Below are 72,089 nucleotides of genomic sequence, written 5' to 3'. Positions count from 1 at the left end.
TAAAAGAAATTCGTTTAGCTCATCAATCAAACAGAAAACATTTTATTTATTATAATTATTTGATTTTAGAGGACTAGATATGTGAATAAAACTAGAAGCATGAAGCAAAGTAGCATGTTAAAGGAGCTGAATATTCTTTTACCCTTATGAAGACTGTATCATTGTAGGCAAAGTCAGCCCATCACCAGTTTTTATATTTATTGGAATGTGTCTTACCCATTATTTTACTATTGTCTATGATAGCTGTCTTTTTATAAATGCAGGAGGAGAAAGGGATGACAGAGGCAAGCTCTGGGAGTTGGTGATGGACAGGGAAGACTTGTGTTCTACAGTTCATGGGGTTGCAGAGGGTGGACACCACTGAGCGACTGAACTGAGTTGTCCTGAAGACTAATCTAGCATTGACCCTTAATTTAGAGTAAAGTTTGCTCTCTTATCAAAAAACAAAGCCTGGAAGGAAAAAAAAAAAAAGGATTCCATGAACCTATAACAACAGAAGAAGAAGAAAGGATAACTGAAAGGTGTGTTTGCTGAGTTGCCCACTGGCAATGCTGAGCTTTGAACCCTCTATTGGTAAATAACAAGGGTCAAAAAGTCTCCTCCATATTTTTGAGCTTTGGGAAAATCTTATCACAATTAATAATTCTCTCCCACATGGCTTACATAAGACTTTGGATGACTCTCTTATGTACCTATGAAAGGGCCAGGTATAGACCCTTCAAATTCCCATTCTTTGTCTCATAAATAATTAGCTAGGGGAGAAGAGAAGCCCAACTATAGTATAATCAAGTTAGTGGGCATTTTATCCAAATTGCTGAGTGGGAACAACAGTTCTGAAAATTATTTTTTTATCAATATTTATTTATGTGGCTGTGTTGGGTCTTAGTTGCAACATGTGGGATCTTTCTCTGTGGCTCACAGATTTCTCTCTTGTTGTGATGAGAGGGCTCTAGAGCATGTGGGCTTCAGCTTCAGCATCAGTCCTTCCAATGAATATTCAGGACTGATTTCCTTGAGGATAGACTCGTTGGATCTCCTTGCTGTCCTAGGGACTCTCAAGAGTCTTCTCCAACACCATGGTTCAAAAGCATCAGTTCTTTGGTGCTCAGCCTTCTTTATGGTCCAGTTGTTAAAAACCCACCTTCCTTTCCAATGCAGGGGATGCAGGTTCAGTCACTGCTTGGAGAACTAAGATCCCATGTGCTTCTGGGCAACTAAGCCCATACATCACAAGTACTGAGCACACGTGCCCTGGAGCTATCTCATCACAACTAGAGAGAAACTTGGGAACCACAACAAAAGATCCCACATGTTGCAACTAAGACCCAACACAGCCACATAAATAAATATTGATAAATAAATAATTTTCAGAACTGTTGTTCCCACTCAGCAACTTGGATAAAATGCCCACTAACTTGATTAAACTATAGTTGGGCTTCTCTTCTCCCCTCAGGCCCCTGAATTATGAACTCACTTTTGAGCATTGGAAACAATCTCTTCTTAATAGTCCCGCTAGAGAGCAAACTGACATGGAGGGAAAACAATCTCTGATAAATCTTGATCCTCGCACTGGCACAGTCTGCTCCCCTACATCCAATTCTTTCTGGCTGGTTCTCAGGAGGGTTTCTATTTGACACCTTGGGTATGAGATACTAATGAACTATCCAGTGAGATAAAAGCAGCTTAACCTTCCCTTGGTCAAGGGTGGCATTGTTGGTGTTAACTGCCCCAAATTTCCCAGTTACACAATGAAAAATGTTGTGAGTTTACCTCACCACCCCTTTCATACACAGCTTTGGGGTTTGAATGAGAGTCTGATGGGGATCTATAGCACTATATCTTATAAAACTTCTGAGGTGGTGTTAATCATACAATTCCTCTGGGAGACAGTTTTGTTTCTGTTCTATCATCCTCCTAAGGGGCTGCGAGAACCAGTTTTAGGGTCCTCCACTTTTTTGCCAAAAAACTGCCTTACTCTACAATTCAGGGAATCAATGAAATGCTTCTTCAAACTCTTAGGTATACCTATGGCAATTATAGGCTTGCTGCTGCTGCTGCTAAGTCGCTTCAGTCGTGTCTGACTCTGTGCGACCCCATAAACGGCAGCCCACCAGGCTCCCCCGTCCCTGGGATTCTTCAGGCAAGTACACTGGAGTGGGTTGCCATTTCCTTCTCCAATGCATGAAAGTGAAAAGCGAAAGTGAAGTCACTCAGTTGTGTCTGACTGTTTGCAACCCTATGGACTGCTTAGGTAGTAGAAAATACCCACAGCATTACTCTGTGCATATATTAAACCGACTATATAATGAACTTGAGACAGTTCTTAAACCCCCATTCCATCTAGAAGACCATGGTGGCACTTTCAGTCCCTTAGTATCAATGGCACTTTAGACATCTTGTCCAACAGTGTTCAAAGAATTTGGATATTTCACTTTCATACAATGCAATGCAAAGATTTTCCTCCAGCAGATCGGCTTTCCCATAGGTCAGTAGTGGGCTCTGAGGCAGAGGAACTTACATTTAAAAATTGACTCAGAAGTTGCTATTTTTCACCATGATCTTTAATGTCTGCTTTCTGCTCACTAGCTATCATGTCTTTTTTCCTAGTTATTCAAGTTAAGTAATACCTATTAGTTTTCTGTCTTTGTCACTCTTCAAAACACCAAGATCTATTAATCATTTTTACAGATCGCTGGAGGTTATAGCAATCTAGTTACCATTTGGCCCCTGTGACCCATTATAGTCATTAATCCACCTTGTCCCTGCCCAAGGAGTGCTACTACCTTGCCTCTGCCATTCCAGAGTCCATCATCTTCCTTTCAAAACCAGGCAGTTCAGTCGAAAGTTTTATCTCCTGCAATTAACCTTGGCATGAAAAAGAGTGTCTCCACCAAGGATTTTAAAGATTCCAGTAACCCTCACCAATACCTTGCTATTAATAACAACTTTAACAAAGGAGCTGTTTTCTGTTTTCTCTCAAGAGAGACATTTTCATTTCCTTGAGCCTTCTGGCTCTTCCCTTGGTATTCTTTTAAGCCATCTCCACTTTATTTACTGTAGACTAATGTTCCTTAAACTTAAATTTGATACAAATTATGTGGGATCTTGATAAATACAGATTCTGATTCAGTACATTGGATGAGACTTTAAAGTTTTATTTATAATATACTCCTAGGTGAAACCCATATTACTGGTCTGTCGATGACACTTTGAGTAACACTGCTATAGATGTTTGTTACATGCAAACAGCAGAAAGCCATCTATCAATGAGTTTCTAATTGCTTCTAGGCCAGTAAGTCACTCTTAGACCCATTGGACCAGTATTTACAAGACCCATCCACATTTTTCCCTGTTTCTTTTTGGAACCCATCAGTGGTCCTAAAATGTCCAGCATGTGAGCAATTTCTTGCCAGAGCAGAGACCATACTTTCCTGCTGAAGTGTGCTATGCCCTGGTCCTTTGAAATCGGAGAGGACAAACAAGAGTCAAACAGAGGAAGAAGAAAAGTTAACTAGTGCTCTGTCCATTGTGATCTACAGAGGAGCTTTATAAAATGTTTCTCAAATCCTTGAATAAAAAGAAATTGCATTTTCTTTTCTGAAATCTGAGAATGACAGATCCATTTGTTTGAAATTCCCTGAACTTTTGAGGTACAAATGTATAAAAGTTGAGGGGGACTTCAGTAGGCTTCCCATAATATCAGTTCAGTTCAGTTACTCAGTCATGTCCGACCCTTTGCAACTCCATGGACTGAGGCATACCAGGTCTCCCTGTATATCACCAACTCCCTGAGTTTACTCAAACTCATGTTCATTGAGTCAGTGATGCCATCCGACCATCTCATTCTCTGTCATCCCCTTCTCCTCCTGTCTTCAATCTTTCCCAGCATCAGGGTCTTTTCAGATAAGTCAGTTCTTTGTATTAGGTGGCCAAAGTACTGGAGTTTCAGCTTCAGCATCAGTCCTTCAAACGAATATTCAGGACTGATTTCCTTTAGAAAAGCATCAGTTCTTCAGTGATCAGCTTTCTTTATAGTCCAACTCTCACACCTATACATGACTACTGGAAAAAAACATGGCTTTGACTAGATGAACCTTTATTGGCAAAGTAATTTCTTTGTGTTTTAATATACTGCCTAGGTTGGTCATAACTTTTCATCCAAGCAGCAAGCATCTTTTAATTTCATGGCCGCAGTCACCATCTGCAGTGATTTTGGAGCCCCCCAGATACAGTTGGTCTCTGTTTCCACTGTTTCCCCATCTATTTCCCATGAAGTGATGGGACCAGATGCCATGATCTTCATTTTCTGAATGTTGAGCTTGAAGCCAACTTTTTCAGTCTCCTCTTTCATCTTCATCAAGAAGCTCTTCCATTCTTTGCTTTCTGTCATAAGTGTGGTGTCATCTGCATGTCTACGGTTATTGATATTTCTCCCAGCAATCTTGATTCCAGCTTGTGCTTCATCCAGCCCAGCATTTCTCATGATGTACTCTGCATATAAGTTAAATAAGCAGAGTAACAATATCAGCCTTGACGTACTCCTTTCCTGATTTGGAACCAGTCTGTTTCATGTCCAGTTGTAAATGTTGCTTTTGACCTGCACACAGATTTCTCAGGAGGCAGGTCAGGTGGTCTGGTATTCCCATGTCTTTCAGAATTTTCCACAGTTTGTAATGATATACACGGTCTAAGACTTTGGCATAGTCAATAAGCAAAGGTAGATGTTTTACTGGAACTCTCTTACTTTTTCAATAATCCAGCGGATATTGGCAATTTGATCTCTGGTTTCTATGCCTTTTCTAAATCCAGCTTGAACATCTAAAAGTTCATGGTTTACGTACTACTGAAGCCTAGCTAGGAGAATTTTGAGCATTACCTTGCTGGCATGTGAGATGAGTGCAGTTGTGCGGTAGTTTGAGCATTCTTTGGCATTGCCTTTCTTTGGGATTGGAATGAAAACTGACCTTTTCCAGTCCTGTGGCCACTGCTGAGTTTTCCAAATTTGCTGGCATATTGAGTGAGCGAAGCACTTCACAGCATCATCTTCCAGGATCTGAAATAGCTCCACTGGAACTCCATCCCCTCCACTAGCTTTGTTTGCAGTGCAGCTTCCTAAGGCCCACTTGACTTTGCATTCCCGGATGTCAGGTTCTAGGTGAGTGATCACACCATCTAATTATCTGGGTCATGAAGATCTTTTTTTGTATAGTTCTTCTGTGTATTCTTGCCACCTCTTCTTAATATCTTCTGCTTCTGTTAGATCCCTACCATTTCTGTCCTTTATTGTGCCCATCTTTGCATAAAATATTCCCTTGGTATCTCTAATTTTCTTGAAGATATATCTAGTCTTTCCCAATCTATTGTTTTCCTCTATTTCTTTGAGTTGATCTCTGAAGAAGGCTTTCTTATCTCTCCTTGCTATTCTTTGGAACTCTGCATTCAAATGGTATATCTTTCCTTTTCTCCTTTGCGTTTCACTTCTCTTCTTTTCACAGCTATTTGTAAGGCCTCCTCAGATAACCATTTTGCCTTTTGCGTTCCTTTTTCTTGACAATAGTCTTGATCCCTGTCTCCTGTACAACGTCAGAAACCTCTGTCCATAGTTCTTCAGGCTCTCTGTCTATCAGATTTATGGCCCATACCTGCCAGAGATGCTCAGAGGGCTCAAACACCTTGTGAGCACCAGGAACCAGAGACCTCAAAGCGACTGAGACAGAACTGTGTTTGAGTGTCTCCTGAGGAGGCAGGGGTCATCAGTGGACTGCCACAGGGGCAGGGTCTCTGGGTGCAGCAGACCTGGGTATGACATAAGCCCTCTTGGAGGAGGTCGCCATTAACCCACCAGAGAGGCACCAGAACTTGCACAGGATTGGGAGACAGACACTTGGAAGGCACAAACAGAATGTTGTGAGCACCAGGACCCAGGAGAAAGCAGCAGTGACCTTTCAACTACAAACTGGCAGTTACCAAGAGCATAGCCAGTGACTGAACAGCAAAGGCATTTGCTGTCTCCTTCTATGGAGACTGGGCCCCACGCTGCTCTAGCTGTTGACCTTCAACAATCTCTGAGGGAGTTCAGGGTGGAGGGAGGCACTCTGTGCTCCAGGGAATCTGGTGGGCAGGTGTTTAGATAGTTGGATGTTTTTAGGAACAGATTTTATGATCTCAATCCTTGCATGTTCTCATATCTACAGAAGCACTAAATCTTTTCATGGTGACATCAGGCCCTCATGACTAACAGAAAACTTTTGTAAAATGAGTGCTTCATGGTATTGAATTCCCCCTTCACCAAAACCTTTTATATTGACTTTTCTCCACTGCCGCTTTGGAGCAGTCTCTAAGAGCTATCTGAAATGCTGCCTCTTGGGCTGCTGTCCTCATTTTGCCCCAGATAAAACTTAACTCACATTTCTCAAGTTGTGCATCATTTTTTAGTCTACAACCCTTTCAAGAGATTGACTCAGACTTGCCCGTGAATGTCCAGGTGTCTCTGGAGGAGGCATGGTGGGTCTATGGCGGCCTGCTGCAGGGTTGGGAGCACCGAGTATAGCATTGCTTGCATGGGACCTTTTGAAGGAGGTCCAAGGAGCGGGGGCAAAGGAGGGCCAAGAGGAGCTACTCTGCATTCAAGATCAGGAGGGGCAGCCGTGAGGAGAAACCCCTCGTCCAAGGTAAGGAGCCATGGCTGCACTTTGCTGGAGCAGCCATGAAGAGATGCCCCATGTCCAAGGTAAGAGAAACCCAAGTCAGACGGTAGGTGTTGTCAGAGGGCAGACACATGGAAACCATAATCAGAGAAAACTAGCCAATCTTATCACATGGACTACAGCCTTGTCTAACTCAATGAAACTAAACCATGCCATGTGGGGCCTTCCAAGATGGATGGGTCATGGTGGAGAGGTCTGACAGAATGTGGTCCACTAGAGGAAGGGAATGGCAAACCACTTCAGTATTCTTGCCTTGAGAACCCCATGAACAGTATGAAAAGGCAAAAAGATAGGACACTGAAAGATAAATCCCCAGGTTGGTAGGTGCCCAATATACTACTGGAGATCAGTGGAGAAATAACTCCAGAAAGAATGAAGAGATGGAGCCAAAGCAAAAACAACACCCAGTTGTGGATGTGACTGGTTATGGAAGCAAAGCCAGGTGCTGTAAAGAGCAATATTGCGTAGAAACCTGGAATCATCTCTATTCGTTTCCAGTGCAAACCGTTCAATATCAAAATAATCCAAGTCTATACCCTAACCAGTAATGCTGAAGAAGCTAAAGCTGAATGGTTCTACAAAGACCTATAAGACCTTCTAGAACTAACACCCAAAAATGATGTCCTTTTCATTATAGGGGGCTGGAATACAAAAGTAGGAAGTCAAGAAATACCTGGAGGAGCAGTCAAATTTGGAGTACAGAATGAATCAGGGCAAAGGCTAAGATAGTTTTGCCAAGAAAACGCACTGGTCATAGAAAACACCCCCTTCCAACAACAAAAGAGAAGACTGTACACTTGGACATCACCAGATAGTCAACACCAAAATCAGATTGATTCTATTCTTTGCAGCCAAAGATGGAGAAGCTCTATACAGTCACCAAAAACAAGACTGGGAGCTGACTGGGCTCAGATCATTAACTCCTTACTGCCAAATTCAGACTTAAATTTAAGAAAGTAGTGAAAACCACTAGACCATTCAGGTATGACCTGAATCAAATCCCTTATGGTTATACAGTGGAAGTGAGAAATAGATTCAAGGGATTCGATCTAATAGACATAATGCCTGAAGAACTATGGATGGAGGTCCGTGACGTTGTACAGGAGGCAGTGATTAAGACCATCCCATAATATGGTTGCTGAGAAACCATGAGGTAGGAAACAAGGATCTGTCAGTTGCACAAAGCTTGCACAAAAAAGGTCCGTGTGTTACTAATGCAAGAGGTGGGGCTGGAAGTATTTGAAATGGCATGAAAGAGTTGTCCACTCTGTTGTCCATCTGTCCTTTTGAACCCACCTCCCTGTTTGTATCCTTTCCTCCCCTTATCTTCTTTTGTTGGTTGCCCAGTGCCATCTGCCAGCAATAGCCATGTGATCACCAGATAGAGCTTCTTAAGGCTTCCCCACCCCCCAACCCCCACTGCCCAACAACAAGCCAGTCTCTTCCAGTCTGCACTTTGACAAGTTCTTAAGCTAGTCCTGAAGATATTGGAAACACAAATCTTCATTCAAAAACAGTTCTGCCTTTCACTTGCTAGGCTTGAATATTTTATTTTGTTTCTTCATCTGGAAGTAAGGATAGAGCTAGTAAGTTACAATTGTGCAAAAATTATATTGTGATAATATATGCAAAAATGTTCTGGAAATAAGAAAACTTTAAACAAAATATAATATGTTGTTTCAGGTAATAGCTAATTTGTAATGCATGAGAATAAAGACCTTTGAAGTGCTTAAAAAGTGTTTATCTTCCAGAAATACTTGTGTTTAAAAGGAAAAAGGTGTAGCTGAAATGAATAAATGATTAAAGTTAGAATTTCTAACATTCATTGGGATAGGTAATTTCACAGTGCTAGGGAGGTACTTCTCAAAGTCTCCTTTTCCTCATTATTTCATCTTCTTTTGACACATTTTCTGATTATCATTACATATATATAGCTGTCCTTTTTTTGAGTACTCATTTGGTGCCAGTAGTCTGCTAGCTTCTTTAAATATTAATACTTTACTGTATTTATTCCTCACAATAAACCAAGAGATAGGTATTATTATGGTTCCATTTAACACATGACAATAGTCTTTAAAATCTTAAAATATGTCCCAATTAAAACAGAGTCAGTAGATGGCACACCAGTGCTTAAATCCAGGTTTGTATGAGAAGGCTTCTAAGCTCTTTATTTCACAGTTGTGATATGTTTCTAAGAATTCATTTCCTTTTTATTTGTTTTAATGTGTATACTTTTAATTGTGGGAAAACTGCTTTACTGCGTTGGGTTCTGCCATATAGTGACACGAATCAGCCATAGGTATATGTATGTTCCTTCCCTCTTGAACCCCATTCCGTTTTATTTTTTAAATTTAGTTGGCTGTGCTGGGTCTTCATTGCATTGGGCAGACTTAGTTGTGTAGGTAGAATCTCAGTGCCCTGACCAGAGATTGAACCTGGATCCCCAGCATTGGGACTGCAGAGTCTTATCCTTTGGACAACCAGAGAAGTTCCCCACCCTTGTGATATTCTTGATCGGTAGCATGACCACATCTCTTGAATTGCCTTGAACAATCCCAGTTTTTTGTCTGCTATCCTGATCTAATTAGTGGTTCATTTTACTCCCCAAATTATCCTAGCTTTAGTGCTAAATTATCTGGCTCCTTCTTGTTCAGATTTTTTGTCTTGTTTTTAAATAAACTTTGCATCATATTTTTCAATTGTGTCTGCATATTTTAAAATAATAATACAGTTTCATTCTCTGTGTCTTACAATCTACTTGATTGTAAAAAAAAAAAAAAAAAAGCTACTTGGACTCTTAAATTCCCTGGCATATGTATCATGCCACAAAAATACTTGCCCAGAGAATTGGTATAATCAATATCCTAAAATAGTCAACTTTGGTTTGGTACTAAAACAAACAAAACAAACTCCCAAAGAAAAGACAATAATAAATTATCTCTTATGTTTCTAGCACTAATACGTATTTCTTATATTTCTCGAATATTTCATTGTAAGACTGTATGAACACTAAGAGATTTTTTTTCAAGGCTAAAAATTTCTGATGCAGTCTTGTTAAGAAAAATCTTTTAGCTTTCCAGTAAAGAGTTCAGTAAGATATTATGGATAATCCCATATTTGAACTAAATGTTTGCTTTTATCTTGGGAAAAATTCAAAGTTTTTTTCAATGTGTTCAAAAATAGACTGCTTACTAATTGCTAACTTGTGTAGTCAGGATGGTTATGACAGTATCATTTTGGGATTTCTGAATAATTTTGATGATTTTTCAGATAAGAGAAAACATATTAAGAGACTATTCTTCCCCCTCCCTGTCATCTATAAATGGATTATATGTCTAGTAAATACTAGTTTACTGTTATTGATTCCAAAGTCATGCCATATCATAAGTTACAGCTGGATGACTCAGGACCTCAATCAGGAGCTCTTGGTTTCTGTACTGTGTTAACTGGTCATTGTGACCTGAATTATAGTGAAGAAGAGCTCTTACTAGGAAATTAATACATTTAACAGATATTTCCATTTCTATGATAAAAATAATGCCAAAATTTTCCTTTGATGATGAAATTAATGATATTGATTTCTTACATGTTCAATAATAAATTTATATCAAATATTTAGTTATAAAAGCCCTATGGAGTATATTGATTATATACATATTCAAATATACTGCTTACTTAATATATATTTGTGCCACTTTAACTTGTTATATATTGAACATTTTTATTAGAAGACTTGTTTTATATATTTAATCGCTGATAGTGTGACAGTTTATAATTATCCAGAGAGTGTACAATGGAGTAAAATAGAAAGTGATTTTATTTTAGGAAAATATATATACATATATAGAATTAGTCTTCATCAAATTATTGCTATTAATTTTAGAAGTTCATCTTTACATAATTTCTTATTTCAAAAAATGTTCCTATTGATGTGATGGCATTTTTTCTCCTATGCCTTTAATGATAAGTACATTCTAATTGAAATAAACAATCAAAATCACTTTTTTCAATAGATGTTGTAATGAAATGGAGTGGGTAAGGATTAAGTTCAGAAAAGCTGACTATCGGCTTTTACTCTCCCATTGCTGCTTATTGAATGTGTGGCCATAAGCAATCTAAGATTCTGGAGTTCAGTTTCATCACCTTTGTAAAAGTAGCTGATGTTATTCCATACTCTTGATACTGATTTTGCTAGTCCTAAAACTCTTTTCTCCATATTTTTATCTTAGAAAATGGGGCAAATCTAATTGTGCCTGCTGCTCCTGACAAATTTCTCTTAGGAATGTAGTAAAAGATCTAAGAGTTTTGAAATGAATGTTGCCATTCTCTCCAAGCTTTAAGAATGATTTAACATCTAATCTATACTCTAAAAGCCACATTTATTTGGAATCAATCTTAATTTTACAACCGTTTGCTCATAATTAGTGTTGAAAGGATAAATTATATGTTGTAAACTTGTAAACCTCAAGTTACTTCATGCAAACAGTGAACATCATGATTCATTTAATCAAGATGCAAACCCCAGTTGAATTGTCATGGATTTAGACAGAATAATGGTCTTCCAAGTGAAAGTGAAAGGTATTCACTCATGTCCAAGTCTTTGCATCCAAAGATGTAAACAACTAATCGCAGTTTCTGTTAAGGTGTCAGGATCCCATGGCAAATAAGAATTAAGGTTACAGATCCAATTAAAATCTGCTAACCAAATGACAACAAAGTAGGGAAATTATTGTGGACTGTTTGGGTCATCTCAGTGTGATCACAGAGTTCCTGAATGTGGAAGAGTGAAGTGAGTCAGGGTAAGACTGATACAATATGAGAAGGATTTGAAAGCAATTGCTGGATTTGAAGATGGAAGGAAACATGAGCCAAAGAAGAAGGGAAGCCTCTAGCAATGAAGAGAGATCATTCTGTCGTTTTTGAGATTGCATCCAGGTACTGCATTTTGGACTCTTTTGTTGATTATGATGACGACTCCATTTCTTCTTAGGGATTCTTGCCCACAGTAGTAGATATAATGGCCATCTGAGTTAAATTTGCCTGTTCCACTCCATTTAGTTTGCTGATTCCTAGAACATCAACGTTCACTTTTGCCGTCTCCTGTTTGATCACTTCCAATTTGCCTTGATTCATAGGCCTGACATTCCAGGGTCCTATTCGTTATATATTTTTTTATATTTTATATATATTTTATACCAGCTTTATAATTAACAATGACAGTATAACTGAATATTAAATTTATATAAAACTTAAAAACTGATATTTCTATTTCAGAATAATTTGTGTTTCATTTCATTTTCCACATCTTCTCTATATAGGTCTGCGTTTCATGGAAGTTCAAAAATAGCATTGCTATTCCACATTCTTTTTCTGTTTATATTTAAACATTTAATAATTAAATGTACAGTCAGTTTTGTACCAAAGTAGCTGTTCATTAATGACCATACTAGTTTCCAGCTAGTCATTGTATTAGTTTCTTATGGCTCATGTGTTTATAGGCTATAAACATTGTAAATTTGAATCTTATAGTTTGATAGTTCAGAGATTTGTGTAGATCTCACTAGGCTAGAATCAGCTTGTTCCATATCCAGACTATGTTCCAATCTGGAGGCTCAATGGAATCACCACTCTCCTTGTAATAACCTATAAGAGCTAACGCTTACTTCTTGGAAGAAACGTTATGACCAACCTAGATAGCATATTCAAAAGCAGAGACATTACTTTGCCAACTAAGGTCCGTCTAGTCAAGGCTATGGTTTTTCCTGTGGTCATGTATGGATGTGAGAGTTGGACTGTGAAGAAGGCTGAGCGCCGAAGATTTGATGCTTTTGAACTGTGGTGTTGGAGAAGACTCTTGAAGGTCCCTTGGACTGCAAGGAGATCCAACCAGTCCATTCCGAAGGAGATCAACCCTGGGATTTCTTTGGAGGGAATGATGCTAAAGCTGAAACTCCAGTACTTTGGCCACCTCATGCGAAGAGTTGACTCATTGGAAAAGACTCTGATGCTGGGAGGGATTGGGGGCAGGAGGAGAAGGGGACGACCGAGGATGAGATGGCTGGATGGCATCACGGACCCGATGGACGTGAGTTTGAGTGCACTCCGGGAGATGGTGATGGACAGGGAGGCCTGGCGTGCTGTGATTCACGGGGTTGCAAAGAGTCAGACACAACTGAGCAACTGAGCTGAACTGATATATAGATTCTAACCATCATGCATCTCCAGACTTTTTCACTTTCCTAAACTGAAGGAGCAGTGTGAATGTAGTTCATGCCACTGAGATATATAGTTAAATATGATTAAATAGCATGTTTTACATCATGTGACTTTTACCAAAATTGAAAAAAAAATAAAAAATAAAAACTACATAGACCCTGGAGTTTTACACTATTGTATTTAAAATCTTCAGAGTATAACTGAGAAAACACTTATTATATCAAAACTAGAAAAATCACAAGGTGTATAAGAGAAGATATTAACAGACACCAAGAGCAAGAAAAATTAGATGTTAGAATTACCTGACAAATATTTTAAAACAGCCACTATAAAATGCTTCAACAAGGAGCTTAAATTCTCTTAAACAAATAAAAATGAGAAAATCTCAGCAAATAAGTAAAAAATTATTAAACAAAAATAAAATAAAACATGTGTAACTTAAAAACAAATCAGAAAAACAAATAACACTGGTGGGCTTCAGTGATGATAAAGGACAAAATTAACTAATGAGGACAGATCAATAGAATTTGTGAATCTGAATATCATAAAGAAATAGCATTAAAAAAATTCAACAGAGTCCCATGAACTTGTAGAATAATAAAGGAGGTCATATTCATATTTTTGGCCAAAATCACAGGGTGCAGAGAATAGAACTGAAAAAATATTCAATGAAATAATGATAAAAACTTTCCAAATTTGCCCAAACCTGCAGACTCAAGAACCTGAGTGAATGCTATACAGATGGCATTAATGCTAAAGAACCCGTCTCCTAATGGAGGAGACATAAGAGACACTTAAGATCTTGGTTCAGGAAGATCCCCTGGAGGAGGGAACAGCAAACCACTCCAGTGTTCTTGCCTGGAGAATCTCATAGACAGAGGAGTCTGGCAGGCTGCAGTCCATAGGGTTGCAGAGATAGACATGATTGAAGCAACTTATCATTCATGCGACCCAAGGCAAGATGCATCATAATTAAAGTTCTGGAACTAAAGTTGAAGGAAAAATCTTGAAGGCATCTAGAGATAACCAGCACAATAGGCAAAGCAATACTAGTTCCAAGGACAGCAGATGAACCTTGAAGTCAGAAGGAAATGCCTCCACATTTTTTAAGTACTGAAAAAGAAGCATTATCAACTATAATTTCTGTATTTGGAAATGACGTCCTTCAAGAACAACAGGGAAATAAAGACATTTTCAGATAAAACATAGTGTTGGGATTATTGCCTATGACCAAAAAGAAAGATGATAGTACATTTTACCATTTGGTTTTAACTTTTTAAGAAAGCAGTTCTGGCAAAATGAAGGCTTGAATTATTTCCTTCAGTGATTGGTAAAACATTTTTGATAAACATACTTATCAAAATGTTACCTTTTATTTTTGTCCCATTAAACCAGCTCCTCCCAACTTCTTCTCATCTCAATAAATGACAATTCTATCCTTTCACTTGCTCATGCCAAATCCTTGGAAATATACATGCATACAACCAAATCCAGTAGCTTTACCTTTAAAAGTGTTCCTGCCTCTCACTGCTGCTGCCACTGAGTCTAAAGGATCACTCTTTCATACCATCTTTCGCAATATTGTTACCTAATATGTTTCAAGGGCACCAAGATAACAACTCTGATGTGCTTTGAGATCTGAAGGAACCAGGGAAACTGGAAACAACTTCCAGCATTGAACAGCTTCTTGTTTTCCTACCGTACCACACAGACAGTCTTAATTTCTATGTGGGCTTCCTAGAGTGAAAAAAGTTTGGGGAGCATTGGGTCTAGACAACTGCAATAACTTGAGACAGTTTTCCTGCTGTATCCTCTGCCTTCCTTGGTGTATTTTGCACCGAGAAAATGAGTGATTTTTTAAAAATATAAGTCCGATAATGTCTACACCTACTCAAACACTCCAAGGGCCTACCATCTGTGAAAGCGACTCAAAATTTGATTCAGATGTAAATGCTCATGGTGCCACGAACACCAAGAGGGGCTAAAAAAGCTTATCACTCACATAAGGAGGTATTTCGGGAAGAGCACTACCACTCCCAAGGGAGTCTGAAATGTCTTGAAAGAGCAGGAAAAAGACTGGCTTGGAGTTTTTATTCTGTTTAGGCAGTAGAATCTGGATGAGGATGTCTGTTTGCAGACAGTGGTTTGTGTACTTTGTGTCTCCTGCTGGAACCAAAGGAAGGAGCACGGGGTTTTCTTATCAGCTTGCCCAGATGCCAGGCAGAAGGGGAAGAGCTGGGTAAGGCTCAAAAGCTCTCAGCAGTCAAACAACAAACACAAGGAGCTCGACTCTTCATTACACCAAAGAACTGAAAGCATGTTCCAATCCCTTTACCAAACAGAACACCCTAGAGTTTGGCTCCCTGCTACATCCGTAAATATATTCACCACCCACTGTTACAACCTGTTCGGCTTCACTCAGGGTGGTCCCCTGTTTCTCCAGAATCTGTGCCAACCCTTAGCGCTTAGAATTGTCATGAGTGCTAAGTCAGTTCAGTCATGTCTGACTCTTTGTGACCTGATGGACGTAACCCATCAGGCTCCTCTGTTCATGGAATTCCCTAGGCAAGCATATTGGAGTGGGTTACCACGCCGTCCTCCAGGGGATCTTCCTGGCCCAGGGATTGAACCCTTGTCTACCAGCATCTCCTGCATTGGCAGGCAGGTTCTTTACCACTGGGAAGCACATGAATAGTCTTATGTAAATATTAATATTTTTTGGCTGCTCTCTCTCTGAGTCGTGTCCAACTCTTTGCAGCTCCATGGACTATAGCCTGCCAAGTTCCTCTGTCCATGGAATCTTCCAGTCAAGAATATTGAAGTGGATTGCTACATCCTGCTCCTGGGGAAATTCCTGATTCAGGAGTTGAATTCTAGTCTCCTATGTCTCCTGCATTGGCGGGTGGATTCTTTACCACCTGGGAGGCCCTTTGTTGAGTGAAAGGACACATTTTTTCCAACAAAGTTTATTCTACCTACCTGTCCTTCCCCACAACGTAATAAAATTCTTATGTAGTTTATAAATATTTTGTCTATCATTTTTCTTGTTAATGGCCTCTAGAAACTTTACTGCAACCTTTTTATTAAATAAAAAAAGTTAGTTATGGTTCTAGTTTCTAGCTTGCACTGCTATTTAATTAGAAGAGATAACCTGTTACCATTTCTACACGCTCGTTTATTGTCTGCTCTGCATTTCTTTTTCTTAAGATACAGCCGGTTCTTGCTTCAGTAGTCTTTTATTAGCTCTTCACCAGTGTTTGTCCAAATAGGAAAAAAAATAAAAGATCTCAATATGAATGTATAATTTTTTTAAATCGCCTATACTTTTGTCGTATACACTCTTGTGACAGTATTTCTTTTTAAATAAACAGTTTGAAAAGATGTTCTTTATCTTCTCTCAGTAGCATTTCTGTTGAGAAGAGGGCTTGTTTAATTGCTGCTCATATGTAAGCAATCCGTCTCTTCCCTTTATCTAATGTTTTGTTAAGAGGAGAATGCTGCGAATTTATTTGTTCATTTGCTTTTAATCCATAGATTCTTTGAGTTAGTTGTTGGCTGTTTGCATTTTGTAAAGGTTAATTTCACTTACCTCAGTCCATTACAATATTCCTCTCTCTCAGCTTTTCTGTTGCTCTTTGCTGAAGTTCTGGATTCAGACCCAGGTCTTATATTGGTGGGTTAGGCTCCTATTTAGTGGTGCTATTTGAAATTTGGTAGATTGAATCGAGTACATTTTCTAGTGCAGGACCTGACTGTCAGGCTCTTCTCTTTCTCTTGTGTCTCTGGGTATGAAACTTTAAATGAGCTATAGATCCAGAAAGGAGCAACACCTTTTTAAACTTTTTCCTCTTCCCAAGTTTATGCAGTGAGCCTGGCTTTAGACACTGTCTTTATTTTCGTACTTTTCATTTCTAACTTCATCACTTGCCTAAGTCATGCCTTGTTCTCAGGAATTCCATGTTTTAACTCTAATAGGCCTGCAGATTCAATCCTGTCCACTATTTTTCGTTACTTTTCCAAGTACTTATCTTTTGGAACACAGTGCAGTGACACTTTCTTTTAGTAAACTTTTTAAAATTAATTGATTTATCATTGGAGCATAATTACTTTATACTATTGTGGTGTTTTTCTGCCATACATTGACATGAATCAGCCACGGGTGTATATATGTCCCCAGCCCAAACCCCCTCCCCGCCTCCCTCCCCACCCCAGCCCTCTGGATTGTCCCAGCGCACCGGCTTTGAGTGCCCTGCTTCATGCACCGAACTTGGATTGGTCATCTATTTTGCATATGGTAATATACATGTTTCAGTGCTATTCTCTCAAATCACCCCACTGCTGCCTTCTCCCAAGTAGTCCAAAAGTCTGTTCTTTATATCTGTGTCTCTTTTGCTGCCTTGCATATAGGGTCATTGTTACCATCTTTAGAAATTCCATATATATGCTCTGATATATTGTATTGGTGTTCCTCATTCTGACTTACTTCAGTCTGTATAATAGTCTCCAATTTCATCCACCTCATTAAAACTGACTCAAGTGTGTTTCTTTTTATAGCTGAGTAATATTCCATTGTGTATATGTACCACAACTTCCTTATTCATTTGTCTGCTTGGCATCTAGGTTGCTTCCAGGTCCTGGCTACTGTAAACAGTGCTGCAATGAACATTGGGGTACATGTGTCTCTTTCAATTCTGGTTTCCTCGGTGTGTATGCCCAGCAGCAGGATTGCTGGGTTGTATGGAAGTTCTATTTCCAGTTTTTTAAGGAATGTCCACACTATTCTCCATAGTGGCTGTACCAGTTTCCATTCCCACAGACAGTGTAAGAGAGTTCCCTTTTCTCCATACCCTCCCCAGAATTTATTGTTTGTAGACTTTTTGATGGTGGCCATTCTGATTGGAGTGAGATGATACCTTACTGTGGTTTTAATTTCTCAAATAATGAGTGATGTTGAGCATCTTTTCATGTGTTTGTTAGCCGTTTGTATGTCTTCTTTTGGTCTTCTCTGTTTAGTTCTTTGGCTCACGTTTTGATTGGGTTAGTAACTAAGTATGATAGATATGTAAAAGCACATATAACCAATTTGCACACTGACAAATCATTTCAAAGAGAACACACACATATGACTGCCAACCCAATGAAGAAAGAATATTACTAGCATTCTTGAAGTTCAATTCATTTTCCTGTCTAGTTACTAAACATCATTTCTTCCTTGAGATTATTCTGACTTCTTCTCATTTAGGTGGCAAAGAGGACTATGACTTTTGAATTTTATCTTTTTACATCTTATCTATCAATGCTATTAGTTTGCAGAAGAGTCAGGAGGGGACTTAGAGTGAGAACAGTGATGATACCTCTCCAGGAAAGAAATCCAGAAGAACTTATCTTGGACAATGCTTGCCTTTGAGGCCCTCTACTGGAAGGTTCAGGCCCAAGTTCCAACACTTATGCCTGTGTGCTTTCATTTATCGAAAAGACTTGGTAGCCTGCTTTTGACAACAGCAGACAATGAGCATGGAATTAACTGTTTATGTGCTCATGTGGAGCACATAAACATACGAGTTCTAAGAGCATTTACATCAACGTTAATAATAATAACATAATGACTACTGAGTGCTCACATATGCTGTCAACTTTCATGGCTAACCTTCCTTTGGCCTCATTTTCAGAGATAACCTAGGGCTAGGGGGATGGATTCAAGTTTTCTGTGTGTTTCTCAAGTTAGTCCTGACAGTCTGAACTGATGCCATTTTTGTCTTCCAGATTACTATTAAAATAAGTGTCTTGGGACATGACACATGTGTCTGGGTGTTTTTTAATGAAATCTAAAACTGGCAAACATTATTTTGATTTGACTTTTTTTTCTTTTTTTTCCCTACAAAAACCCTAAATGGGACTCATGAGAAGTGTCAGGTGAACTTGGCTCAAGTTTTCAGGAGAACTCACTCCTTCCCCAAGGATATAAAGAAAAGATTTATGGCTCCAGGTGAAAAGTATAAGAAAGCTGGTGACTGTAGAACACTTTAGCTTTGGGTTTCTGGTTCACTGGGAGTCTAAAATGAAACTTGGTGATTGCAGGGGCAAGTCTCTATAAATAAGCCTCTGCATAATCTGTGCAAAATGGACTTCAGTCTGTGGCAGTATATTCACATGCATTATGTCTCCAAAGACCATAGAGTTAACTTGTAGAAAGTAGATGACATTTTCCTCTTGAGCTTTAGCGTTGTCAGTGATGTTTTATGAATAGTTTGGAATTCCCAGTTTCCTCAGTTAAAGCAAATCTTATTAACATTTTGGTTTACTCACAAATGTGACCCTGAAATGGTCTTGGTCCACATCGCAATATACTGTCCAGTATTCAGAATAGGAGATCAACTTACGTCTGTCTGTATATCTCACAGCACATACATAATTCATTAAGGAATTAGAGCTCTTAGTTTTCGGAGTGTTTTTTTTCTTTTTTCCTCTGCTATGGAATTTTTAATATGGAAGACTGAGTCAGAGTGTCTGTTTGCGATTTAAAAGCCCCCAAATTGAAGACTTTTGCAGGTGCAAGTCGGCTTGTGGGTGGGATCTAGCCTATGGACGAGCTCTCATTTCAGCACCAAAGTAGAAAATGGCCATGGTATGAATCCTCTCTTGCCCTGTTAACAACTGGCTTCATAGGCAACATCTGCAGTTCACATAGGTATTTTATGACTAAAATAGCAGAAGTCACACCACCATTGGCTGTAGTACTCCTAGGCTAAGAACCACAACACAGTCATTGAAAGAAAAGTCTTTCCATTGATTAAAAAAGCTCAAGCATGTGTCTCTTCTAATTTTTGAAGAATTATGCAAAAGACCTTGGTTCCACCTTCTATTTCTAATTTAGTATATCATAGTGCTTATCTCCGTTTATACAGGGAAAGACAAATGGGCAATACTTGCAAGAGACGTTCTCCTTTTGTTGGTCCCTAATACTGTCGATCCTGCTGTAGAGGCATCATGGGGGATGGGAAAATCAGCACAAGCCAATGATGGACAAGATACAGGTTTCCTGTTCCAATAAAGGTCCATCTAGTCAAGGCTATGGTTTTACCAGTAGTCACGTATGGATGTGAGAGTTGGACTATAAAGAAAGCTGAGTGCCAAAGAAGTGATGTTTTTGAACTATGGTGTTGGAGAAGACTCTTGAGGGTCCCTTGGACTTCAAGGAGATCCAACTAGTCCATCCTAAAGGAAATCAGTCTTGAATATTTATTGGAAGGACTGATGCTGAAGCTGAAACTCTAATACCTTGGCCACCTAATGTGAAGAACTGACTCATCTGAAAAGACCCTGATGCTGGGAAAGATTGAAGGCAGGAGGAGAAGGGGATGACAGAGGATGAGATGGTTGGATGGTATCACTGACTCAGTGGATATGAGTTTGAGTAAACTCCAGGAGTTGGTGATGTACGGGGAGGCCCGGCGTGCTGCAGCCCGTGGGGTCACAAAGAGTCAGATGACTGAGCAACTGAACTGAACTCAACAGTGAAGGCAGTGGACGTAATAAGAAATAACTTTAAGACAGTATTTTGCCCTGATATAGTTTTCTAAATCAGTTTTCTTAAAAGAACAAGAGTCAATTTTCCTTCATTATCCAAATTCGTTGAGTTGGTAAGATAAGCACCTGAGGAATAGAGAGAAATAGCTGACATCTTGAGAACAAAATTAAATAGAAAGAGGCTCCTGTATGCTTGGATAACTCAATCGTGTTGAAGTAAGAGTTTCTTTCCTTTGAAGAGAGAAATTAGAAAGTGTTTTCTCAGCTTCCATAGCATGTCAAGCATAAACACTACTCAGGAGATCAGCGTTACCCCGATGTTAGGGTTAATATACATGGGATGCTTCAAGGAGCAGAGTCCCTCTTCCACAGACATTGAGTGAGAGAACAGGAGAAAAGAGCTCTGGGGATTCTGACTCCAGGGTAAGTGAAGGCAATTAACAAACAAATGTCATTGCTTTCTTATTCAGAAAGGCAAAGCCTTCAGTTCTTTGAAAATTCTTACTATTTCAGTTAAAATGTTAAGTTCTAGATACATAAAAAGGAGCATGATCTTTGGGGTTATTAGACAGTTTGTCAAATTCTTTTCCACTATAGATTATTACCATTGGGTATGTATGTGTGTGCCCAGTCATGTCCAGCTCTTTGTGGCCCCACAGACTGTAGCCAGCAAAGCTCCTTTGTCCATGGGCTTCTCCAGGTGAATTCTGGAGTGGGGTGCCATTTCCTACTCTAGGGGAGCTTTCTGACCCAGGGATCTAACTCTCCCTCATTTGGCAGGTGGATTCTTTATCACGAGCACCCCCTAGGAGCATGATCTTTGGTGTCATTAGACTCTTTTTCAGATTCTTTTTCCTTATAGGCGATTACCACTGGTACGTGTTCCATGTGTTAAAATCCATAGTGCTCTGAGAGGGCAAAAGCAGAGGTGAGAATGATCACAAGAGGCCTGTCTGAAGAGGTCATAAGTGAAAAAGATATTGATTGGTGATAAAGGAAGAAGGAGCTGTTAGTCTCTCAAAAAGCAGAGATAAGAAAGCTCAAGACAGGTCAGCGTGTATGGAGGCCCTGGGCAGGAAAAGCTGGGGTTGATTCAAGGCATTGAAAAAGACTGGACATACATGAATTATTGATCCTGTATATGAAATAGATAACTAGTGTGAACCTACTGTATAGCTCAGAGAACTCTATTCAGTGCCTTGTGATGACTGAAATAGGAAGGGGATCCAAAAAAGGCAGGGTGTTGGGGGGTGGGTACATGTACATATATAGCTAATTCACTTCTTTGTACAGAAGAAACTAACCTAACATTGTAAAGCAGCTAATCGTCAGTAAAAATTAGAAGCAAACAAGGAAAACTATTGGACCTAAAGCCTAGTCAGGAAGAGAGAAGGGAACAGGAAGTGAAACTGGACAGGTGGGTGGGGAATAGGTTCTTTTCTTTCTCTCTAGTAGTTGGAATTTATAACATAAAGGACACAAGAATTAAAGGGTCCATTGAATTTAGAATGTCTCAAGGGACACTAAAGATTTTGAAGTCTGAATACTCTTCACCTGAATAGACAGTGAGAAGGTAACTGTTTCCTTAGGAATGTATACGGAGCAGAAGATTTTTCTTGCAGTACTTAATAATGCTTGATATTTGAAAAGAGGCTTGGAATTCACTAATGTCTTTCACAACAGTTCTTTTTCCTTTTCTACAAAATGTTTCTGAGTGTATAGAATTCAGATTTATGGTCAGTTTATCTCAGGAGTCGGACATGACTGAGCAACTGAACTATCAAAGGAGAGATTATTAATCTTCGAATATAGCGAAAGATGATGCTAATTAATAGAGATTGCATATTAGACAACTTCTATCTTAAAAGTTCATGAAATAGGTGTTGACTTGATATTGAAATGCTACAAAATTTACTTGGGGGTTAAAGAATTGTTTTCCCCTGATATTATTTAAATCAGTGTTATAAGGTGGAATTTCATTTTTATGAAGTTCAGGAACTAGCAAAACTAATAGCAGATTCCTCTGGCAGAGAGAGATTGATTGGAAAGTGAAATAAAGGAATGTTCTGGGGTAACAGGAATTTTCTGTATACAGAAAAAATAAAAACCTGTGACTGAGTTCCCATAAGATTTTAATGCATGATGAGATTTGAAACTTACAGTTATCAATAGAATACTTTGGCCAAACAGGTGACTTGTCATTGTGGAAATGAACACAAAACAAAACAACAGAATCACCAGTTGTAGGGCTATGTGGTCAAATTCACTTATTTAGGCAGAAAATGCCAAAGCCTGCAATACCCCCATTTTAGAGTTTATAACATTATCTGGGAAAATGTTCAAAAGGCATATTCTTAATCTTTACTCCCTGTGACCTTAGCTAAAGAAGCCACCTTTCTCCCCAGCTAGTCAATGATTATGATGTTGAAAAGATATTGATTTAAACCTTTACTGTATTTGAAATTATACCCCAAATGAAACTGTAAGCCTTAAAAATATTTAATGTTCTCCTTATATTGAATACATGAAAAGTACCAGGAATTTAGAACTTAAGATTTGCATTTTATTGATTCAAGTCTGTTTCGTTTGTCTGTATATTGATCTGTTTACATTTATCATCTATGATTTTGAGAGTTGTAAGAAGTACAAGATGTTCTGGACAAAAAGAACTCACAGAGTTGAAGACTTTAGCTGTGTCTTCACAAGACACTTGTAATAAATGCTGGAAATAAAGAATTATGCTTCAAATATCCACAAGAAATCTGTTAATATTGGGAATACTATTTAAGTTATTTAAAACTTTTCATAATAGAATGGAAAATTGCTACTTATCTTTATACACTTGATCAATACATTTCCAATTTATTCCTAAATCCTTTTTAAAACTGTAGTTTAAAAAAGAATTACTTCTACTACTTACCTGTGATATATCCCATAGATATTCCGCTATTTTACAGTGATATAGTATTTCCTCTTTAGACTGAAGCTATCTGGAGAAAACAGTTCAATACTCTCAAATCCATTTTTGAATCAGAAGGTTTGCAGACCCCAATTCTTTGTGCCTGTATGTCTCTAGGTTCATTTGTCTGTGTTCTGTCTCACTGGCTTTCATTGAGAAAGCTTCCAAATGCTGATGCTTCATTAATTACTCATTTCAGAGTCGCACGAAATTCGGATGTTCAATTCTGAAGAACTAGTAGACAGAGGAAAGAAAGGAGTCACACAAGGCATGTTTAAAATGCTGTCAAATGCAGGTCACAAAACAAATGTGCTCCTCTAGGGTAAACCTGGTGGCATTGCATCTGTAGCCTGTTGTGGTCCTTGCTCTTCTGAAATAGCAGGAAATGTTTCAGCAATTAGAGTGAGCAAATTGTAAAGGGAAATATGGTAGTGAGTTACCAGCCTAGCCCTTAAATAAAACATTCCTTTCCTAATGTAGTCCTGATGCGGCTCCGTCTTCTGTTAGCGGCGGCCACTGCATTGCCACAGGCAAGAATGAAATACACGGTAGTTTGATAATGGTAATACATGTAGCAATAGAACAAAAACACAATTATGATGGAAGTGAAGAAGACATCAACTACATTTACCCTTAGGCATCTTTTTGGTTCCCCTTGAACAATTTAAAACCCAGACTAATTTCAGTGATGTGTGTTTGTCTCATTTGCATTAGGTAAAAGTTCTAGCTTTTCCATATTATTTTTATTTATTGTACCAAGCCTGAAAAAAAGAAATGTTGACGCTTGAGTTATATCCATTTATTTTTATTTGTAAAGGAAGACACGAATATGTATTTAAAAATAAAAATGCTTGGGCAGAAAGAAAGGGAGGTTCATTGGAATATATTAAAATTTCTAGTAAAATAGTAGACATTTTAAAGTTAGTTTTCATATGCTGATTTCAGGCTGAATTAGCTTTTCAATGCTTCACCCTATCTCAGACATTAAGAATTTGTTTCCAAGAGTTACATCGTAAGTATCTCTCTCTCTATGTACGGTAAATACTATATATGGTATATATATATATTTAAACTCTTTAGTTATATACGGTTTTAGATAAGCAAGTCAATGAACTTGGTCTAAAAGTTCAGTTAAGATAACTTCACAAAGTATTAGAATAATTTGTTGAAAGAAAATACATGATCATCTTTTGAGAGTTATTCAATGTGATACTTTGGGGTATTAGATTTTATTAAGAGTACTGTTAATAAATTTAATGTGTGATTATGACTAGTAACTAGGATCACAAACAACATAGAATTAGGAACTTGTTGAATTAAGTGCAATAACCAGTAATAGGAACCAAAAATTCAACTCCTTAAATATATGTAAAAAAATATAGTCCATATATTATATAATATATATTTTATATACTTATAAATTTACATATATATTATATTTTTATATATTCTATATTATACATTTATAAATTTATACATCTATAGATATAGATATTAAATATATTTCAGGAGTTGCTAGTATTTAATATACAGGTGTATGTATGTGTGAGTACATATATATAATAAAATCATACATTGTAATTATAATAATTATAATAAAATTCAAAGTTGGGAGTAAACTTGAATTTTAATATGCCTCATACTTATATCTCATTATGGACTATTTGTTAGTATCATCATTGGATGAACTTCATTGGCTCAATGCTGTTCTCCATCACTTTATTAACTCTTGATTTTCCATAAGTCTCATATTAACAAGGCTACATTTTATAATTTATAAAACTGGGAGAATAATAGGATCCTTATTAATGGCTTACATGAGGTTGGCTTAAGATAATTCATCTAAGGCACTCCACAAAGTATTTCCTTTCACGGTCAGCTAATGTTCAATTACTTAAGAGCAAATAGTTGTGCTTTTGGTGTTATCTAGTTTACCTCCCTCCACCACTGCCTTCATTTTTAATCATTGTTCCAATTTGGGCATGTTCAGAAGAATTTTGAAAGACAAGAAGTGCATTTATAACCAGTTAGTTTCCCTACTTAGTACCAGATTTAGTAAGGCATTAAGTTAGTAGTGTTAAATCAGTTAAATCTCTTTGAATAATGGAAAGATTGTGGATTTCCTATTTCTTTGAGTTTCTCATATTACCTCTATATTGTTCATTGTTTTTGATTGTTTTGGGAAAGGTTATAATAGAAATGACTTGTTCTTCACCAATTCATGCAGCTTTATTTGCTAAAATAGAGGCACTTAAAGAGATTCTTCCCGGATGTAGCTCCTTGAACCCATTTTTAATTATTTAAGTTCAAAGTTTGAACTTCAATTCTTTCTTTGTCAAGCATATTTCCCTTGCTAGGCTGCTTTTTCTTCATCACAATGTGATCTTTACTAATCAGTAACATAAATTAACTCTTAGACTCATCCTTTATTGATAGTTGTAAATATGTCTTCTATATTTTAAATTCCACCTTTACCTCTTTGAATCCATACATAGTACTTAGCATCATTCCAAGCCCTATATTTGGCAGTAAATATGTTTGCTAGTAATAATAGATGTGGGGTTACATTAATATTTGTGTGATTTTAACTAAATTTTTAGACAGAATATTGTTTATGTAGTATCTCAATGACAGCTCTCCAAATGCTATTCATGATAAACTTGAAAGATTATAGTTGTAGAAACTTGCTGGACACATATTATGTAGATAATTTGATTTGGAGGTGGACATATTTACCTACTGGTTGCATCTATTGCACTGGTTGTATCTAAAAGGTAGCCAATGTGGATCATTTACTTGAAACAAATAGCTGTATTTATTAGCAAATAGTCAATTCATCCATAATTAAGGGTACATTTAAAGTGGCATCAAAGAAAGGAAACAGATAAACATTAGAAGTTTAACCAATCTGACTCAGAGATCTGAAAGTATTCTACATGTGGAATCCATCAAGCGGACTTTAATGGCACTTGCAAACTTCCCTTTTTGGTAACTGTTCCTCATTAAACTCAGAGGGATTGAGGATAACTTTTTTCAGTAATTTATGACATTTGTGTCTATTTGCAACAGTTGTAAAAATACAGTATAACCAAGAAACATCATAAAACACTCATAAACTCTTCCACAGGAAGCCAAAGAGCTAGACTTTCCACAGCAGTTAATGATACAAACGTGAGTGACTTATCCCTCAGCAGAGGCTGTGTGAAATCTGTGAACGATGTAATGCATTTTAGCAAATATTTGAGGCATAAAAATAAAAACAAAATCAGTTTTATATAAAAGAAAATTCCTCAATAATTCTGTCAGCCTCAAGTATGAATTATTATGGGGAAAAGATCCATGTCAGTGTAAAATATCTAGTCTTATCACAATATTTTAAAATATAATGTTCTCTGTGAAGTTTACAATAATTTACTTCTCGGTTAAAAGCAATGAGTTCAGTTTATTATAGGTGGAAAGTGAATTGTTTTTCGTATGGAAAATGTAGACTAATATTCTACGAATGGACAATTTCATAAGAAATTGAAAACACCAGGATTTATACACTTATAAAATTCTTGATACATGTGTATGTGCATATATTACCTTAATTTAATTTATTAGGAATGACTTGTATTTTACAACTTTTAAAATAATATCTGAAGGATTCTCATGCTTCGAGAGTTCACAGTTTATAGTTCCTTGAACAATTCCATGTGAAAATAATTCCAAAGTAGTGTTGGCAAAGAATTTTTGCTACCTTATTGATAACACTTGCTGAATTCAGCTTATTTTCTATTTTCTGAGTTCCTGATATGTCTTTGTATTTATTGGAATATGTGAGACCTTTCCTCCCCAAACCACACAAGAAACGCCTTGGAATTGGATTGCCATCAACAGACAGCTTTTCCCCAGGAACTAAGCTGTTGAGAAGATTAAGAAGAGATGAAATTCTCACAGTTATGCTACTAGTTTGACTCATTTCTAGACTGAAAATAATAAAAAATTAGGTCACAATCTAGGTTAACTTGGCATTAGCTGCACAGTTCCCTTTCCTGTCATTAGCTGGATCTCTTGGGGATGCCATTTTCTGGAATTCAAAGACTGTTGAAGCAAAAAAAGATAAAGCTCTTGGGACAAAGTCCAAATTGGGGGAAAAATATAGTGATAATAACTCAGATGAGTCACTATCCAGACTACACTTATTCTGGAAGATTTCCTTCCAGAGAATCCAAAAAGTGAATCAGAGGGAAGCATAAGCACATTGTCATCACTATCTGGCAGTCTGTTAAACTGCTACACATAGTAACATAGTATGCTCAATCTCTGAGTGATGGGACATAGCAAGACAAAAAAGACAACAGTCCTTATGGAGAACTATGAGCAATAGATGCATTTAGTTCAACCACATCCTCTCCACAATTTCCCATATCCAACAGACCCCAAATCTTTGAGCGCATACCTCGTCTAACATTGAAGATGTTAAGATCCAAATTGTAGAGTTGGAAGGAACAAAGAAGAATATTTTTATTTATGAAAAAAGAGAAAGAAGAGTAGCGGAGATCTTTCTCAGAAATAAGTAAGTAAACAAACAAAAAAATTTAAAAAGGAAAAGAAATAAGACAAAGAAGATAATGCCAATTTCCCTCATTTTCCTAAGCTGGAAATACTAAACATAGAGATCGCATCCTTTTCCATGATTGTTGTTGCTTAGTTGGTAAATCATGTCCTACCTCTTATGAGAACCCATGGACTGCAGCCCACCAGGCTCCTCTGTCCATGGGATTTCCCAGGCAAGAATACTAGGGTGGGTTGCCATTTCCTTCTCCATTTTCTGTGATTGTTTTGAATTGTTGTTCAGTCACACAGTCATGTCTGACTCTTTGCAACCCCAGGAACTGAATGATTACTTTATCACAAATACCCATATTAACAGATGCGTTAAAAACACAAAACACACACCGATATACATGTATATGTGTTTGAAATAAAACTACTTAAGTGGAATTAATTTAGAAATATGATTCTATTGAAAAAAATAACGAGTAACCAAAAACTAATAAAAAGCTAGTATGGATATAGTCCAAATGTACTCTGTAAATTTTGTTTCTTTGTTCAGGCACTGACAATATAGAATATTGACATTACACAATGTAAACACATTCACAACACTTACATCATTATGTCACATGCTGTTAATTACCTAGCATGCTGTGAAATCTCCTAACCCGCTACAAAATACACGCTTATACAAAACTGGATGTTTCAACTATTGCTTTTATTTCTAAAAATGACCTGAAATTGATGTTTTCAAGACATGGCTTAACATTCATGTCACTAGTCACAGAGGAAAACCATAATAGCCTGTATGCTCACTAACATTCATTTCATAGCTTTTGCTTGGTTATATGGTGTATCTGTAAATCAGTTGCAAACTGAAACCTCTCCCGTAATGGATTGAGAGAGTTCTGTACCCTGATTAATCAAAAATGTGTTAACATTTCAGAGACAAAGAAACAATGAAAAGGTCATCACTAAGTGAGATTTGTGTCCTAGATTTTGCTAGTAATAGCTTGCATGTCACTCCCACCCCTTCAATGAGATTATAAATACTGGGTGGAAATGTGAGAGTAAACCCAACTGTATTTTATTAGCGATGAAGAAACTTTTCTTGATTATTCAAGTTAGTTCTCTAGTTGTAGTTTTGATGCTCTATTTCTTGAAATGTGAAAGTTCAAGGAAACAGTTTGGAGGTTGTGTTTGCCAGAGCCTGATATTCAAAGCAGGCTCAACGGGACTGGAATACTACACTCATTCCTGTTGTGTTTCTAGCTTTCCTGAGCTGCCACAGAAATTGCATAATGGTGATTTCAGACGAGATCCTGCTTAATGAACACGTCATCACCCAAGTCCTCAATCTCATCCTTACCACCACTTCCTCTCTCTCTTTACTTCATGAAAAGCATGGATGCTTGCTCTAAGGACAGTTCAAACAGCTTGCCTTCTTTGAAGTCCTTTCTACTTACGCAGAGTGATCCTTCTCTTTTTAATTTTCCTGTAACACTTTGTACATAATTATTACAGTAATTATCACACCGTATTGTAACGGTAGGTCTTTTTCTATAACTAATGAGTGGATACCCAATAAAGTGAATAGTCTTACTCATTTCTTGTTTTCTTTTAAATCTGTGGAATCTTGCATAAGGAAGCACTGAATAAATGTTGTTTGTCTTTAATTTTGAATGTCACAGCCATTGCTTTTCCCAATCATTATTTGCTTAATTCATTTGTAAGAAAAATTTGGCAACATAAATTGACTGGTTTTAATACTGTTTCGAGAGTAGTAGACCAGTACGTATGAAGCATCCAAAGTTTGAGACACAACTTCCATATTTTCAAAAGGACATGTAAATGATAGGTGAGTCAGTATCCTATTTACATATTCCTGAATTTTCCTTCCATAATTACGTGTAGTTGAGAAGGGAGAGTGATAATGGAAAGGACCAGGAGATCATGTAACTATATTTTGACAGAAACATGCGGGATTCCTTTCAGCAGGGAAAGATTTGTGCTTCTTTGTTGCTGGAAAAGGCCCAGGCTGAATGTGATACTCCATCACTTGAATAGAAGACATTCATCCTATGACAATGGATACGTAGAACAAACAAACAAACAATTTTTTAAGCTTATATTTGAAACTGCTGATGATCAATCACTCAGTTGTGTCCACCTCTTTGAGACTCTTTGCATTGTAGCCCATATTTGAAATTTAAACTCAATTGAAAGGGAAACTTTGTGACATGTACTTGAAAGATAATTTGTGTAGCACCTCTAGGACTTCAAAGTATTTTAAATAAATTAAAGATATGTTTGTCAAAAATTAATGTTCTTAATTAACTGGTCCTTAATAAAAGAGGAACCAGACATCAAATTGCTAACATCTGCTGAGAGATGTTCCACAAAAATAAGAGAGTTCCAGAAAAACAATAATTTCTGCTTTATGGACTATGCCAAAGCCTTTGACTGTGCGGATCACAATAAACTGGAAAATTCTGAAAAGGATGGGAATACCAGACCACCTGACCTGCCTCTTGAGAAATCTGTATTCCCATCATTTTCATAGTTGAAAATACATATAAAACAAATAGCAAGTAAACATAAAGCAAGAAATGTACATTAAAAGGATGTATAACATTACCACATTTATTTAAGAATGTACTCCATTATCAAATGGCAAAATTTGACAATGCAAAACCACAGTTACTTTTGCACCAACCTAATGACTATGCCAAAGCCTTTCACTGTGTGGATCAGAATAAACTGTGGAAAATTCTGAAAGAGATGGGAATATCAGAGCACCTGACCTGCCTCTTGAGAAACCTATATGCAGGTCAGGAAAGAACAGTTAGAACTGGACATGGAACAACAGACTGGTTCCAAATAGGAAAAGGAGTACGTCAAGGCTGTATACTGTCACCCTGCTTATTTAACTTATATGCAGAGTACATCATGAGAAATGCTGGGCTGGAAGAAGCACAAGCTGGAATCAAGATTGCCGGGAGAAATATCAATAACCTCAGATATGCAGATGACACCACCCTTATGGCAGAAAGTGAAGAGGAACTAAAAGGCCTCTTGATGAAAGTGAAAGAGGAGAGTGAAAAGGTTGGCTTAAAGCTCAACATTCAGAAAACTAAGATCATGGCATCTGGTCCCATCACTTCATGAGAAATAGATGGGAAAACAGTGGAAACAGTGTTAGACTTTATTTTGGGGGGCTCCAAGATCACTGTGGATGGTGATTGCAGCAATGAAATTAAAAGACGCTTACTATTTGGAAGAAAAGTTATGACCAGCCTAGATAGCATGTTCAAAAGCAGAGACATTACTTTCCCAACAAAGGTCCATCTAGTCAAGGCTATGGTTTTTCCAGTGGTCACGTATGGATGTGAGAGTTGGACTGTGAAGAAAGCTGAACGCCAAAGAATTGATGCTTTTGAATTGTGGTGTTGGAGAAAACTGAGAGTCCCTTGGACTGCAAGGAGATCTGATCAGTCCATTCTAAAGATCAGTCCTGGGTGTTCATTGGAAGGACTGATGCTGAAGCTGAAACCTCAATACTTTGGCCACCTCATGTGAGAAGTTGACTCGTTGGAAAAGACTCTGATGCTGGGAGGGATTAGGGGCAGGAGAAGGGGACGACAGAGGATGAGATGGCTGGATGGCATCACCGACTGGATGGACATGAATTTGAGTGAACTCTGGGAGTTGGTGATGGACACGGAGCCCTGGTGTGCTGCAATTCATGGGGTCACAAAGAGTCAGACACGACTGAGCGACTGAACTGAACTGAACTGAATAAAAGAAAATGGGGGAATTTATCAACCAGAATGAGTAGCTTTTGAAAATTCTATATACAGTTAAACATATGGTTTCTATAAAATGATTTACATTTTTCTTAAATCATATCTCTTAGACATGATTGCAAAACAATGGGACACATGTTTTGGTGTCCTTCTTGTAACTTCTGGAAACATGAGCAATATAAATTTATAGAGATGCAAGATATTTACAATTATTATAACTCTTAAGCTGTTTTAATAAATTGTAATGCAAATTAAAGTTTATTAGAATATGCGTTAAAATTTATTAAAATTTTAGATCCATAGTGAGTGGATTATAATTTTTTTAACTTTTGGACAATGTATTTATTATTATTATTAATTTTGTTTGTGCCAAGCAGTGTGTCGGATATTAGTTCTGCTTACTGCTACTACTACTACTAAGTCGCGTCAGTCGTGTCCGACTCTGTGGACCCCATAGACAGCAGCCCACCAGGCTCAACCATACCTGGGATTCTCCAGACAAGAACACTAGAGTGGGTTGCCATTTCCTTCTCCAATGCATGAAAGGAAAAGTGAAAGTGAAGTCGCTCAGTCATGTCTGACTCTTAGCGACCCCATGGACTGCAGCCCACCAGGCTCCTGCATCCATGGGATTCTCCAGGCGAGGGTACTGGCGTGGGGTGCTATTGCCACTCCAATTAGTTCCTCTACCAGGGATCAAACCCATGCAGACTGCAGTGGAAGCAATGAATCCTAACCACTGGACTGCCAGGAAGTCCCTGCTCTTTAAAGTCTAACCTGAATATATAAATTGGAATGTTTTGTTTGCGTGTGTGCGCGCAAAGTCGCTTCAGTCTGGTGTCCAACTCTTTGCAGTCCCATAGACTGTAGCCTGTCAGGCTTCTCAGTCCATGGGCTTCTCCAGGCAAGAATACTGGAGTGGGTTGCCATTGCTCTCTCCAGGGAAGCTTTATTTAGGAGCTGATAATAGTAATTTCAATATATTAAGTGAGGTTCATGTTCTGTCTAGAATTTAATTAAATGTATTGATGGAGAAGCCAAGTAATAATAATGGTGATGGGTAGAAAATTAACTCTGAGAAAATCAGTATTTAGAGAATTTCATTTTATAGAACAAGAAGATGATTGAGGAAATAATAAGGAACATTAAAAGGGTTTTACTTCGTACTGTTTCTTCATGAACAATTGAGAGAATGACAGAACAACAAATTTTAAACTAAAATAAATTGTGTTTAGACAGGATTAATGTAGTAAAGGTTCCTGGGCTACAAATACATATGAAATGCCCTTTTGCATTCTGTGAGAATAAAAGTTTTTCTAGGGTCACTCTTTACTACATGGATAGATGGAATATATTTGTTGGAATCAAAACTGCCTAAGGTAATTAAATTTAAAATCATGATGCATCGGATGTCAGGCAGGGCCGAGTCAGATGAACTTGGTTGCCATATGACCCCTACTACTCACTCTCTGAATCAACTCTTAAAAGAAAAATATGAATCTGTGTCACTAGTTTTAAATGTAAAATGAGAACAGTAATTCGTAAGAGCGGCTTCTTTAAAGATGATAAATTAAATGAACTTAAGATATGTAAAATGATGGATTTTAGATTCTCAAAATCCACTTATTGTCTTCCTATCCTCCTCAGGATTCTCCTGAGACATAAAAATATAACAGCTTAAATTAGCTTAGAAACTTTTGTTTCTCCCTATTAAAAAACTCCCATTAGGAAAAACTAGAAAAGCTAGCTATTTTGTCATAAAAACCTTTTGAAAGTACCTCAAGACTACTGAGGCAACCAGGGCTTTAGAGACGTAAACTGTAGAGGCAAGGAAATCGTGAGGAGTGGAATCCCTTTTCTTTAACATTTCTCATTGGGACAGTTTTGATGCTTGGTGTAGGTCCAACATTTGAGAATTTAGAAAGAGGGTAAGAATCCAGGAGAATTTTCCTCTATGTTGTGGTCTTGGCTTACACAAAAATGGAAGTTTTGGAATGTTCAGGGGCACATTATATGAGTGGTCATGATTCTGGGGAGAAGAGAGCTACAATGAGGTGCGGGATGCACTGAACTCTCTTTCTTCTGAGGAACTTTGGGAATTCTTAAGCTTCACAAAGCAAGAAGCTAAATGTCAATCAAAAAGCCCCTGAAAGCTCAGTCAAGCGAGTTTTCTAATGTCTCATGGTGGAAAGTGAAAGTGTTAGTCTCTCAGTCATGTCCAACTCTTTGCGACCCCTTGAACTCTAGCCCACCAGGCTCCTCTGTCCATAGAATTCTCCAGGCAAGAATGGTGGAGTGGGTTGCCATGCTCTTCTCCAGGGGATCTTCCTGACTCTGGTGGAGATTAGACCAGTTTAGAATTCAGGACCTCCCAAGAAGTAAGGCAGCTTTAGTATACCTCCTAATCCCTCAGCTGAGATGTCTTGTGGGCTATGCCTCAGTAGTGACACTTAAGCAAAACATGTATTACAAGGAATGCACCCAGACTCAAATAAAATTAGAACTTGTTTGAATTAAGGGGTTTTTATTTTTCTATTCCCAGTTTGGGGAAAAAAAAATTCCCAAAGAAGATGGAATTAGCATCATTCAGAGTTTCTTTATCTTGTTTTCCTTTGTGTGTGTGTATAGAATATGGCATCCCATTAAGGGTAACCAAGCATATTAAGAAAGAGAAACAGAGATAGATACAGAGAGATAGAGAGGGCAAGAGGAGAAAAAATAAATAAAATATAATCCATTTTTTACAGATTTACAATTACAAAGCACATATTTTTAAAACTTAATGTGATTAGTGCAATCAAAACACAGATGGCAAGATGAAGAATTCCAAACAAATCAGTTTGAAAAGAGCTTTCATGCAATCCTTTTATTTATTCCAACAAACACATTTATTTAAAATATACAGATGTTAAGAAATTATAAAGGAACTGTAAAGAAAAATTTTAGAATTGTGAAATTTTGCTGTTGTTTTTTAGTCCCTAAGCCATTTCTGACTCTTTGCACCCCATGGAGTGCAGCATGCCAGGCTAGTCTGCCCTGCATATTTCCCAGAGTTTGCTTAAATTAACATAATTGAGCCATTGATGGTATCTAACCATCTCATCCTCTAGCACTCCTCTTTCCTTTTTCCTTCAATTTTTCCAAGCATCAGGGTCTTTTCCAATGAGTCAGATCTTTGCATCAAGTGGCTAAAGTATCAGAGCTTCAGCTTCAGCATCTGTCCTTCCAATGAATATTTAGGATTGATTTTCTTTGGAATTGACTGTGTGATCTCCTTGCAGTCAAGGAACTCTCAAGAGTCTTATCCAGAACTACAATCTGAAAGTATCAGTTCTTCTTATTTGCTAACAAAATTAAGAACTAAATAGATAGATTTAATAGCAAATGAATCCACTATGTATATGAATTAACACAGCAGAAGAGTGGAGTAGTGGTTTGTAATGTAGGAAAATAGACTATAATCTGCCTGAATCAAAAATAATAAATTAATTAAAAAAAAAACACATACACATACAAATATGCAAACACAAGAGACATATGAGACATAGTGAAAATGTGTGAGACGTACATATTTAGAGTGCCAAAAGGGCTAAATAGAAAAAAATTAAACAAAACCAATATTTGAATGATAATAAGTCTTTACTCTTTTTAATTTAAACTAAAGATTTAAGGTTTATTATATACCACAAGCAAGACAAATACAAGGTAACCCTCAATTAAGTATTATTATATTCAAGCTCCTCACAAACCAAAAACAGAACATCTTAAAAGTGACCAGAGATAAAAAGATACATTATTTTTAAAAACACAACAAAATTCATAGCTCAGTACTAAACAGAAATGATGACAGCTAGAAGTCACTGGAAAATAAAGATTTAAAATGTATTATTTTAAATAGTGGAAGCTAGTTTTAACTATTGGTTACTATATTCAAATTCTGTCTTGAATTCAAACTTGCATTAAAGTATTTAAGAAAACCCTCAAAAATCCTTTTCATGTGCCAGCAGATTACAAGTCTCTATAACTCTGAAGATCAACATACTCCCTAATATTCTTAGGAAAATGAAATTGCAGTTAGAAAGTAAGAAAATTCAGAAAAAAAATCCACTTCTGCTTCACTGACTACACTAAAGCCTTTGACTGTGTGGATCACAACAAACTGTAGAAAATTATTAAAGAGATGGGAATACCAGCACCTTACATGCCTCCTGAGAAATCTCTATGCAGGTCAAGAAGCAATAGAAGCAGGCATGGAACAATGGACTGGTTCAAAATTGGGAAAGGAGTACGTCAAGGCTGTGTACTGTCACCTTGCTCATTTAACCTATATGCAGATTGCATCTTGCAAAACACTGGGCTGGATGAAGCACAAGCTGGAATCAAGATTGCAGGGAGAAATATCAGTAACCTCAGATATACGGATGACACCACCCTTATAGCAGAAAGTGCAGAGGAACTAAAGAACCTCTTGATGAAGGTGAAAAAGAAGAGTGAAAAAGCTGGTTTAAAACTCAATATTCAAAAAACAAAGATCACGTGCCACATCCAGCACAGTGGGTGAGAAAGAACTGAAACGGGGGCAAGTGCATAATGAAAAAACAGACATATATAATTTGGCAAGCAGGGAGTCAGGGGCCCTCTTGCTCTTCATGGCAGGAAGACGAAATGGCTCCTTTCAGCTCTCACTTTTATTGGCAGTAGTCACATCAGATCATTAGGGAAGAGTGATACTGGGGAGTTTGTTTAGCGCAGGCCCTGCTGTTGAGCAGGAATATCTTGTATTTCCGCCCCCTACCATGGAGACAGATGCAGGAGTAGGCAGTAAAGTGGAATAGGAAGAGTGTCCCGCCCAAAAAATATCCGCCTAGCATGCTTACTAGGACAATCACGAGGGCACAGTTTTCTGCACCCTGAAGTCACGGGGGAGGTTCTGGTCTCTGCTCTGTCAGGCTGTAGCAATCGTGGAACCCGGTCCCATCACTTCATGGCAAATAGGTGGGGAAACAGTGTAAACTGTGAGAGGCTTTATGTTCTTGTGTTCCAAAATCACTGCAGATGGTGACTGCAGCCATGAAATCAAAAGACGCTTACTCCTGGGAAGAAAACCTATGACAAACCTAGACAGCATATTAAAAAGCAGAGACATTACTTTGCCAACAAAGGTCTGTCTAGTCAAACTATGGTTTTTCTAGTAGTCATGTATGGATGTAAGAGTTGGACCATAAAGAAAGCTGATCACCAAAGAATTGATGTTTTGAACTGTGGTGTTAGAGAAGACTTTTGAGAGTCCCTTGGACTGCACGGAGATCAAACCAGTCAACTCTAGAGGAAATCAGTACTGGATATTCATTGGAAGGACTGATGCTGAACCTCCAATACTTTGACCACCTGATGCAAACAACTAACTCATTAGAAAAGATCCTGATGCTGGGAAAGATTGAAGGTGGGAGGAGAAGGGGATGTCAGAGGATGAATTGGTTGGATGGCGTCACTGACTCAATGGACATGAGTTTGAGTAAACTCTCAGAGTTGGTGATGGACAGGGAATCCTGCTGTGCTGCAGTTCACGGGGTTGTAAAGCGTTGGACACAACTGAGTGCCTGAACAGACTGATGTGCCATTAGAGCTTTCCCAGTTGGCTCAGTGGTAAAGAATTCACCTGCTAATGCAGGAGATGCGGATTTGAACCCTGGATCGAGACCATCCCCTAGAGGAAGAAATAGCAGCTCACTCCAATAGTCTTGCCAAGGAAATCTGTGGACTGAGGAGCCTGACTGACTACAGTCCCTGGGGTTGCCAAAGAGTGGATCATGACTTAGCAATTGAACACAAAAACAGAGCTGTCATTAAATGGTGTAGCTTTTCTCTTGGTCAGCTATCATGGCTTATTCCCGTAACTGGTTGGTCTTTCAAAACTTCTGTGTTCAAAAAAAGATGTAGAAGTCTTCTTAATGCTCCATTGTTTTTTCTTCTTTATATATTTTATTTTTAACCTTTTTTTCCCTCAGTCCTAGACAAGAAAGGTAATCTATTAATTAGTGTGTAAAAGTATGTTTAAAAATGACAGAAAATTTTTGAAAGTAGTGGTGGATGGTATTTATTAAGATCTGAATATAATTTTAAATATGGAATGAAGCCAATATCCCCCTATTCATTTGTAATTATTTTCTTAGAATCAGCTTAATTTGACACTTGGCATTAATGTTTCAGGCAGTGAAATATAAATATAGGAGAGTACGTAGAAGCAAGCTACAAGAGTTAGTATAAAATAACATATTCCAAAAGCACATCACTGTCAAAAATGACAATACTGGAGTGAGACATGATGCATGAAAGATACATTTCATTTTTGTGGAATTTCTCCCAGTTGCATCTTGGTAAGATGTTTACTTCATCTTTGCTTCCCAAATACTTCCTTTGCCCCAAGAAATGTGAAACCTTTAATGTCTTTGGTCCTTTAAAGGATACTGCCACTTATATTCTCTACCTTGCCTCCTTCAAGCAGCCATTAATTTAGCTTACTTACACATTGATAGGCAACATACACATGAATCTAAGAACTAACTCTGAGAATGTGACCATAAAGTGATTAGCCTATATGATTTTTCCCCTCATGACAGTTTTGCCTATAAACTGATGCATCTTTGAAACTGTTTCTTTAGATTCTATTGACTCTTATCTGATGCTTGAAAAACTAAACATTCCACAGTCTTTTCTAGACTTAGGGAAGGCAGCATTATCAAAGAGAGCTTTGTCTTAGAATTGCTGAATAATTTCTGAAACCCCACACATTCCATAGAAAATCTGACATATGAAAAGATAGAATATATTAAGGGCTTAAGTGTTTAATATTTTGTTCAGTCACTAAGTCATGTCCAACTCACTGCTGCATTTGAAGGTTGAACTTATACTGAACCTTGTTTAAAGAAAGAACTAAGAACATTTGATTTGGTAAATATATAATTAATAAATACCTTTCATTTGAAAAGCAAACCAAGTCAGATGTTAATTTTTAAAAAAAGGCTCACAAAAGACAATATACTAGTCATGGTTTTCTAGAAAAACAGTACCAGAAGAATCAAAACATAGATAATATATGTATGTGAGAGTTTGTGTTCAGTCATGTTGACTCTTCACTACCCCATAGACTGTAGCCGGTCATGTTTATCTTTCCATGGGATTTCTCAGGCAAGAATACTAGAGTTGGTTGCCATTTCCTTCTCCAGGGGATCATCCCAACCCAGGGACTGAACTCATGTTTCCTATGTCTCCTGCATTGGCAGGTTGATTCTTGACCACTGAGTCACCTGGGAAGCCCAGATACAAATATAGATATTTCAAAAGAGATTTATTGTGAAGGATTAGCTCATGTGAATACGGAGGCTGAAAAGTTCCATGATCTGTTGCTTGCATCTGGGGGCCCGGGAAAGCCAGTGGTGTAGTTCCAGTGTAAACTGAAAGGCCTGAGAAGCAGGGGAGTCAGTGGTACAAATACTAGTCTGAAACTGAAGCCTGAGACCCAAGGGCACTGATGCCCCAGGGCAGGGCAGATGGGAGATGCAGATCGGCAAAGGGCAAGTCACTCTTTCCTCTCTCTTTCTGTTCTACTAAGACCCTTGAGGGTTTGGATGGTGCCATGAGCATCGGTGTGGTGATCCTCACTCAGTCCACCACTTATAACACCAAAGGCGTTACAGAAACACCTTCACAGACACCCTCAGAAATAGTATTTTACCATCTATCTGGGTATCCGGTAGCCCAGTCAAATTGAAACGGACTTAATCATCACTGCCAGGAAGTTTGAAATTTGCTTCCCAAATGCCTTTTGTAGAAAAAAGCAAAAAACTGAAACAAAACAAGCCAACAACTACTTTCAATACACAAGATACAGCTTTGGAGACAAGAAAAACTAACATCTGTGAAATGGTGAGTAAAAATACTACTGAGGTTTTAGTTGGGAGAGGTAGTTATAGAAAATAGCACATCCAATTATTTTTGCAGTTATTGAAAAAAATAATTACTGAATATTGACCTTGTTATAATGAAGACATCTGAGTAAAAGGCAACACCATGTGTGTATTTTCCTGAAGCAGGAAAGCAGAGTCTTACTTTTGTTCAAACTGAATACAAGCAAAGATATCTAACCACTTTTTGGTCATTGATTATATATACTTCAGGTTTTTTCTGGTTGGATACAAGGATGAGTTCTTGGCATTGTGTGAGATAAAAATAAATTAAGACATAAAACGATGGTGACTAGTTAAGGAATTATTAAATAGAAGGTATTGAGTATAAGAGGATAGATTCTTATTTGAAAGAAAAAAGAGTTAATCCTTGCTTTGCTAATTGGTCACTAAAGATTTTATCCTCCCACTGTGCCCTAAAATAATTTTTAGTTTAACCTGGTCTAATAAGTCATCCATTCATTCTGAAATAACAGGTATGTCCACTGCTATTATGACCAATAGTTATTTTGAAATTATTTCTCTTGGTTGAATAATGATATTATGTAAGATTTACAAAAGTATGAGTAGTTACAGTTGTATGGAATATAGCTGATCAAGCCCTACTAAATTAAATCTAAAAGAATTGTCATTGAATATTCCAAGAGATAATTGCTTAATGAAACTTTGTAGGTTTTTGTTATTTTTTATTATTTTACTCTTGTTAAATATTTGCAGGTATATTACATTCAAATGACAGTAATTTTTTGAGCCTTTATCTAATCCTTAGGGGAGAGTGCTTATTAAATACACCATACACTTGATTTTATAAACTTACATGTTAGATAGTTTACTAATACTTGTGTGGTGAATGAAGATTCTATGGATCAAATGTAAAAATTCACAGCTGCTCCTCTATAGACCCCAGCTTTCTCATATTTCTCTTGTCATTGCTAAGTCTAACTGTTGGCACATTAGCTTTCAATATAAAACTAGCCAGTTACAGCAAGGTAAGTTTTAAGAGTAATAGTTGGATTCATAAGTCCTTCAAGAGTCAGGAACTCTATGACATTCACTCCCCAAATTATATAGATGAAGATCCTGGGAGTGAGTGAAGGACACTCAGAAAATTAATAGAAAATCTTGACAGCAATGACATTTTATATTTTCACAGTGTTTTAAAATTCTCAAAGCATTTTCTGCAAATTATCTCCTTATATCCTCATGATAACTCTAGGGGATAAGGAGTACAAACATTATTTCTTTACCTTCTCTCTTTTTGTAGAAGAGTGATTTAGGGGATAGAAAATCTATGAAAGTGGAAGTGTTAGTCACTCAGTCGTATCAGACTCTTTGCCACCCCATGGACTGTAGGGCACCAGGCTCCTCCGTCCATGGGATTGCCCCCATGGACGGAGGAGCCTGGTAGGCTGCAGTCCATGGGGTTGCTAAGAGTCCCTCATGATTGAGCGACTTCACTTTCACTTTCATGCATTAGAGAAGGAAATGGCAACCCACTCCAGTGTTCTTGCCTGGAGAATTTCAGGGATGGGGGAGCCTGGTGGGCTGCCATCTATGGGGTCGCACAGAGTCAGACACAACTGAAGCGCTTTAGCAGCAGCAGCAGCAGGAGCAATCCTTCCCTTCTCCAGGAGATCTTCCCGCCCCAGGGATGGAACTCAGGCCTCTTTCACTACAGGTGGATTCTTACCATCTGAGCCACCAGGGAAACCCATGAAAGTTAGTTAAAGTCACAAAGTTAGCAAGAGGAATAACCAGTAGACAACTGTAATTTCCTTGGGAATAGCCAGTATTTCCTTCAAATATTTTTTGAGTACTTCTATGGGCCAAACATAGTGGCCCATATCCACATTTTAAGGATGCTACAGTGACCCAAATAGACTAACTGTCTTCTGCTGCAGGAGAAGGGGACGGCAGAGGATGAGCTGGTTGGATGGCACCACTGACTCAATGAACATGAGTTTGAGCAAGCTCCGGAAGTTGGTGATGGACAGGGGAAGCCTGGTGTGCTGCATTCCATGGGGTTGCAAAGAGTTGGACATGACTGAGCGACTGAACTGAACTGAACTCTCTGCTCTTTTATAGTTTTATATTTTATTGAGAAAGGTATACAATAAACACATTCAGAAAGGAATATTCATGACATATTCTTATAATAAATGTTATATAAAATATAGTAATGGGATGGATGGTGACAATAGCAAATCTGATAGAACAATTAGGAACCAACTCTCTGATAAGACAATATTTATATAATGAACTAAATGATGAGAATGAACAACTGGTAGGAAAATTGGTGGGCAGAGCTTTCTAGGCAGAGTGAATAGCAGTTGTCTCGGGGGAAGGAATACTTGACATGTTTTGGACAATGTGGGCTCAGACTACTGAGGTAGTGAGAGAGTCAGCTGACAGATGATTCAGGTGAGGTGCTTGGATTTTATTATTTTATGTGTTTGGAAATCACTGAAGGATTTTAACGGGTAGGGGTGGATTTTAAAGAGATTGGTTTGAATACTATGTCATTTTTCTCTAAAATACTCTTCTTGTATTATTTAATCACAAACTAATTAAAAATATATTTGACTAAGGAATAATATGACTGTTAGAATAAATTTTGCACTAAAAACGTGTGTTATACAATATTTTGGATTCTACTTTCTTCATTAGGAAGATGGACCAAAAAAAAAACCTCAGTATAACAGCATGAATTTAAAATACATGTAACAGTCATCAGCATTTTTTCAATGAAGTACTATTATTTGTTTTGAAAAGTCTGTTAAAATTAGGTTTTATGGTTAAATGCAGGCTTTACCGAAAATATATATGTAATTATTAGCTATCCTGAATGTTTAAGTAATTATTTTCAAATATATAGATGGACAATTTATAAACTAAGTTAATCTTATGCATAAAGATTAATAATACATAAGATAATATAAAGATAATAATATGTAAGAGAATCTTTTATAATTTGGTGTTTTTATTTTAAATTTTAGATGACATGAGAAGTCTTTTATAGAAAATACAAAATTATACCAGATCACAATAGCATACCACATGTATCTCTGAAACGTACAAAGATGTAAGGCATTTATATTGCAAATTCTCCAAAAGAAAATACTGTATGTGTTCATTTAGGTTGTCAGTAGATTCGACTATGAGCTTATATACATCTGTGTGTTTTTTTTTTTTAAATATTTCAATAAAGAGCTAGTGAGAGGGAATCAGTCGGAATTGGCATCTATAAAAGGTTTTAGAAGATAATGGTAAAAATTCTAAACATAAAATTAGTCTTTTCACCACTTTTAGATGTTTATGAGTATTCTGAATTGTACTAAGGATGCTCCATAAAGCTATCGTTTCACACCCTAAAGTTTTCCTCTTTTTTGAAAATGTAGAAATAACTTTCTCAAGAAAGAAAGGATTATTCTACAAAATCAATAGGAGCAAAGGCAAATACCTTAAAAGAAACATACTGTTCTCATTGGGCTAAAAGTTTTATAGACAAATGCAGATTTATATTGGAAGGTAAAGAGAAACAATTTTTATGAGTGCAAGTATTTATGAGTCCAGATGAGCTAAAGTCCTTAGTGAAAATCATTATTCAAAGAAAAAATTCTGTACTGTATACAAAACAACTTCATTGCATATAATATATTTTATGTAGAGTGCATTGCAAAAATGTTTCACACAGTTAAATTATATAAGTCCTTGGATAGTACATGTGCATTATGTGATGTTAAATTATAAAAGTATAAGACTACATTTCATTGTGATGGAATTAAACATTCTGCCACAGAACCAAGAGGTGAAGAAGAAGCAAAATGAGAATTATAGACAAAAGTAGGAAATACACTCCAGTATTCTTGCCTAGAAAATTCCATGGACAGAGGAGTCTGGCAAGCTACAGTCCATGGGGTTACAAAGTTGGACACAATTGAGAGACTCAGCACACACATAAGAAATACAAGGTTATTTTATATATTATCTATAGTTGGAGAAAGAATGCTCTGGTGTAAAGTTAGAATACTGTTTAAAGACGGCAAACTGTAGATGGAGAACTGAAAAAATAATAAGAAAGCAGATAATAATAAGATGCTTTGATAGTCAGCTGTATTTGACAATTCTTAGAAGTTGACATAAACTTCAGCACTGCCATTCAGCTTCAAAATCATTGCAATGACAAAGAGAAAAAGAGAAAGTCTCAGCAAGCAGATCCAAAGCTGTGGATTAGAAAGGCATGTTAGGGTGCTGAAATAAAACAGCGGGCCTACAGGGCTCTGAAGAGGATGGCTGAAGGTTCCATGCTTGTGGGTAAAGAAAGTGTGGGGAATACAAAATTAATGAATCTGCAAAAAGATGATGAATTTGCTTGAGACACAAAACTTGAAAGCCGAGGATGCAGGTGGGATTCTCAGGCATTTGAACTGAATCTAGAAGGAAAAAAAATGCTGCTCTTTTGGGTTTTACTTTTCAGTCCATGGGCTTCTGTGGCAGGTCAGATGGTAAGGAATCTGCCTGCAATATAGGAGACCTGGGTTGGATTCCTGGGTCAGGGAGACCCGCTGGAGATGGGAATGGCGATGTACTCCAGTATTCTTGCCTGGAGAGTCCCATGGACAGAGAAGTCTGGTGGGCTACAGCCCATCCAGTCACAAAGAGTCAGACATGACTCAGTGACTAACACAACCCTTCCAGCCCACTGGGAACGCAGAAAAAGGGAGAACAAATATACAGCTTGACAAAAAAAAAAAAAAAAAATTGATCCAAATATTCCACTAGTTATGTAACTAGACCTAAGGTACTCTCAATATCAATTTTTTTAGTAGCAAACATTGGTCAGAGGAGGTATTTACACTTAATAAGGGAGAAAGTAGATTTACTACTAGCCATGAAAAAAAAATTAAGGTAACAAATTCAGAAGACATTATTCTGGTCAACAATATCTCATGACAAGAAAGAGAAAACAAAAACCAATGAAAAACCAACGAAACACTGACAAATTGGGACATCAAGCAGAGCTATGAATATAGTTAGCATTCTTTTAACATGAAGATTGAAGAAAGCCAAAGGCATAATGAGAATCTGAAGGCAATTTTTTTTAAGTTTTAACTAAAGCTACACAATTAAGTTTTGGTCAATTCTGTATCTTATCCTGACTCTATGACCTCACCTTCTGTTGAAAAAATTATAATATGAGAAAAAGCCAGTAAGTCAACTAAATAGTGATTAGCTTTTGATCTGGCCCACTCTACATTCAAGGAAAATTTAAGGGGATTTGTGTTTCAGAGCAAGAAGGAAAAAAGTCACAAAGTGCTCTTTTGAATTTATGGGTTAGACACACAGAATTGTTTCATACTGTGGCTCTATCTGTCCTCCCACTAACTGGTTGGAATCAGCAGTGGGCACTAAGCCACGTGATTTCTAGTCTACTCTAGCACTGCTGCTCGGAAGAAAACCACAGGAGAGCAGTGCTGTGGACTGCTGCTGTTGTTGCTCAGACACTGACTCTTTGTGATGGCATACACTGAGCATGCCAGGCTTCCCTGTCCTCATGTCCATTGAGCTGTTGATGCTATCTAAATATCTCATTCTCTGCAGCTCCCTTCTTCTTTGCCTCCACTCTTTCCTAGCATCAAGGTCTTTTCCAATGAGTCAGCTCTTCCCATCAAGTGGCCAAAGTATTGGAGCTTCAGCTTCAGCATCAATCATTCCAGTGAATATTCAGGGATGATTTCCCTTTGGGTCTCACTGATCTTGTTGCTGTCCAAGGAACTCTCAAGAGTCTCCTCTAGCTCCACAATTCAGAGGCATCAGTTCTTTGGTGCTCAGCTTTCTTTATGGTCCAATTCTCATATCCATACATGACTACTGGAAAAGCCATAGCTTTGACTATGCGGACCTTTGTCAGTTAGGTGATATCTTTGCTTTTTAATATGCGGTCTAGTTTTTTTCATAGCATTTTTTTTCCAAAGAGAAGCATCTTTTAATTTCATGGCTGCTGAGGATTGCTCTCCTGAATTTACCATACTCCCAGAGGGTGGGATTATTTAGACTGAGGATGATTTGAACAGAGATCTATGGTTGCTGTAGAGGATAAACCTCAAATGCCATTGTACAACCTATTTCTGAACTTGGAGATCAATTACCCAGTCTAAGACAACTGCAAATTTTAGACAAAATGTGAAAGAATGACAAATGAAACACACAAATAAATAAAAAATATCCCACTCAAACTAAGCTTGAAATTAAAATTCCAAACTTTATAAGTAGATATAATGTTAGTAAAAACAGCTATAGGATCACTGATTATAACATACATTTACTCTAAAATTAAAAAAAAAAAAACAATTATTGTGTAGAGCCTAAAAGTAAAACCAATGCAATAAACTCATAATACAGAGAGGCTCATAGTAAGTGGTATCAATTATAGCTAACACTCAGGGGAGAAGTGGTGAATTTCAAGATAGTACTTGATATACCCCTTCCCTCCAAAATTCCAGAGTGACAATGATATATTTTATGTAATAAAGAAGCAACTTTGATATTATAATTGCAATAAAATATTTGTATAGAAAATATAGTTTGCATAGCAAATTAAATGGAGCAATATTTTTATAGAAAAAATATATGAAGAATTTAAGAAAGATAGCAATTCATAGGTGAAACAGCCTAAGAAACAAGGGGGTTAAAATCAAATTTACAACCACACAGTTCATACTAAATTTGTATGTCATCACTTTTAAAGAGAAGTTATTGCAACTATCAGAAAGAAAAAAGAGATTATATGCAAAAGAATTAAGTAAGGTTAACCAGAGATGTCCCAGACAGATGGTAAAAGATAAATATCCCGGAAAAGACAAGAGAACATAACTCCACAATTCTACGCTATTCAAACTGTCACTCAACATTGAAAGCAAAGTATTGAGACCCAAAGGTAAGAGTATTAACACCCCTATGACCAAAATAAAGAATTAATGAAGTATATGCTTCAGTGAGTATACTAAACACAGGAGAGAAGAGAGATACAAGTAACGTTGTAGAGCACAGGAAGTACACATTAGTTAACTTCACTAAGATTGACCACAAAGTAGTCATCATTACTTTGTGTTTGCTGCTGCTGCTGCTGCTGCTGCTAAGTTGCTTCAGTTGTGTCCGACTCTGTGCGACCCCATAGATGGCAGCCCACCAAGCTCCGCCATTCCTGGGATTCTCCAAGGCAAGAACACTGGAATGGGTTGCCATTTCCTTCTCCAATGCATGAAAGTGAAAATTGAAAGTGAAGTCACTCAGTCATGTCCAACTCTTAGCAACCCCATGGACTGCAGACTACCAGGGTCCTCCGTCCAGGGGATTTTCCAGGCCAGAGTACTGGAGTGGGGTGCCATTGCCTTCTCTGTTACTTTGTGTTTAACATTATATAAAATAATATAAGTAACAATATCAAAGAAAAAGAAGACATAATAAGTGGTTATTGTTCAAGAAAAGTTTATGAATTTGCCTTAGTTTTATTAAGATGTGCAGTTAACTATGTTTGGGAAAATGTAAGTCAAACCACTAACATTACTGAAACAGATTTTGCATCCTTCAGACCAGAAGAGGAAAGACAAGGGATATCAGGAATTTCATCCATCCAATCCAAATTAAAAAGAAAAAAATTTAAAAAAGAAACAATAGTAATAAGGAGGCGGAGAAAGAAAAAAAGATAGAATGGAAAGCATATGCAAAATAAGATGTCGTACAATACGTATAGTATTTTATATTTATAATATAATTTTTGTGACTATATTTACATATAAAATACATATACACCTACAGTCACAATAAACATAAAACATGAATTTTATTATTGAACATTAAAAACAACTCCAACAATACAAAATCAACTATATTCTACATAAAAGTCACATATAAACAAATGCAATATATAATGGTGATAATAGAGGTCTGAAAGCATGTATGCCAAGTAAACATCAGCAAATGAAAAAAGCAAGTAAAGCAATATTAAATACCAGATAAGAGTTACTTTAAGGTGAAAGTATTAATTTGTATTTCACTTGGCACTCTCTCCTGCTCCGTCATATCTGACTCTTTGCAACTCCCTGGACTATAGCCCACCTGGCTCCTCTATCCATGGAGTTCTCCTGTCAAGACTCCTGGAATGGGTGGCCATTCTCTTCTCCAGGACACTTGGCACTGCATAGTATTAAAAGAAAAAAACCCACAGATCTCTTCAAGCAGATATATATGCAAATCATGAATATATAATCATGTAACATCACAGCCTTCAAATATACAAAGCAAGAGTGATAAACTTTCACAAAGTAATTAAGGAATCAGTACCCTGAAGAAGTTAATTTCAACACATATCCGCTAGACATTGTCAGCCAGAAAGAGTAGTTCATAGATATACAAAAAATTTTAACAAATAACTATAGTATGCTTGACATTAATATCTATGTATGTAGGATGCAGCCTTCCAAAATGGAGAATATTTTACCAAAACCTTTGTATTACTTTATTTTCACTTGCAAATTAAGTGCCAAAGCAAAGCATATAATTATACTTCAATGCAATGATATTAAAAATTAAAAACAGAAAAAATATGTTTAAAGACATAAATGCAAGCTAAATATTCTACAGGTGGTAAAGGAAACTGTTGAAAATTTTCAAATATATAAAAAGTAGAACAAAAATAAAAATAATACACTAAAATTTGTGATAAAAAGATCAATATTGTAATTAGTGGTAAATTTATAATTTTAAAGGCATTTACTTTAAAAAAAATTCTGAAAACAAAGAGCTAAGAAAAGCTACAAAACAAATGACTAAGTTTATAGGAGAAATATGAGAGTAATAATAATAGCAAAAGTGGAAATTAATTTAATAGAAACACATTAGGAGAGAAAAGATCAATATATTTGTTACTTTAGCAATACTGATTAGGGGAGAAAAGTCACAAACAGATTTACAACAAAAAGGGAATGCAAATTTAGTTATAATAGTGCTTCTTAAAATAATAAGATTGTTTTGAATAATTTTCTGTCAATTACCTAATAGAATATTGAGAAAATATAGAAATTATAAAAAGGTACTGAGAATAACAGAAAACCTGGACATCTGATAAAGAATGTGAACCAAAACTTTAATGTTCAATCATCAGCCTTTTTACTTACAAAACACATGGTCAACCCAGATGACTTTACCTTCAAGGAACAGATGTTCCTGATTTTGTACAATTTCAGACAGTAAATTTAGAAAAAAAAGGAAAACTATTCAGTTTAAGTTTATGAGGCTAGCATAAGCTGAATAAAAAACCAGACAAGAAGAGCAAAAAGGAAAAAAAAAAATATTGATACCAGTTTCCATGAAAAAAGTCATGTACAACAACAATCCAAAATAAAATACTAGCAAATCAAGTTCAATATTAAAACCATATAGTGCACATGTATAGGCATACACCTATGTACACATGTAAACTATATTGTAACAAATTATTCCCAGGAATGTAAACAAATGTCAGTTTCAGATAAAACTATTACCATGTCATGCTGCATAGAGTTTAAGGGAGAAAAAAAAAAATTGAGCTCAAAAAAAGCATATGAAGAATTCATTAAATTTCAATACCTAACTCATAATAGAAACTCAAATGGTTTCAACTGGAAAGGAAGCTCCTTGTTACCTGATGGACATCTATCAAAAACGTGTACTAAATAACATGTTTAACAGTCCAATCCAGAGGCTAGATTGTATTCATTCTTATTTTGAGAAGTCCTAGACTTAGTATTATTTAAAGACAAACATGATGTTAAAAAATAGAAATTGTCTCTGTTCATGCTGTTATATCTTAAGCAATATCTAGGAGAATCAGCAAATTCAACTATCTAACTTTTTTTAAAATTATCAACTTTCTACAATCAAGAACCACAGAAATATTAACTGTATTTTTAGTATTAACAGATAGAATGTAAAAGAGAAACGAAAAGACTATTTATAAAAACAACAAACTATAAGGTATCTAGAGATAGAGCTTAAAAACAAAATATATGAAGCAATAAAATTACCAATAATTATTGAAAAACATAAAATAAGTTTTGGACAAAAAATAGCTAGCTATGTTCTATGTCCATGAATAGAAACAGTCAACATTTAGACAGCAATATTCCCAGTTAATCTAGAAATCCCTTAAATAGTATTTAAATAAATTTGCAGCTAATTTATTTGCTGCAAGTGGTAAAAGTAACTGAAGTAAATAATAAATTTTAAAAGAGATCCAAACTAGTACAGCCACTATGGAGAACAGTGTGGAGATTCCTTAAAAAACTGGAAATAGAACTGCCACACCACCCAGCAATCCCACTGCTGGGCATACACAACAAGGAAACCAGAATCGAAAGAGACACCTGTACCCCAATGTTCATTGCAGCACTGTTTATAATAACCAGGACATGGAAGCAACCTAGGTGTCCATCAGTAGATGAATGGATAAAAAAGCTGGGGTACATATACACAATGGAATATTACTCAGCCATTAAAAAGAATACATTTGAATCAGTTTTAATGAGGTGGATGAAACTGGAGCCGATTATACAGAGTGAAGTAAGTCAGAAAGAAAAACACCAATACAGTACCAATTCAGTTCAGTTCAGTTCAGTTCAGTCGCTCAGTCGTGTCCGGCTCTTTGCGACCCAATGAATTGCAGCACGCCAGGCCTCCCTGTCCATCACCAACTCCTGGAGTTCACTCAGACTCACGTCCATCGAGTTGGTGATGCCATTCAACCATCTCATCCTCTGTCATCCCCTTTTCCTCTTGCCCCCAATCCCTCGCAGCATCAGAGTCTTTTCCAATGAGTCAACTCTTTGCATGAGGTGGCCAAAGTACTGGAGTTTCAGCTTTAGCATCATTCCTTCCAAAGAAATCCCAGGGTTGATCTCCTTCAGAATGGATTGTTTGGATCTCCTCGCATACTAACACATATATACAGAATTTAGAAAGATGGTAATGATAACCCTGTATGCGAGACAGCAAAAGAGACACAGATGTATAAAACAGTCTTTTGGACTCTGTGGGAGAGGGTGAGGGCAGGATGATTTGCGAGAATGGCATTGAAACATGCATATTATCATATGTGAAACGAATTGCCAGTCCAGGTTTGATGCATGATACAGGATCCTCAGGGCTGGTGCACTGGGATGACCCAGAGGGATGGCATGAGGAGGGAGGTGGAAGGAGGGTTTAGAATGGGGAACACGTGTACAGCCGTGGCAGATTCATGTTGATGTATGGCAAAGCCAATACAATATTGTACAGTAATTAGCCTCCAATTAAAATAAATAAATTTATATATAAATAAAGATACACTGGTATGCCACACACAAAAAAAGTCACATTCTAGGAAAAATATAAGTTTTAGGTTCAGTTCAGTTCAGTTCAGTCCCTCAGTCGTGTCCAACTCTTTGCGACCCATGAATTGCAGCACGCCAGGCCTCCCTGTCCATCACCAACTCCTGGAGATCACTCAGACTCACGTCTGTCGAGTCGTTGATGCCATCCAGCCATCATCCTCTGTCATCCCCTTCTCCTCCTGCCCCCAATCCCTCCCAGCTTCAGAGTCTTTCCAATGAGTCAACTCTTCTCATCAGGTGGCCCAAGTATTAGGGCTTCAGCTTCAGCATCAGTCCTTCCAATGAATATTCAGGACTGATTTCCTTTAGGATTGGCTGGTTTGATCTCCTTGTGGTCCAAGGGACTCAAGAGTCTTCATCACAGTTCAAAAGCATCAGTTCTTAGTGCCTGAATTTACTCCTGAATCTCCTCCCATTTTAAAGTGAGTCCAGACTGGTTTCAGAGGTGATGTCTTGGTAGGGCTGGGACTGGTACCACTCTGAGGGATAGGTTAGGTGGTAGAAGTATAGCCATGTTGAATTTCAGGGACTCAAGTGGTTTGTAATGGAAAAGTTTGATGATGAAAAAAATTCTCTGCTTCATAAATGTCACAGCAAAATTCAAATACTGCATTATGCTTGTAATAGTTTTCTAGATTTTCCAAAATAATACCTAGCATCAGAGTTTGATCTATCAAATTCTACTGTTTGCTTACCCCTTTGCTTATCCCTTTTATGCCTTCCTTCTCTGTCAGCAGCTTAGAAATTCAAGGAGAATGTGGCAATAAACTTCTGAAATGATAAGACAATGATGGCTCTACTTATATAAGTGTGACTCACATAGCTCTTTTGATTTTAGAAGTTTTTAATTCTTTTTGCATTTAGAAATTAAGTCGTTTAATCAATGCTACATTGTGACAGGTGGCAGTGTTCTACAGAAACCTTAAGGTGTCTGGCTCTAGGTCTGAAAGTTACTCCTAGCCCACTGACCTGATATTAAAATCCAACTCCCTGAGAAATCAGTTAAATTTTAAATGCTTATATCATATGTGAAGCATGGCATATTATCCAGGGTTTAATGATAAACACTATACATTTATAAATAAGCCTACTGAGCTTTTTTCTTTTTTTTTTCTTTTAAGCAGTGATTTTGAGTTTTAACTTGGAGGTAAATTCAGGTCAGTTCAGTTCAGTCTCTCAGTCGTGTCTGACTCTTGCGACCTCATGAATCGCCAGGCCTCCCTGTCCAGCACCAACTTTTGGAGTTCACCCAAACTCATGTTCATTGAGTCGGGGATGCCATCCAGCCATCTCATCCTCTGTCATCCCCTTCTCCTCCTGCCCTCAATCCCTCCCAGCATCAGAGTCTTTTCCAATGAGTCAACTCTTTGAATGAGGTGGCCAAAGTGTTGGACTTTCAGCTTTAGCATCAGTCCTTCCAAAGAGCACCCAGGACTGATCTCCTTTAGAATGGACTGGTTGGATCTCCTTGCAGTCCAAGGGACTCTCAAGAGTCTTCTCCAACACCACAATTCAAAAGCATCAATTCTTCAGTGCTCAGCTTTCTTCCCAGTCCAACTTTCACATCCATACATGTCCACTAGAAAAGACATAACGAGGTAAATTACCATATTCAATTTCAGATCTGATCTTACACATGTAGAATAAGTTTTCCTATTTGGTCAGTCAATGCAATGGTAGTATTTAATATTAACTCATTCACAGGTTTGTGAAATCAGGGCTATTTCACATGGGATTTGTACAGCTGCAAATATGTTAGTTGAAGGTGATGGTGAAATTTAATGAAAAAAGAAGGAAAGAATTCTGTCCCAAGAAAAATTCAAAGTTGACGTCACCAAGTTTCCTCTTTCTTGGTCCTGCAACTTGTGGGATGAGCTCATTTCTGGAATATAAGAATACTCAAAGGGCCCAAATAGATGATAACCTGAAATTTTAATACTGAAGAAAATGGAAACCCACTCCAGTATTCTTGCCTGGGAAATTCCATGGACTGAGGAGCCTGGCAGAGTACAGTCCATGGGGTCAAGAGAGTCGGATATGACTTAGTGACTAGGAAAAGAAAAAGAGGAGCCTGGAGGGCTATAGCCCATGGGATCGCAGAATCGAACATAACTGAGCATGCACACACACATACATGCTTTAATTCAAGGATCCTAAAAAATAATTTTTAAGATATTAGGAGTTTCTTCTTTTTGAGTTTTAATGATGGACTATAAAGAAAGCTGAGTGCCGAAGAATTGATGCTTTTGGACTGTGGTATTGGAGAAAACTCTTGAGAGTCCCTTGGACTGCAAGGAGATCCAACCAATCCATCCTAAAGGAGATCAGTCCTGGGTGTGCATTGGAAGGACTGATGTTGAAGCTGAAAGTCCAATACTTTGGCCACCTGATGCGAAGAGCTGACTTGTTTGAAAAGACCCTGATGCTGGGAAGGATTGGGAGTGGGAGAAGGGGACAACAGAGGATGAGATGGCTGGATGGCATCACTGACTCAACGGACATGGGTTTGGGTGGACTCCAGGAGTTGGTGATGAACAGGGAAGCCTGGCATGCCGTGGTTCATGGGGTCGCGAAGAGTCGGATACAACTGAGCGACTGAATTGATGTGCATTTATGATTCTTCTTTCTTAGAGAATTTATTTCTGCCATGTTAGTTAACTACTTCTTAGTCATCCCAATTCCAGAATTTTGCTAAATGGCACAGGATAAAGGCAGAACAGAAATTCAAGTCCGAAACCATTTATTCCAATACCTATCCCACTATGCCAAATATTTTTTCTGATAATGACTCAAAAAACATGTTGGTACATATAGGAAAGAAAACTAACATTTCAAAAAACTCTCCCTTTAGTCCCATTTGTTACCATGCTTATATGAACCCTCACCAGAATTAGTTTTTAACTGTTCAGCTACCACAGAGTCTAAACTTATTTATCATCTTTTAATGGCAATCCACTCCAGTGCTATTGCCTGGAAAATCCCATGGACAAAAGAGCCTGATAGGTTATAGTCCATGGGGTTGCAAAGAGTCGGACATGACTGAGTGACTTCACTTTACTATTAGTTCTCCAGGCAAGCGTACTGGAGTCATTATCTATCACTTTATTGAATTGGGATTATTCCCTGGTGGCTCAGAGGTTAAAGTGTCTGCCTGCAATGTGGGAGACCTGGGTTCGATCCCTGGGTCCAGAAGATCTCCTGGAGAAGGAGATGGCAACCCACTGCAGTATTCTTGCCTGGAGAATCCCATGGGTGGAAGAGCCGGGTGGGCTACAGTCCACGGGGTCGCAAAGAGTCAGACACTACTGAGCGACTTCACTTTCACTTTCACTTTATTGAAATTACACATGAATGTGTTTTTTGCACTCAAAGAGAATGGATAATTCTCAGTCCTCATTTATGTCTTCTTACACCTTGAAATATTTTCTGGTGTCTGGTACGTGACATTGCATTCCACCTTGTTTACCTTTCTTAGGTGCTCCTTTCTGTTCTCATAAAAATGAATGATTGTGCTTTCTCCCCCAGATTTGTATTGGGGGAGACACCAGTTTGGATGACTCAGGCCTTGGACTTTTCACACATCTTTCTGGGTGAATATATCCAGTTCTAGAGTTTTGAATACTCTTTATACAGTGATTACTGCAATTTTACATGTTTAGCTGCACATCATTGTTGAGATCCAGATACGAGTACCCAATTACTTGATATGACTACTTAAATATTTTAAATATATGTTTCTAATTTTTATATATTTGATAATATACTTATATATTTTTCTAATTATAAAACTGATTTTATGATTATGTTTATACATAAGCATTTTATCTCTTTACAGCATAAAATACACTTCCTTAAAATGCACATGCCTCCATGCTTGCACGTGTGCATGTGTGTTCAGTTGCCCAGTTGCGTCTGACTCTTTTGAGAACCCATGAGCTGTAGCCCACCAGGCTCCTCTGTCCATGGGATTGTCCAGGCAGGAATACAGGAGTGGGTAGCCTTTCCCTCTTCCAGGGGATCTTCCTCACCCAGGGATGGAACCCAGGGCTCCTGCATTGGCATGTGGATTTTTTTTTATCACTGAGCCATCTGGGAAGCTGCACATGCCCCCAGAATAATGCAAAGTGGCTGATTCCAGTGGTTTCTATGAAAATAAAACACACTGCCTTTTACCGGGTTGTTCCAATCCCAGACTCAAGAGTCTTACCTGATTCTTTGCTTTTCCTCATCCCTCTTATCCAATTCATTAACAGATCCTTTTAACTATTCCCAGAATATACCCAGACCACTTTCACATCATCCTCTGGGCTTCTACCATATTTCTTGCTCAAGTTCCCACAATATTTGGCCATGATAACTGTAATTATCAGTAATTGGTTTCCCTGCTTATTTTCCTCTCTGTTTTCTATTGCCGCTGTAACAAATAACCATAAACTTATGATGTAGCACAGAACTCATTTATGAGCTCACAGTTCTGTAGGTCAGATATACAGGCAGGGCTTACTGGATTTGTTATTTGGAGTTACAAAAGGTTGAAACATAGGTGTTGATCAAACTGAGTTCTTAACTGCAGACTCTCAGGAAGGATATACTTCCAAGCTCAGTTAGATTGTTGGCAGAATTTAGTTCCTTGTGGTTGTAGGAATGAAGTCCCAGTTTTACTTCTGCCTGTCAGCCACAGGCTGCTCTGGAAAAAAAGTGTATTGGTTCTCACTCGGCCCCTTTTATCTTTAACCCAGCAAACAAAGGTCAAATCCTTCCCATACTTTACATATCTTTGAATTGCTCTTTTTTGGTAAACTCTTTTGCCATGTAGCAAGATAAGCACAGCAGTAATGGACAAAGAGCAAAATTGATAGGGCCATCTAGAATTCTGTCTACCTACTGCTTCTACTCTTGCCTCTCGTCTACATGACTTACTATTTATTTAAGAGCCAAATGATAATTTCAAAGTATAAAATATATGCACAATTTTCCTACTTTAAGTCCTTTCTCAATTTACTGTCCCTAAGCTCCAAAATCATCCTTTTATTTTCTCTAATTACTAAAATTCTAATTGGATTATTCTAAGTTTGTAGCTGGTATTCTTTGTGTACTTTGGCAGATGACAACCTCTCTGAGTTTAGGTCTGATTGCCTATAAAACTTTATGTGATATGATTATTTGGGGACATTGATATGTCAGGGGCCAGGGTGAGGAATCCCGCCCGTGACAAGGTCATGCAGAAGGAAGCCTGACAAAATGCAAGGACGTGATCAAGCTTCAGGGGTTCCCCCTGGAATTTCCTGAGCATCCACCCCCCAAAAAATAAGAATCTGCCTGCTTTTCCACTCTTCTGATATTCTGTGGAAAAAGTCAAATCAGGGCTTTAGTCTTCTGCATTTGAAAGGGATGTTTCAGCTCAAATCCCTCTGATAGCTCTCTAGCTTGTCTAACAGATTCCCCGGACCTCCTACAGCTTGTGAATTTCTTAAAGCCCCCCAACTGTGAGAGGCACAAAGCTTAAAAGCATCTTAAAGATACAGAGCCTTTTCTAAAGAGCTAAAAATCATATTGGTGACAGGTTTTCTCTGTTGACTCAATGATTGCTGCCAGACCTCCATATTCTTTATCTTTTAGGCACCTGGGAGGATGTTAATCAATGTAAACTGGATATGGAAAAAGATATATGATAGTTTTGATGTTAGCAACACTAGACTTTTGAGTTAATTACTTTTCTGTTTGTTATATATCACTGCACTCCTCTTGTGTCCTTGCTATGTAAGAATGCAACTTTATTTAGTGCTTTCTGAGAATGGCACCAGACCTTGGGAAGATCAACACAAATAAGTGTCCTGGTGACAAACCCTTATCAGAAAAAAGGCTGTAAAATGTTAATTGGCCCTTTTGGCCAATGGAAGATGATGTAAATTACCTAAGACTTGTGTATACAACTAGGTATATAGAGAGAAAAGCCTGGTTTTGATAAGAGTCTGGGCTGCTAATGCGGCATAACTTTGTGTTACCCATTGATCTCTATGTATAATCAAAAAATATAAAAGGCCTTCTGAACAATAGAGGACAGGCCAGTCACTGGACTGGTTTCCCCCGTGTCTCCTCTCTTATTTCTGGCTGAATTCCCATCTGGGACGTGGAGGCCCACCACGCCTACTTACTTGTCCTGGCTTTTAAGATCCACACGAGGGGGCGCCCAGGCGGGGCAACCCCCAATATTCAAGAGGATGCCTGTGGCCTAACGTAGATGGTGCAAGCTCCTTGTCTGGAACTTTATTGCTTCCCACATAAACCAAGTTATTCAGCCTTCTTTCTCCACTTAATTTTCCTACTACACTATTTCTCCCTAATCTAATCTTATATTAATAAATAAATAAGCCTTTCCTTGCCAATGCCGTCCATGCTTCGAATTCCCTGGATCCACCGGGGCTGGACCCCAGCATTGATACACACACAATGTGTGTGTGTGTGTGTGTGTGTGTGTGTGTGTGTGTGTATGCTTGAAAAAAGTGAGAGTATTAGTTTCTCAGTTGTGTCCAACTCTTTGTGACCCCATGGACTATAGCCTGCCAGGCTCCTCTGTTCATGGAATTCTCCAAGCAAGAATACTGAAGTGGATAGCCATTCTGTCCTCCAGGAGATCTTCCTCACCCAGGGATCAAACCCAGAACTCCTGTATTGCAGGCAAGATTCTTTACCATCTGAGCCACCAGAGAAGCCCATATGTGTGTGTGTGTGTGTGTGTGTGTCTGTGTATACAGTGATTAACAGATGACTTATACTCTTCAAATAAGTCACCCCAATCATCCTATTTCCATGCTATCTTCCTGGGACCAGCCTGCTGACAATGATAAATACTTGCTCACTCTATCTTTTGTCCAAATGGCTGTGAAGAATGATCTATCTAAATGGTATATATTATATTAGGAAAAGATAGATATTCCTTTCGGTAAACACAGAGTGATTTCAGTCTAAAGTGCTGTTGTAAACCCTGTGAAAAGCATAAAGACAACACAAGTGTTACATTGTGTTCTTCAAGAGTTTGGACTCTGGTGGTAGTGAATGAAATTAGAAATGTCATGAAGTAGGATTGACATCTCGCTATAAACAGAACTATGGTCTCGTTTCAGGCAATGGATATATCGGTCTCCAAAAGGCATCTTCTCAGATTTGGCCATTTATTTAATTTTGATTTGTGCTGGGAGAGATTGTCTGAAATGAGATTTATTAGAGATGTAATAAAATAAGCTAGGTGGTATGAATATGCCCTACTGTTTTCCCAAAAGAAAAACGTTACATGAGCTTAAACCACCATTGTAGACAGTCATTGGAAAATGATGATTCTAATTCATTAAATATGTTTCTCATAATTGCTATTTAGTTAATGACTGCAGTTAAATAAGACTATCATAAGACACACTATGTTGGATACTAGTTAATTTAAAACACATGTTTTAAGACTAAGCAATTATAAATCAAGCTATTCACCCCCTAAACTTAAATAAATATATCCATGATAACTCACTTGTACATAATTAACAAACAATAATAACTTTAGTAAGCCTACATTGTAAGGTCATGCTAATAAAAATAAGGAACAAAAATTTCTGTGTTGAACTTCCCAGGTGCCATTTATAGTTTCAGACTTTTCACATTGAATTAAAATAAAATAGGACAAACTCACTTGTGATTGCCACATTAGGATTGAGTACAAGAACTAAGCTTATTCACAACTATAACTCTTAAAAGAGATATAGTTGCATGTGATACACAGATTTAGCCTTTAGATATTTACTTCTATAGGCCCCTTCATCTTTAAACTTTAGTAAAAAATGTTAGCAAAGTTGGTTCTTAAACATAATTATTTGAAAGGAGAAATTTGAAGCACAATTTCACTTTGATTTGTATGCTTTGTATTCATCCAATAAGTGACAAGAAGCCTTGCTACTCACCTTGTTACCCTGATCTTTACCATGAAATTATGTGTTACTTGTTAAAGGACACGGTATTATTACAGTGGTTAAATTCATTGGATCTTTCAGAGGATGATTGTAATGCATAGCAAATTGCTTTTATAATAATAGGTGGCATAATTGAAACAAAATCATCATTCTCTACCCAGTCAGGCTATTATGAATCCCTCTTTGTTCTTCCTGACTATCTTGATGTAGCCCTGTATTACAAATAATAATTATATTATGGTCATATCATTGCTTGTGTATATTATTTACTAAAGTATCCATATAAGAACTATGCTTATTTACATATTTAATTTAGTATTTAGCCTTAAAATGTATTATCACAATCTTAGTAGGCACAAAAAAATTGTTTATTGAATGAATCTTTGAATGAAGCATGCGGCTTCTCATTTGGAAAAAGGTTGCAAATAATTTAAAATAGTTTGTCTCAGTTTTTGCTTATATTGAAGAAGGTAATTAAATTAGTAAACTTTAGCTTAATGTTTCTAGAGCAATGGGGCTTCCCTGGTGCGTCAGACAGTAAAGAACCTGCCTGCAATGCAGCAGACCCGAGTTTGATTCTTGGGTCAGCAAAATCCTCTAGAGGAGGGAATGGCTAGCTACTCCAATATTCTTGCCTGGAGATTTCTGACAGAGAGGCATGGCAGGCTACAGTCCATAGGGTCACAAAGAGCCTGACATGACTGAATGACTAACACTTTCACTTGTAATTTTCGTCGAGTACTATTGTTTAATCAAGTCACATCATTTTGTCAATTTTCTAGCTTTAAGTTTGACATTCATTTACTCCTATTTCTAATGTCTTTGCCTTCTGGGCTTTCTCATATTATTTCACATACTCAAAAGATGGCTTCTGGATACTCATGATTGGAGGAGCTTGACCTCGGGTAGGGTGTTTTGATTAGAAAAAATCTGAAATTATCCAGGGTATTTTCATGAGGAAAGTATTAGGCAGACTGGTCTTCCCAGATGGCACTAGTGGTGAAGAACCTGCCTGCTGATGCTGGAGACTCAAGAATCATAGGTTCCATCCCTGGGTCGGAAAGATCGCCCTGGAAGAGGAAATGGAAACCCGCTCCAGTAATCTTGTGTGGAAAATTCCATGGACAGAGGAGGCTGGCGGGTTGTAGTTCATGGAACTGCAGAGAGTCGGACACAACTGTGTGACTGAGAACACATTAGGCAAATGAAGAATTTCTGTTGTTTTAATAGAAAGATTTGTAAGAGTATTTAGGTTTTTATTTATTTATTTTTTAAATACTTCTCATCAGGGCTGACAAGTTTAAAAAGGATGGAATAACTTAGGGGGTAAATCTTCCTAGAAATAAAGATCATTTTTAGCTGAAGTAATCTTTGTCTTGCATTCTTTGGAACATGAATATAGCATGTGGAAAAAATTAATCTCATATTGAAATTGCTATTATTGCAATTGCTGATAGGAAGATACAAAATAGCAACATAATTCCTTAGTCTGTATCATCATACTCAGATCTAAAGATCTTCACTTGTGCTTCCAGAATTCTCTCTAATCAAACTGGTGCTCAGTCCTAGAAATCAACCAATTTTAGAAGCTACTTTCTTGAGAAATCTCAGTTGCTCCCATTACTTAATTGATTCAAAACTCCTCTGATTTTTTAAAACATTTTTACTTAATACTTTTCAATAAAATCAAGTCAATTTTCCACAATATGTGAGTACGCATAATTTACTTACATTTGAGTGAGCATAACTATAGCTATCTTGCTTGATTCTGCACTCAAACCTCCACTTATAGTATTTATTTCCTTATTGTAAATATTCTTCATTCTCATTCTATGTTCTGAACTCTCTTAGCCAGTGATGACCTATTCAACTTTCACTCTTCAGTTAAATAATTTCTCCATCTGTATCACTTGAAGCTGTATTCAGATCCAGATGATTGACACACAATGGTTCTCAATGTGTTACAAAAATTTTCTGAAGACATGGAATTTTTGGGTCTCTCCTATTTCTTCCAGATATTTATGAAATGCTTTATAATGATTGACAAGTAGCAGAATTCATAATGACCTGTTAAAATCAATTGCTATTAGTATTGGGAATTGGTTGGTAATAGAAAATGATTCTTGTGTAGGACTCACATTTATTAAAAACACACACATGCTCTCTCTCCATATATATAAAATCTCTATTTATGGGGCAAGGAAGAAGTATGTTTAGTTGTCCCAACACTACTTCAGTCATATTAATAGAGAATACTTAAAGGAGACTTTTGTTCAAATATAAATTTTTATCATTACAAATTCTCCTGAGCCTTGTGATTTTAATCAAAGAATTTAAAAATGTTTTCCTTCATGTAGGCCTGCTTTTTAACGAATTCAGCTAATGGTGTCTTTGTGAATACACGTATAAATTAAAACAAAATAAATCTAAAAGATGGTTGAGGTTTATTGTTTTTTACTTGGAGGTAAGTTGAAATATCAAATTTTAAGCAGATATATGATTGTTTCATCGATACCATCATTGTCTTAGTATAATAGCTATCAGAGCTGATAACACTTATCGTGAGCTTACTACATGCCAGAGTTCTCACTACCTTACCAATATGCTATCTTATTTAATGTGCCTGTCTATGAGGCTGATAGTATTGTTATATTTATTACATAGATAAAGAATAAAAGAGTGAGAGAAGTTCAGCTTTGTGTTTCGATCACAAGCCAATAAGTGATACATATGGATTCAAACTAAAAAATAGTCATAAATTATATAAATTTTGATTGCTGTTGTTATCAGAATAACTTCTGAAGTTCCCAAAGGCACCAATTAGAGGCCAGACTTATTTTGTTTATATGTCTCAGGAATACATCTGCCACATGTGTTGCTACGATGCAAAGAATGAGAACAAATACCTTGAAAGTTCATACTATTGATAATTGTCATCTGGGCTATGAAGCATACTGTTAAGGTAAAATCAGTCTTTCAGAGCAAACTATCTGTAATTGTTGATTTGATTAACTTTGCAAATCTTTTTTTTTTTTCAGTTCACTTAATTTTATTTCATTTATCAAATTTAATTTTATTTTGATTAAGATATAATTAACATATAACATGGTCTAAGTTTAAGGAGTATATTGTTGTTGTCTGGTCACTAAGTTGTGTTTGACTCATTGTGACCCCATGGACTTCTGCACACCAGACTTCCCTGTCCTTCACTATCTTCTGGAGTTTGCTCAAAGTCATGTCCAATTGAGTCGGTGATGTTATCTAATCATCTCTTCCTCTGCTGCCCTCTTTTCCTTAAGGTGTATAACATGTTCATTTACTACCTTTACCCTTTGAAGTACAAATTCCACTGTTCCATTAACTGACATCTCCATCAGGTCATGTAATAATTTATTTTTGTGTGTGTGGTGAGAACATATAATATCTTGTGCAAGCAACTTTAAAATACAAATAGACTATTGTTACTATTACTATGATCACATTACTATACATTAGATATTCAGAACTTATTAATAAATTTACCCCCTAAGAACTGCTTTTGCACTGTCCTATAGGTTTGGGCTTGTTGGTTTTTAATTTACATTTGTTTTGATTTTTTTAAAACTTTTTAATTATTATTTTACATTGGAGTATAGCAGATTAACAATTCTGTGATAGTTTCAGGTGGATAGCAAAGGGACTCAGCCATTCTCCTCCCAAATCTCCCCCCATCCAGGTGTCACGTGACACTGGGCAGAGTTCCCTATGCTGTACAGTAGGTCCTAGTTGGTTATCCATGTTAAACACCGTGGTGTGTGTCAATCCCAAACTCCCTAACTACCTCTTCTTCTTGTTTTTCCCCCTGTCATCAGTTACACTTAGTTTTAAACCATACTTCAAATATATCTTTGGATGGACTGCTAATATTTTAACATTTCATGAACACCTATCACTGCTTGCTCTCTAGATATCATTGGAAACCAATAATACTTCCCTCAGAGAGGGACCACCTCTTTCTGTCAACCATAACTTCCCCATAGGAGCTGCGCTATCTTTGCTTGACTCCCTTGCCTCTGGTTTAAATTCTATGGGTGTCTGACCATAGATAAGCCAATCAATCCCTTCCCTGGGACAATGAGATGAAACAGGTAAATCCATACAGGTATCAAAGCAGTATATATATTTTTTCCCTTCAAAAGAGTCTGATCTGCAGAAGGAGAAAAAATATCTAACATAGAAAAACAAAAAGGGGAAAGAAAATTCTGAAGTCATTCAAAGTGCTTGACACAATATTCTTTTAGATTGAAGTGACCTCTTGGCCTTCACAGGTCTTTACCTGTGAACTCTACTTCTTATTCTGTGATATCTCTCAGCGTCCTAATAATATAAAGTTCTTTTCTTTTCCTTTCATTTTTTAGCTTTATTTTTGTCTTAGTCTAACTGAAATGATTTTTTTCCTGAAATAGTCCTGGTTATTTTAAATGGTCAAATGAAAGTCTGTGTTTTATGTTATTCAAGACCAGGTATCAAATGCTTAATAAAAGTTTATTACATTGAATTTCATTAAACTGTTTCAACTATAGACTATGAGACTAACTAGAGGCTGAGGAAGAAGAAGACCTACTAGTTTTCTTTGACTTATAACTTTCTTTTATTTCCCAAATAACCTTAACGGAAAAGGAAATTACAAGCTTGTATAGAAAGACACTTGACTATTTTTATTGGATTGTATCACTGTAGCTCACCAGTAAAAAGGAGTCTTTCAATCTATTAGGGGGAAAAAATAGGAAAGAACTGTTTGAACCTGAGTAGTTATACAAAACAGAAATTGGCTTGGCCAGTCCACTCAAATCCTGATGCTTTTATTGGAAATGGTTTCTTTTGCAGTAAGTTCTTTTTACAGCTGCTGAGCTTGGGCCTGCTACTAGAGACACTTGGTTGAGAAAATGATCATACAGAGACACTAACAGGGAATTTTTCATAGAAGAGAATCTGGGGCGGGGGGGAATATGAGTACCAAGCAGTGGGATTGTTTATATAAAATCCTCATGACCTATTGGTGGCAGAAAGCTTTTCTCCATAAGAAAATTCACCCATTCAGAGTCCAGTATCTTTCTTTCTCTCACAATCTCACTGTTAGGGGAAAAAGGAAACCCAGAATCTTGGCTCACTTTCATACATATTCTGGTGAGCTTCCCAGTGAAGGAGTTTGAATGGTAACCCACCCTTGGGTTGCAAATGGCAATTCAGGAACAGATCATTTTGAATCATTCATGAAACAGTCAACCTGGAGATTCTGAACATTGTGTTTGAGAATAGAAAAACTGAACAAGGGACTTGGGATGGTCATTATTAAGAAGCAAAAGCTGCTATTCAGATGATTACTAGCACCCAGAAGGAGCAATCAGGTCTAAAATAGAGCTGTTTTACATTTGAAAGAGTTCCATACAAATGTCTTTGTGAAATATAAGCATTTCAGGTAGTATTTATTTTCCATCCTTTTCCATTTATTGGGTATTTTACAGTACATTTTCTTATCATATTACATTTCAGGCAGACCTTTAGGATGTAGTTACACATGTATTTCAGAAGCTATATATTGAATGAGGCACATATAAATCAATTAACTCCTAATTGTCCACATGGAGATTTGTGAAAGTCTTTTTTTTCTCCATATACTTTATTCATAGAGCTTGAAATAAAAGGGAGAAGTGAGAAAAGGGGTGTTATAGAGAAGGAGAACAGTTTTCTTAGCAAGAACCCTCTAAACTGCTGAGTTGAAGACATTTCAGCAAATTATCAAGGACGTGTGGTCTCAGCAGCATTCACATCTCAGTAACATTGGATTGTGTGACATATAATCTTAATGATTGTGGCTTGAATTAAGCACACACACAATTTCTAACTCACAAATCTCAAGGTCCCCCAGTAATTTACTCAAATAACAGTGTAAGGTGACTTTTGGTTAGGTGCCAGGTTGTATCAAGTAAGATACTCCCAGGGCCAAAGTGTTAAGTTTGCTACATAAAAAGATTCAGAGATTATGGTCAAATTTAACTACTCTTCTGAATCTCCTACATTGCCACTGTTTTAAAAGCTAACATCTTAATTCCTTGAGACAGTTCTGGTGTCTGTTTAATGCAGTTTTAAGATGTATTTTTTTAAAAAGGTATAAAAATCTATGCTTTTTTATTTAATAGCTTTATACTGGAAAGCTTAGGAGGCTTTATGCAAAATGGTGTACATGAATATTGTCAGAGATACATTGTTACCTTAATGCTTAAATTTGGCATGACCCATGGTAACACGGATTATCTCAATGCTCATATCAGGCTTGTTCTCTGTTAATGCTCACAACTGGCTCAGGTCTCCATCACTTGGGGCTCATTTTTAGGGGGTAAAGAATCCTCCTACAAGGCAGGAGATATAGGAGAAGTGGGTTCAATCCTTGACTGGAAAGATATCCTGGAGTAGGAAATGGCAACTTACTCCAGTATTGTTGCCTGGAAATTTCCAAAGACAGAGGACCTTGGTGAGCTATAGATCATAGTTTCACAAAGAATCACACATGATTGAGCATGCATGCATGTACATATACCATCGCTTAGGAGACATGAATGATTTTCTACCAATAAGACTAATTTTTCCTCAGCTTTTATTTGGGAGTCTTATTAAGATACATATACCAAGACTGGAAGTTCCTTAAGCAGCTATTAATTATTTATCTTTATCTTGAGAAACCTGTACGCAGGTCAGGAAGCAACGGTTAGAACTGGACATGGAACAACAGACCGATTCCAAATAGGAAAAGGAGTATGTCAAGGCTGTACATTGTTACCCTGCTTATTTAACTTCTATGCAGAGTACATCATGAGAAACACTGGGCTTGAGGAAGCACAAGCTGGAATCAAGATTTATGGGAGAAATATCAATAACCTCAGATATGCAGATGACATCACCCTTATGGCAGAAAGTGAAGAGGAACTAAACCACCACTTGATGAAAGTGAAAGTTGAGAGTGAAAAAGTTGGCTTAAAGCTCAACGTTCAGAAAACAAAGATCATGTCATCCAGTCCCATCACTTCATGGGAAATAGATGGGGAAACAGTGTCAGACTTTATTTTGAGGGGCTCCAAAATCACTGCAGATGGTGACTGCAGCCATGAAATTAAAAGACGCTTACTCCTTGGAAGGAAAGTTATGACCAACCTAGGTAGCATATTCAAAACCAGAAACATTACTTTGTCAACAAAGGTCCATCTAGTCAGGGCTGTGGTTTTTCTAGTAGTCATGAATGGATGTGAGAGTTGGACTCTAAAGAAAGCTGAGCACTGAAGAATTGATGGTTTTGAACTGTGGTGTTGGAGAAGACTCTTGAGAGTCCCTTGGACTGCAAGGAGGTCCAACCAGTCCATCCTAAAGGAGATCAGTCCTGGATGTTCATTGGAGGGACTGATGTTGAAGCTGAAACTCCAATAGTTTGGCCACCTGATGCAAAGAACTGACTCATTTGAAAAGACCCTGATGCTGGGAAAGATTGAGGATGGGAGGAGAAGGGGATGACAAAGGATGAGATTGTTGGATGGCATCACTGACTCAATGGACATGGGTTTGGGTAGACTCTGGGAGTAGGTGATGGACAGGGGGGCCTGGCGTGCTGCGGTTCATAGAGTCACAAGGAGTTGGACACGACTGAGTGACTGAACTGACTGACTTTCAAGGGAATCCCAGGTCTTTCACTAAAGATAAATGTTTATAGTGGAAAACCATGGGGAGCAAAAGGAAAATTTAATGTGAATAAGGTCAAGGAAAAGATATAAGAAAGGATTAGGAGAATGTACTAGATCAAAATTGTTTCTTCTTGGAAACTACACAAAAGTGAGTATAAATCTATTAGATTGGCTTTTCCTTGTATTAATTTAGAAACTATATCACTGCTTTGAAATTAATTACTTCTTTGCTTGGTCATGTCTGACTCTTTGCAACCCCATGGACTGTAGCCTACCAGGCTCCTCTGTCCATGGGATTTTCCAGGCAATAGTACTGGAGTGGATTGCCATTTCCTTCTCCAGCAGATCTTCCCGACCCAGGGATGGAACCCAGGTCTTCTGCATTGTAGACAGATGCTTTACCATCTGAGCCACCAGGGAAGTCCAAGTGCTTAACAGTTGGTATATAATGATAACGACAAGTCAGAGAATATCATAGTAATGTTACTCTTGTAGGTATGGGAGATAGAAACACAATATTGGACTTACCATTGGATGCCTTCTTTCTTCACAGAGCTCATCTCCTACCACTTTTCTTCATCTATTTTGTAGTTACACTTTCTCTTTTCCTGTTCTTCAAATGCTTTATAATTGTTCTCATTAATGGGCTTTGGCTGTTTGCTTACAAAATTGTAACTCCATTATTAAGATATTAATCTCATCATTCTCAGGATTTATATATCAGATCAAATATCATCTTCTGGGAGACCTACTTTTTGATTGCTCTAGTTAAAAACCAACCCCAATTTTCTATCTTCGATGGACTTGCTTTATATTTTTAGAAACTATATCTCTGCTTTGAAATTAATTACTTCTTTGTTTATACAAGGATGTAAACACAATGAGAGCATGTTTAAAGACAAATGGAGGCTCATTAGATTCGTGAGAGGTTATTTGAGCCAATACCTATTTGAATGGGGCAGTGCAAGGCCTAGACTGGAATCAGTTAGGAGCCTCTCCACTGACAGGAGCTAGTGGGAAAACTTCTGTAGAGAAGAGTTGGAAGCAAAGCAACTATGTTATTTGACTAGCTATAGCTTATGAGGTTGTCTTATGTTTGAAAGCCTAGTTGGCTCTTTGTGTCTGGTTGTCCTTAGGTTTTGTTGTCTTAACCTGGAGATATTTCAAACTTAGGTTTCTGTTTGCTTATATAGGCTAATGGCCTCCTTGTCTAATTAATTTAAAGCATGGATTTTGCCTTGCTAGTTAGGGCATTCTAGTATCTAGAAGAAGGCCAGGCTCATCTCTATACTCAATAAATGTTTGATAAGGGACAAGTGATTATATTCAGATTCATGACATCATGATTGGATAGTAGTAACACCTTTGTAAGTGTCCATGACACTTTGTAAGTGTCCACTAATTGTTCATCTTGTCTATTTGCTGAGTCATCCTTCATGGTAAAACTGCTTCTTCTTCTTGTTCAGTGGCTCAGTAGTGTCTAACTCTTTGTGACTCACTGTCCTTCACCATCTCCTGGAGCTTGCTCAAACTCATGTCCATTGAGTCAGTGATGCCATCATTCATTCTAAAACTACTTACCCACCGCTAACTTAGTGCCATAAACAGGACTACATTCTCTATGCCACGGAGAGTCACAGAAGGATTTAAGTTAATAATGAAACATTTATGAATGTGAATATATGTATACATATGTGTATGTGTATCTGTGTGCACATGCATATGTGTTTTTAGTAAATAACAATAATATCTGAAAAAAAGATGGATTTGAAAGAGTTAAGTCCAATTGTTACGGCAGTTTCAGTGCTAGATGATGACCAGGCAATTGCAAAGTAGCTACAAGTCCCAGATATACTTCAGTGATAAAGCTAACAGAACCTGTTAATTGAATGTTGAGGTGAGGAGGCTTTACAGATAGCCCTCGGTTTTTGAAAGACTGTGTGGTTAATGTTGCTTAAATTGATTAGATGGATCCAGATGGTTGAGAGGGAAAGGTCTGTGAGAGTTGTTTGAATGTCAGAAGTTGAACTGAGGTCCTGTGGAGCATCTGTGTAGAGATATTCATCAGATTAGGATACAATGATTTGAGGTTCAGGCAAATTGTATTTTGAGAAGATACACATTTGATAACAATTATTTGAAATCATGAGAGTGTAAGGAACACAGAGGAGTTCTCAAGTCAAGAGATACATTAGGAAAACTATGTGAGTAAAGTTTGAAGAAAGAGAACTCGGTCAAAGGTATCAAATGTAGTAAAAGTCAAACGTGATGAGGAGTGAAAAATTATTAGAAGATATAATCATGTTATTTTTGGTTGCTACAGAGTCACTAAGTTAGTTTATTACAGAACATATGAATGTGAGACATTTATAGTACACTGTTTCCTCAGATTCTTGGAAAAATGATTTTTTATGCTTTTTGATTTCTGATAAGAGGCATGCTAACTTTAGATGAGTATTCTACAGTTATTCTGAGGCAGAATCTATCTCAGATATGAAAATTTCTTGCCTGGGAAATGATGAAGAATAGACTAAGCCTGTGAATATCAAGATTTTCCAAACAGCACAACCTAGTAACAACCCTACTTGGTGTTGATTCCTTCTACTGTGATAAGCACTATTGCGTTACACACCGACATTTCATTTAGCCATCTCTAAAAGAGAAAGGTCTTCAGTATTTCCAAAGGTGAAATGATCCCATATACTACCTTTTACAATTAGCCTCAAACTTTAGTTCAGTTCAGTTCAGTCACTCAGTCGTGTCCAACTCTTTGCGACCCCATGGACCACAGCACGCCAGGCCTCCCTGTCCATCACCAGCTCCCGGAGTTCACTCAGACTCACGTCCATCAGGTCGATGATGCCATCCAGTCATCTCATCCTCTGTCGTCTCCTTCTCCTCCTGCCTTCAGTCAAACTTCTTACTGGTCTACTATCTTCCCCGCTGCATTGTCTACTCAAAGAAAACAATATATAAATCTTATCTCCTATAAATCTTATCTCAGTATTAAAATGTTGAATCAGAAGTGCTTTGAAATAGGACAAGAAAACCCAACACACACACACACACGCACACACACACACAGGATTAAACAATAAGAGTAGAGAGCAATGGAATAGAAATTAAAGATAGAGAAAAGAAACAAGCTCAATATCTAAAACTGATATAAAATGTCTCTGAAAATTAAAGTCTATTTTTACTTGTACCCTCTTGTTTCACCTTTGTTTTCTCTACCCGTGACTATTGGTACTATTCCCACTTTCCCAGCTACACCAAAGCCAAATTAGGTCCATTGTTTTGTTCACTATCAACATGTAACCACTCACCAAATCCTTTTGCTACTACCTCTTTAATAACCCAGACACCAGTGATTTTTCTCAGTTTCCTTAGACTGCATTCTAGTGGAATTTTGTCCTTCTGTGCACAGATTTACAGTGGCCTCCTGATATCTATTCTCCTCACGCTGAATGGTTCTAAAATGAGTTCATAATTCATACTACTTTCAGAATAATCTTTTTAAAATGAAAAATCTGGTCCCACTTTTTCCCTACTTAGAATCCTGCAATGACTCCCCAGGGGATTCAGTGTAAAATTCAACTCCTTACCAGCTTAGTGGTGCCCCATCTAATCTGGAACCTGTAAGTTTCCTGACCTCATATACTTCTAGTCTTTACGTAAAGTCCAGCCTCTGGAAAACTTGGGGTTTTACAGACCTTTCTTCCTTTTAGTATAAGCATTTAGTCTTACGTTCCCTTCTAAGTCACACTTTTGCCTCGTAGTTTTAGAAACTATTTTAACTAAATAATTAAATTCAGCATATCTAGTTTTGTAGGATGAAGCAAAAGTGTGACTTAGAAGGGAACATATGTTCCCTGGTGGCTCAGAGGTTAAAGCGTCTGCCTGCAATGCGGGAGACCTGGGTTCTATCCCTGGGTCAGGAAGATCCCCTGGAGAAGGAAATGGCAACCCACTCCAGTATTCTTGCCTGGAGAATCCCATGGATGGAGGAGCCTGGTGGGCTACAGTCCACGGGGTCGCAAAGAGTCAGACACGACTGAAGTGACTTCACTTCACTTGTGCTTTATACAGATTACCTAAAACTATTTTGCATTATTTCTAAATATTTGTGTTTTCCTATTTTATAATTTTGATTTCTAATTCAATTGTATGGATATTAGAGAATATAACATATGTTGAATTCAAATTCAAAGATTTGAATTCTTTGAATTTTACTTATTTTTTTTTGTAGGGCTATATATATTTTATCTTGGTGATATGTTACTTGCATTTGTGAATAATGTGTAAACTAAAACCATTGCACATATTCTGCGTGTATGTGCCTTCAGTCGTGTCTGACTCTTCGCAACTCTATGGACTGTAGCCTGCCAGGCTCCTCGTGCATGGGGATTCTCCAGACAAGGCTACTGGAGCGGGTTGCCACGCTCTCCTCCAGGAGATCTTTGCAATACAGGGATTGAACCTGCATCTCTTATGTCTCCTGCATTGGCAAGAAGGTTCTTTACCACTAGTGCCACTGTTCTATAAATACCAATTAAATCATGGCAGTGAGATAATGTCCAGATCACCTGTGTCTTTACTGAGTCTTTTATGTCTAGTTCTGTCAATTTCTGAATTAAAGATGTTAACAAATTTAGTGGTGTTTGTGAAATTGTCTCTTTGCTTGGTTCTGTCTTTGCTTCCTGATTTTAAAGCTCTGTTATCAATTGAATATAAATTTCTGATTGCTTAATGTTCCTGACTCTTTTATCAATGTTAAATGTATATCTCTTTATGATAATTCATTTGCCCCAAGTCTGTTTTATCTGTTATTTATATAACCATTTTAGCTTTCTAATACATACTATTTGCATGATATCTGTATTTTTATTCATTTATTTTTAACCTGTGTTTATATATATATAATACATCTCATATGGTATAGAGTTGATTTTTAATCACTTCTGACATTTTTCTTTTCATTGGAATATTTAGTTTATTAATTAAGTCATTAATATCATTGGATTTAAGTTTAATAATTTTTCCTGTTCCATTTATTTTTGTTCCTTTTTAAAAATTATTTTGATATTTAAAAAAATATTTAATTGCAATTTATGCATTAGATTGTTAAGTTTTGCTTTGTTTTAGTGATTACTCTAGGGATAACACTTCCTCAATGATGTTTCTGTATATTTTGAATTACTGTTTTATCAGCTCACAAAATGCTTTTTTCTGCATACAATGCAGAAAAATTTTAATTGGTTATATCTCTTTATTTTTATGCCACTGTGTCATATGTTAC

Source organism: Capra hircus, chromosome 10 (genome assembly GCF_001704415.2).
Source record: "Capra hircus breed San Clemente chromosome 10, ASM170441v1, whole genome shotgun sequence".
Classification (NCBI taxonomy): domain Eukaryota; kingdom Metazoa; phylum Chordata; class Mammalia; order Artiodactyla; family Bovidae; genus Capra; species Capra hircus.
This window is presented reverse-complemented; position numbering follows the sequence as displayed.